Source organism: Arachis hypogaea, chromosome 13 (assembly GCF_003086295.3).
Source record: "Arachis hypogaea cultivar Tifrunner chromosome 13, arahy.Tifrunner.gnm2.J5K5, whole genome shotgun sequence".
Classification (NCBI taxonomy): Eukaryota; Viridiplantae; Streptophyta; class Magnoliopsida; order Fabales; family Fabaceae; genus Arachis; species Arachis hypogaea.
The window spans coordinates 115582001-115654089 of record NC_092048.1 but is presented as its reverse complement, the minus strand read 5'-3'; the positions used below and the strand labels follow the sequence as shown (position 1 = coordinate 115654089).

General features: G+C 36.9%; 2 non-coding genes across 2 annotated transcripts; both read left to right on the top strand.

Moving 5' to 3' along the window:
* The first annotated feature begins 28553 nt into the window (after positions 1–28553).
* On the top strand, positions 28554–28661 carry LOC112740055 (small nucleolar RNA R71). Its single transcript, XR_003170990.1, has one exon. It is a non-coding gene; the product is annotated as a small nucleolar RNA R71 (small nucleolar RNA).
* A 24780-nt stretch (positions 28662–53441) lies between these two features.
* On the top strand, positions 53442–53545 carry LOC112738466 (small nucleolar RNA R71). Its single transcript, XR_003169426.1, has one exon. It is a non-coding gene; the product is annotated as a small nucleolar RNA R71 (small nucleolar RNA).
* Positions 53546–72089: the final 18544 nt, after the last annotated feature.

Below are 72089 nucleotides of genomic sequence, written 5' to 3'. Positions count from 1 at the left end.
GTGTGTTCTCTAACTCAAAAATCATATACCAGTTATATATGTCATGCAAGTAAAAATTAAGAGTTTCCATTATTCTCAATGTAAATCTTAAGGTGGCTTTAAAGTTTTAGTGTTTCTCCTTGATGAAATGTTGTTAACTAACTAACATGTAATGCTATATACAAGGTGTGTGGATTGTTTTTATTATGTTAAAGTCTCTAGTTTACTTCCTTTTTATATTTTCAATTTAAACTAAGTTATCTTATGCTAAAAAGGGTAAACTATACTAATTAATCCACATTTTCTATAACTAATAAGTTAGAATTGCAACTAAACTAAATGGCTAAAATATGAACTAAAAGTGCAACATGCAGAAATATAGTAAAAATACATGAAAATAGCAATGTATAAATACTGAAAAAATAAAAAAATAAAAAGAAAAATACAGAAAAGTAGCAAAATAAAGTAAAAGAGTTTGTAGTGGTTCACAAAAAAAATATGCCAGAGATGGCGACCTCCCCACACTTAAAATGAAGCATCGTCCCTGATGCTCACTCAAGCAGGGTGTGAAGGGTGTCATCACTAGAAGGATGGGTAGTCGGAGTCTCTGTGGTGGTGGTTTGAGGATCTGCCTACGGCAGAGGAGGTGCTGACTGAATACGGATCTCTGGGTCTGCAGCCTGAATCTGAGGTGGGGCCTCCTGCTGTGATGCAGCTTGCTCCGTGCCTGCCTACGCAGCCTCTCTCTGTGGATGGGTCTCCACCTCATGATCATCCGCCTCCTCCTCAGATGGCTCTGATGGTGTGTCAGGCTCGGAGGGGATGTCGCCGCCAGATCGTATCATCAGCTTCAGGTGCTCATAGCGTTGCTTGCTGCGACGCTCAAATCTCTCATATCGGCGCCGGTTGCGGCGCTCCATCTGGTCTAGCTGCTAAAACAGGTGGTGTACTAGGTGATAAATTGGCTCTGAGGCAGGTGGAGGTGCAGTGGTGGTAGCAGATGTAGCTGGGGTAGCTGTAGAGGAAGAGGGGCCAGCAGACGGTGTGGCTGTCTCACCAGGAGCTGTGAGGAATGGAGGTCTGTAGCCCAAAGCCAGAAAATTTCTGCTGTGAGGGATAATCTTCTTGCATTCTGCAGCAGGTGGCCTCTCATCAGCATCCTCCCAAGGCACGTCAGCTCGACGGCCTAGCTGTGTAATCAGATATGGAAAGGGGAGAGTGCCTCGGACGTGGACCCTGGCCATATAGTACCGGATGAAGCGTGGCAGGTACAGGTCCTTACCCTCCATCACACACCATATGAGGGTGATCATAGCGGCAGGTAGCTCCGTCTCATGGGTACTCGGCATAACAAAGTTGCTCAAGATCTGATGCCATAGCCGAGCCTCATCATTTATGTAAATCCGCTTGATTCCCTTAGGCATGGTGGTGTGCTGACCCATGACCCATGGAACAGTCGGGTCAAGGGCTATCCTTGCCTTGACGGCATCCCAGTCAAACTTCATGAAGCGTATGTCCTCCTCAGCCTTTTGATAACCATCTGGCTGATCAGATTTAGGCAGAAGCTTCAGAATATCCTCAATGGCCTCTTCAGTGAGCAGTATCTGCTTCCCTCTTAGGTTCACTGCATCTAGGGAAGTTTTGAAGTAATTGCAGTAAAACTCTCTTACCCAAGAAGCATTGACCTCAGTCAGGTTTCTCTCCAGGAAGAACCAGCCTCTTTGTTTGATCTGATCAGAGGTGTATTGCTGGAGTTCTTCCGGAATTTTCAGAGTCCGCTCCAAGTACAGGTTCTTGGAGGTTGCAAATACCGGATACTTTAACTCGCAGTATTTGTTTGCAAACTTGATGGGATCAGTAGCAGGGAGTAGCTGGTCAGCCTTCTCCTGCGGGGTGAAGTGTTTCTCCCGCCAGGAGTCATCATGCATGATGTCCAGGATGGACATAGAGGATTCTCCTCTTTTTCGTTTGCCAGTTGTTGCCTTTCCTTTTCCTTTTCTTTGGGTGTCAGACATCCTGAAAAACAGAAATCGAGGATATAATAAAAACAGGAAAACAAGTAGGCAAATAACAAAATAAGCACATAGTGGCAAATGAGCAGTAGAGTAATGAAAATGAGTGAAGAAAATGTGCATTAAGGATTATAGGAGTTAAAAGTCCGAGAAGAAAAATTCACAATCCAAAATGTATTAGAAGTCATGTTAATTAGGAAAAAGTATCATCATGCCTTAGTTAGAAGGTTAAAGAGAATAGTGAAAAAAAAACCAGAAGAGATGTTTTGAAAGGTAAGTAGGTTAGGAATGAAAAAGAGGTAAGGAAGTTGAAATCAGTGAGTTAGTAAAAAGAAAGTCAGAGTAAGTGGCATGATGATCATTTTCTAAGTAACAAGTATTCACAATTAGAAGCTACAGTTAACTCATATCCAAACAAGGAAATTTGGTTGATGATGATTCAGATAGATATAGAAATAGCGAAAATTAGAATCTAAACATAAAAAATGCAGATTATGAACCAGGAAATAAAAAAGAATACGAAAGCATGCCCTGGTATTCATGAATTGTTTTAGTAGAAGCAGAGTAAAGCAGAGTTCAAAGTGCCAAAACCAAGACATGAAAGGAAACAAAACACTGTACAGAAAATTGGGCAGCATCCCTGCTAAAATTGGATGTTCCCGGAAAATAAACAGCAACAGAATAGTTCATATAAAATAAAACAAACTGCAATTAGGTAAGAACAAGAAAGAACATTCGCAATAGCAGCATGAACGGTAAGAACAGTATATGAACAATACTAACATCACACCAACAGCAGAATTGTGAAAATTATAAAGCAAGTAGCATGAACAGCGCAATTAATCAGGCCTAAATCCACTAACCACATCCTAGGCTACCTAACCACCTAGAATCCACTACAACATTCATATCTAACTAGCCTAATTATGAATATAAACAGAAAAATATGTAATTAGCTAGGAATTAAAAGAAGGGTGGCGTTCGGCGGAACCTGCTAGTCGTATGAATGAAAGTTGGGCAGAGAGATGGCTGGGGGATAGTAGTAGTGGCGGCTGACTTGGCAGTTGAGGGTGGTTGGCGCGGCAGTGGTTGTTTGGAGGCAGGGGGTTTCGGGTAGGTTAATGGGGATAGGGGTTAAGGGGGGAAGGAAGGGAAGGGGGGCGTGGGTGGTGGCGCGGCGGTGACGGCGATGCGGTGGGGGTGGTGGTCGCGGGGGGGGGGGGGGGGGGGGACAGTAGTGGTGGAGGGAAGAAGAGGAGAGAAGAAAAAGAAAGAGGGAGAAAGGAGAAGGGGGTGGCGTTACGGTGGGGTCTGGGTGGTTGACGGTGGTGCGGTGGCGTAGGGTGGCGCAGGTGGTGGAGGAGCACCAAGGGTTGCAGAGAAGAGGAAGAAGAAAGGGATTGGGGGGAGGGAGAAGATGGGGTAGGGTTCGCGTCACAGGGGGTTAATAGATTTGAATCCACGCGATCGCATGGGGCACGCAGTCGCGTGGCTAGGGTGGAATAGAGGTTGACGCGATCGCGTGAGTGATGCGATCGCATGGACTGGGTGAAAGGATGAATGACGCGGTCGCGTGAGGCATGCGACCACGTCACTGGAATTTGTGCTAAACGCACAATTCCAGCGTCGTTTCAGCGTAACTCTCTGTCTCCTTTAGGGTGTTGTGCAATCCACGCGACACGATCGCGTCGCTCACGCTGTCGCGTGGGATTGGTGTTGTGCAAGTGACGCGACCGCGTGGGTCGTTTTGTGCGAAACGCACAACAACCGCACGATTCTAGCCCAACTTTCTGGGTGTTGGATCCTTACACCGATTTCCAGATCACGCGGCCGTGTGAATGACGCGGACGCGTGGGAAGTGTTTTTCGCAACTGACGCGATCGCATGAGTGATGCGGTCACGTCGCGCGCCCTTTCTCTTTTTTTTTTATTATGCAGGTATGCAATTATGCAGTATGCAATGCGAGTGAATAATATTCAGGTTCAATTGAAAAAGAAATAAAAATAAATAACACAAAATAAAACTGAAAAAGAAACGACCATACCACAGTGGGTTGTCTCCCACCTAGCACTTTTAGTTAAAGTCCTTAAGTTGGACATTGGATGAGCTTCCTGTTATGACGGCTTATGTTTAAATTCATCCAGAAATCTCCACCAGTGCTTGGAATGCCAATAGCCTCCGGGGTCCCAAACTAGGCATGTAAAGCTTCTGAGCAGCTTCAAACAGATTCTCAGGCCCCCGGGGTGACGAATGTCAGAATAGATTCCAGGATCCCAAACTTTGCTTTTAAATCCGCCTTTGTCTTGATCTATATTTTTCCATTCGGGCGGTTTAAAAATTAGATTCTCACCAAGATGACCAAACGTTTTCCGAGATCCATTCGATTGATCATGTTGCCAATTTGTGCACTTCGAGTTGAAGCGTGGAACCTTATTGAACCTTGTGCACCAGCTCTAAGTACGAGCCATTTCCCTTTTACTCTTAAAGCCTCAGAGAGCTCTAAGCTGGCCATCTATTTCAAGCAACCCATATTCAAGTGGAAAAATAAAGCTAAAGGTTAAGGATTGTACCCACTTGAAGCTTGTATTGGGTGGTAATGGCCTTGGGATAGGTGTTTCCAGTGGTTCTGTAAGTTCTACTCCCTTGTGGTCTTCTGTAAATTTCTTCACTTCCATGCAGACTTCTTCAAATGCATCCATGTCCTGATCAAAGCCTTCTATGTCTTCCTCGTCACTTAAGTCATAAACGGGAGGTTGAGAGAAATCTACCTTCGCATCATCTTCGTATTCACTTGGGGAAGATTCTTCGATCTCAGCGAATTCACTTGTGGATGCAAGTTCATTACTAGGAGAACTTGACTTGAGAATATCATTATCAAGGAAACTTGCTTCTTGGATTATTCCGTCTAGTTTTTCATAAAAGACTTGCTTTGGGAGTTGTGCACTATCCTCCTTAGCATCAATTGTAACGTCCTTGACAGAATTTTCAACCAGCTCTTCTTCTTCTATAATGACAGCTTCCTCTACTTGTTCCAGTACGAAGCCATGCCCTGTTCTGTCCACTGGAGTTTCTAGTATCTCCTTCATACTACGCTCTTCATTAGATTGTCCACATGGGGCTGTGGGAGGTCCTTGAATGTTCGAACGTCTAGAAGATAATTGACTTACTGTTTGCTCCAGTTGATGAAGGGTTGTTTGAAGTTGATCTACTGTTTCCTTGAGGCAAACCTCTGATTCTCGGGGTGATGGATTTGGACGTGGTACATGGAGAAGTGGTGGTGTTTAGGAGTAATTGGATTGGAATTGGGGTAAACGAGGATCATATAGTGGTGAATGGTGAAAAGGAGCTTGTGAGTGTAGTGGTTCGAAGTTATGTTGAGAGGATGGCCTATAAGCACAGGGTAGGGCTTGTTGGTAACTACAAGGTTGTCCACCATGTCTATTGGCTTGGTATGCAGTGTAGAATGGTCTTTGTCCATGATATCTTGGAGGGTGTTGTTGCCTAAAGGGTTGATCAGATCCTCTTGGCTCCATCCATCTTTGATTGCTCTGACCTTGATGCATGTTCCTGTTATAACTTTCACTCCTTTCAACAATATTAGAACCAAACTCAAAGCGAGAGGGGTGAGAATTCATAGTAGCTAATGGAAATAAAAGGAGAAAATAAACACAAATAAACAAGTAAAAGAAAAATATTTACAATAACCAATAATAAGGCACACAATTGCAGTTCCCCGGCAACGGTGCCATTTTGAAGAACTAAAGATTGATGGTTTAGAAGTTATAGTAAACTCTCGTTGCAAGTATAGTTACTAAACCAAGCAATCAACCTTTCTTACAAACGTTTAGGTTGTCACAAGTAACAAACCCCTTAAAAATTGATAACCGAAGTATTTAAACCTCGGGTCGTCTTCTCAAGGAACTGCAGGGAAGTATGTTCTTATTATTGGTTATGAAGATTGTAAAGTGGGGTTTTGAAGATGAGGAACACGTAATTTAAATGGCAGGTAAAATAAATAAATAACTGTAAAATAAACTTTTGGCAAGGTATGAGAAATTAGAAGTCCTATCCTAGTTATCCTTATCAATGATGATGAAGATTGAATCTTAATTCCACTTAGTTAGCCTTTACTTAAAGCAAAGAAAGGTCAAGTGACTAATTAGTTTGATCTTCAAATCCTAGTTAATCCCTAAGGAAAGATTGGGATTATTGAAGTTCAATTCAATTAGCAAAGATAACAATTATCAATCATGTTGAGTTTGATAACTCCTGAGTTACTGATTTCTTAACCAAGACCAAAAGGGAAAAAAAGTAAATCTACTGGAATAAAAATGTCTTCAGATTGGAAGCAACAGTAACATAAATAAAAGAAAGCAATCATAAAATGAAATATCTCAAATAACATTAATTCAAAGAATAATCTGTAACATAGAAGAATTCATAAATTAAATGGAGAAAGTAATTAAAAAGGAATATTGAACCTGATAAAAAGAGATAATTCTGAAAGCAAAAGAAATCCTAATTCTAAATCCTAAAAGAGAGAGGAGAGAGCCTCTCCCTCAAAAATACATCTAAATCATGAAAAGTAACTAATTGGAGACTCTCCCTTGAATGGATGCATTCCCCCACTTTATAACATCTGATCTGTGCCTTCTGGACTTGGATTTGGGCCAAAAAGGGCTTCAGAAATCGCTAGGAGCATTTTCTGTAATTTCTGGTGCGTGGCCTCTGTCACGCGTCCACGTGGGTCATGCGGTCGCGTCATCTGGAGTTTTCCTTATCACGCGGTCGCTTCAGTCATGCGTCCGCGTCATATGCGTTTCGCTCAAGGCGCGCGATCGCGTCAATCACGCGGTCGCGTCACTGCCATTTCGCGCTGGCATGGGCCGCGTCGTCCATGCGATCGTGTCACTGCCAGTTTCTCCAAAAACTCCTTTTTGTGCTTTCCTTCCATTTTTGTATGTTTCCTTTCCATCCTTTAAGTCATTCCTGCCTTAGAAGATCTGAAACTACTCAACACACGAATCACGGCATCGAATGGAAATAAAGGGTAATTAAAATAATTACTTTCAAACCATAGGAAACATGTTTTTCACATACATCACATAATAAGGAAGGGAAAGTGAAACCATGCAATTAACGTGAATAAGTGAGTGAAGGATTGAATAAATCACTTAAATTAGGCACAAAATATATCATAAAATATGGGTTTATCAGGAATCGTGGCGTTGTTTAGGACTTCTCCGGTGCGTGTCGGTAATCAAGTTGATGAATCTATCGTGTACTTTCATCATCTTTTCTGGACATTTCCTCCATGCATTGAGGCATTTCGACATTGCAAGTCACTGGTCAGCATCGACGGTACTCATTTGTTTGGGAAGTACGGCAGTACTTTGCTTCTGTATTCTAATTACTACACCCTAAGTACTATATATTATGTTATCAAATTTAATAACTAAAAGAAAATAAACTTACCTCTTCATTGATGCTGTCGGCAACGTGAGCAACGCGGTTGAGTCAGTACAAGCTGCCTTTGTCTGCCATGGTCCCGCGCCTTAGGAAAATCAAGTGGCCAAATCCTCTACAACCCTTTTCCTCCTTCTCTCAATCCACAACTCACTCTCTCTCTATCTCTCTCTCTCTCTAAAATTGTTTGTTTTGAATTGAAATCAAGAATTCGCTACTGCGTCCGACAGATTTATAGGCATGTATAAACCGCTGGAGGGGTAACGCGATTTTCTCAATATGGCATTTGTGAAGAAACCGTTATATAGGGGTGCCACAGTTTCTTCTTATCTCAATTTCTTCAGAAACAGCTACAGGGTGTAGCGGTTTCTGCTCACACGCAACCCAACATAAACCGCTGCATCCTATAGCGGTTTACGTGCAAACCCTAATTCACTATGCCCCTATCGTGGTTTGTATAGAATTATGAAAGTTGCATTTGCGTTTTCAATGTATAAAAGTTGTATTATGGTAATATTGGTTTCCAATCAATTTATTTCGGTAACTTGCCCATTAAAAAAGGTTGCTTGATGCTTATCACTGTCTTAACTGTCTGTTGACATGATCACTTGATTAGTTAATGTTATGGGTGGTTACTCATAAGTGATTCCTTCTCCATTTTTATTCATTTATTGTGTAAGTTAATCGCAATTAAATTTATAATAATTAAAGAAATCACTTAACGAGTATGGTCACGATAAACAACATCAACCGATAATAGAGTAATGCTAGGTAGCCAAACAATAGTGTATAATGTAGAGATAGCATAAAATAAATGACATTCTCATGATAAGCGAGTGGAGTACACCTGCTTATCAATTCAACCTTCTTCTGCATGCTTGGAGTAATTAATTTCATTCTCAAAATTCATTTCAGTTTCTTCTAAATCAAATCCCTAACATCTCTCATTTACAATTATATCCATTAAAATGCAATTTCTGTCTAGTAGATTAACATCCGAAAACACTATCACATTAACCTGAATGAAAGATCAAACATTTTCCCCCAATTTCATTTAAACCATAAGCCCACAATCGAGAAGAACGAAAAGATGCAGAGAGAAGCAGGAACCCAACAGCTTTGTCATCAGAACATCGCATAGCCTTATTTCCTACTCCTATAGGTATGTTATCTAGTTTCATGTTTCGATTAATTGGCATATTAGGGCTTCATTATCAGTTGTTGCATGTGTCTGGGTTTGATGTAAACGATGAAAGTTTTAGTCTTTATTTCACATTGATGGGATTGGGAAAGGGGAAAAACTTGCAAAGATGGCGTTTTGGGGGTGGAGATGAAGGAAAGGCTTCCAAAAAGGGGTTTTTCATTTTTATAATCAGCAATTATTTTTATGGGGTGTTACAGTTTCCCTTTTTTTAATTTGTTCAACCATTGTTTGATTTGCTATTTACTTGCTACGTGTTGTGCTATATTTTAAGGGATTAATAATGTGTCAATTGTAAAGTAGCCATTGGGTTTAAGTTGCCTCCATAATTCGAAAGACTCTACTGGAAAAGCCCGCGTTTGTGTTTCAAGAGGATAAAGCTGAGGCAAAGGAGTAGAGCAAGAACGAAAGCACTTTCATTCTAGCCTGGCTTGGTTTTGGTCTTGTCATTCTTGTTGAGGGCATCTCTGTTGCTGCTTCCGGTACCTTTCTTTTTTTTTCTCTTCATCAATTCTACTATGAGAAAGAAAAAAAATAAAGAATATGAATAAAGTTTTATGAGAAAGAGATATACACAGATAACATTCCATAAAAAGTAGGCACAAGAGAAGCTACGCTTTCTTTCTCATTGTTGTTCTAAAAACTTGATAAGAGGATTATCGTCGGTTAGGAATTTCACACAAATAATCTCGTCGAAGTATAGTTCCCAACCAACAAACAATCCTCCATCATAGTTTTGTTTTGGTTGTCACAAGTCCAACCCAATAAAGTAACCGAGAGTATTAGTACCGGGTCGTTCTCCCTAGGAATTACAATCGAGTGCCTAATTATTGGTTATGAGTTTCAAGGGGTTGGGTTAATAAAGACGTAAGAAAATAAATGGCAAAAAAATAAAGGTAACAACTAAAGAGAACAAATGCTAAAAAGAGGCATTCATGGCAAGGATTGAGAATTTAGGCATTCTATCCTAGTCATTAATCATAATACAATACTTAATAAGAGCTAATCCTATTTCGTCATCTCTAACATAGGAAGAATGTATAATGTTATCTTCATATTGAGAGAAAGTCAAATAGGACTAGTTAATCCCAATCTATAAGTGATGTTAATGGACACAAGACTAACTAATCACTCTAGATCACCAATCCAAATTGAGCATTAATGACTCAAGATCAGCTAATTTCTCTTTCCAAGCCAAGAATGCTCGAAAACTACTCTAAACCTAAGTCGAGCATTTTGTCAAACACTTAGAAGGCATAAAAGGAAAGCATCATAAAATTGCAAGAATAATAAAATCTATTACTACCCAATGCAAGAAATTAACAATAATAACTAAAGAAAGCAATATTAACATGAAATATCTCAAATTACATTAAAGGAAATTGAAATTGACAAGATTGTTCACAACATAAAGATAGGCAAAAAAGAGAAATTATTAAGATGAACTAAGGAAATTAAAGCAAATCAACAAGGAAAAGTGAAGGAAACTAAATCTAAACAAGTTATTAAACCTAAATCTAAGATGAAAATAAACTAAGAACCCTAATTTCTAGAGAGAAGATGGAGTTTCTCTCTCTAGAACTAACCTAAGGCATGCTTTCTACACTAACTAATTGCTCCCCCTTGACCAATCTTGAATTCTGCATCAAATAGCCTCAGAAATGAGTTGGATTTGGATCTGGGAAGCTCAGAAATTGCCCCCATCGTATTCACTTTAATGAGGTCACGTGACCAGCGTCACGTGTGCGCGTCACTGTCAAATTTCTCACTCACGCGTACGCGTGGATGATGCGTGCACGTCGCTGGCAGATTTCCTCTTCATGCGTACGCGTGGGTGACGCATGCGCGTGGCCTTCAATTCAGCAAATTCTCATTTTCTTCATGAATTCTCCACTTTTTATGCTCTTCTCTTCACCTCTTCCATCCAATTGTTGCCTTATAAGCCCAAAATCACTCAACAATCATATCAAGGCATCGAATGGGATTGAAGTGAATTAAAATTGGTAAATTTAAAGGCCCAAAAAGCAAGTTTTTAACTCTTAAGCACAAATTAGGGAGAATTACAAAACCATGCTATTTCATTGAATAAATGTGAGATAAGTTGATAAAATTCACTAAATTCAACATAAAATAAACTACAAAATTGGGGTTTATCAAACCTCCCCACACTTAAACTAATCACGTCCTCATGCCAAACTCAAGAAAGAGACAAAGGGTATCAACATTTATTCAATACAAACTATCTATATGCACTCTATCTAAGTGCATGCAACTACTTGGTCAAAATAAATCAATTTCCAAGAATACATATATGAACATAAGGGATAAAGGTATTAACAACCAAGTCAAATCCACAATTGAATTGAGTTATTGAAAATAGTTTACAAACTTGCAAGAAAAGAGATGATCATAGGTGAAAACATGTAATTGAGCAATCGAACCCTCACTGGATGTGTATCTGCTCTTGTCACTCAAGTGTATGGGGTTGATTCACTCAATTCTTTCCTAATCATGCTTTCCAAGATTTATTTTTCATCTAACAATCAATAATTATTCAATACATGCATACAAATATTATGAGGACTTTCCACAAGGTTATAATAGGGCTAGGGTCAAGGTAGGATATATATGGTTAAGTGAGCTTGAAATTTGAATCTTTGATTAACTTAAGCTCTCACCTAACCTATATAACAACCTATAAAATTCTAATACAACACCTAACTACCCATACTTCTCACTTTTTTCACACACTCATGCATTCTCTTTTTTATCACAACCCATATGCATCGATTTTTATTACTTTACTTTGGGGCATTTTGTCCCCTTTTTATTGGTTCCTTTTTTCTTTTTTTTTTCTTTTTCTATTTTTTTATTTTTATATTTATTTTTATTTTTCTCATTTTTTAATAAGATATATACAAAAGTATCAATGTATATGGTTTAAACATAATTAATACATGAGTATGTACTCAATTCCCAAAATTTTGACAAAAATATAAAAATACACTTTTACCTCTACCCAATGTTCCTAATTTTTCCAAACTTGAATGATACACACTCTCACTAACCTAAGCTAATCAAGGATCCAAACAAGGGACATTTATTATTTTTCGCTTTAAGGCTTGTATTGTACTAGAATTAAGAACAAAAGGGGTTTAACATAGGCTCAAAATTAGCTAACAATGGTAGATAAAAGGTAAGGCCATTTGGGAAAGTGAGCTTAATGAAATGAAGGCCTCAATCATATAAATGCATTCATACACAAAAATAATGTACATAAAGAATCAAACAAATCAAAGATTACAATCATAGAAAGAGAATAATACATACAAGAATAAAAATAGTGGTTATATGATGTAACCACACAATTAGGCTCAAAACTCATATGCTTATGTGTTCTTAGCTCAAAACATGTTCCACAATATATAGTTCAAGCAAGTTTCATGAATTTTTTTTTCAAATCAATTGGGGTGCCCAATAGATAAATTCCTTGGAAAATTTCATTATTTTTGGCTAAGCTTATTATATTTATGCAAACTAAGAAAATGCAACTAAAATTCTAAAAGACCTAAAAATGAAATGCGAAAGTGTTGGGATTAGAAATTTGTCACCCAAAAATGGCCGATCTGTTGGACGACCTCCCCACACTTAAAAGTTTGCACCGTCCTCGGTGCATTCAGAGATGAGCAAGGGGGTACGGCGACTTTCTGGATTGCTACCTTCAGCTGGTAGATCAACTGGCTACTGCATGTTCTTTCTCCCGCTTCCGTTTTTGCTTATGGTGCACCATTCATGAAAAATAGAAAATAACATCGTAAGACAAGAAAATGTAAAGCAAGAAAGCGTAAATGGTTGGAATGAGGTAAGAATCACTAAAATGAAGTGAGTGAATTAATGTGACATCGATGAAAAATGGTGTGTGAGTTCTAAGTTGCATGTAGTTTAGAATATACACTAACATAGAAGCTATGTCACAATTACACAAAAGAAGTAAGCACTTCACTCATTCTAGTGTGCTTGAGATACTGTAAAGAAAACTTGTAGGTTAAGACAACCAAACAAGTAGTGAAGAAGCATGAAAGCATTCAAGTAAGAATTAAGTGATTATGAAATGGATGATGAATGAACATTGATTGATGTGCAAGGAAGCTTAATGAACAAAGTGAAATATGAAACTTACACATTAATCAATGACACACTTTAAATTTTGGCTCACATCACCTAGTGGACATAGAATGGGAAAACATGGTTGCTATGCAACGTAGTAAAAGAGAACTAGAAGTGAAAATCAACCACATAGCAAGCACGGTCCATATAACTTGAGAGTTTCACAAAGATGTCCCTAGGTGATCTTACAATCCAATTCACAATTGAAGCATTATGCCAAAATGACTAGTTTCAAATATATATAGAGCACATAAGTAAATAATTAATGGTCAACATGTCATTAAGGCGTAAGCATAACATATGGATGCATATGATCAAGAGACACAATGCATTAAGATAATGCACAACATCCATCAAGAAATTGCCTAGTCAAAGAAAAGAATTCAAATTACATGGTGGCCAAATCATGTAATTTAAAAGAATTAGAGTGCTTTGAAGGCAATCCAAAAATACTTGGTATTCAAAAGATATTAAGCATGAAGAATTCACAACCAAGCAACAAAGTATAACCTCAATTAAGAACTCCAACAATGAATATGAACAACAATGATTCTAACATAGCATCCTATCAGTAATCAACAACAATAGATAGCAAACAAGATTAATAATCCAACACTTATAATAAAAAAATAGAAAAATAAACATAAATCAAACTAACTAACCAACTAACTAACTAACTAACTAAAAGAGATGGTGATAGATAGTGATTGCTAGTGTTGGACAATGGTTGAAGGGTGGAAAGAAAAGAGGAAAAGAGAGAAGAAGGAAAGAAATGGAAAGAAGAGAAGAAAAGAAGTGAGTGAAACAGGGCAGGGTGTCACGCGTACGCATCAAGTCACGCGTATGCGTGAGTGGAAAAATTTTGGATCGACGCGTATGCATCATTGATGCGCATGCGTGATAGTGCAGAGAGAGACAAATGACGCGTACGCGTGGGTCACGTGTACGCGTGGGTCAAAAATGTGTTAGAGGCACAATTTCAGCACACTACGCACACAACTCTCCGGTTTTTGTACTGCGCTGAAAAATTTGGGGATCACGCGTACGCGTGGGCGAGGCGTATGCGTGAGGTGTTGGAAACTTGGGGGTCACGCGTACGCGTGGGTGACGTGTACGCATGGCTGGGTACTCTATTTTTTCAAAATTTTTCAATTTCTTGCACCAAACCAAGCATTCCAAACCTCCAAACAGCTACCAAAACCATCAAACCTTATTTAACATACTAGACTCCCAAACAAACTCAACAAACTAAACTAAACATGAAATTAAACTTATTTTACCCATATTTACAAAAGAGAAAAAATGAAAAGATGTTACCATGGTGGGGTGTCTCCCACCTAGCACTTTTATTCATTGTCCTTAAGTTGGACGATTGATGGGGTCCTTGCTATGGTGGCTTATGCTTGAACTCCTCCTTGAATCCCCACCAATGCTTGCATATCCAATTTCAACCGGGATCCCAAATTAGGCGCACAAGGTGTTCAAGTAAGCTTGAGCAAATGACAAAACCCCAAGAGTGTTGATTGTTGAAATCAATTCCGGGGTCCCAAACCTTGTTCTTACACCCATCTTCTTGTTGATAACCATAGTTAAATTCGGGTGACAAGGCTTGTGAATTCTCAATTGAGCATCCAAACACCTTCCTAGACCCATTCAATGTAGCACTACACCAACCATTGCTCTTAAACTTAGATGAGGCAACCATAGTGAATCTTGAATTGTGATGCCTACCACTAGCCAACTCTTTCTTGCTTTTCATTCCACAAATATTCCTAAGTTGACCATCCATTTCAAGCAACCCATATTCAAGTGGAATAAGAAAGCTAAGGGATATGAATTTTACCCACTTGAACAGTGTAAAGGATGATGGTGACTTAGGAAGGGAGACCTCTCCACACTTTGACAATGTGAAGTCCACTCCCTTGTGCTCTTCTTTGACTACCTCCACCTCTTGGAAAGCATCTTCCATGTCCACTTCTTGACAAAGTTCTTCACATTCAACCACTTCCTCACCAACCTCTTCTAGCTTTTTTCCATTCTTCACGTCACAACTTGGAGGTAATGTGGAACTTATCTCAACATCTACCTTAATTTCAATGGGAGAAGATTCCTCAAACCCAAAAGGATCATATGTTGGTGTGGAATTATCAATAAGATGCGGATTTGTTGCTTGCTTCACTTCTTCCAATTCTTCATCATTCACCATATGCTTTGGAGGTTACGCACCCTCCTCGACATTGCTTTCAAGCTCAATGGAAGAAGGCTCAATATGATCATCGAGATGATTTGTTAGTGATGACAAGAACTGATCAATAATTGAGTCCAATTCTTGATCAACCTCTCCTAATTCTTCAACCATTCCTTTCGGCTCAATTATTTCAACTTCCTCCTCTTGTTGCAATTCTTGCTTCAACTCCTCCTCTTCACCCTGAACCTCTAAATTCACTCCCTCACTATTCTCCTTAGTTGATCCTCCACATTTGTCCATGGGAGTACTTGGGTTGCATGAGCTTAGGTGGGAGGCCATGTGGTTAATGGCTTCCGCCATGGTAGCAACCATGACTTCTAGCTTCTTTAGCTCTTTTTGCTTCTCTTCTTGCCTTTGGATATAAGAGCCAATATCTCTTTGTTGTTCTTGCAAGAAGATACAGAGAGCTTCATCCCTTGAAGGAGATGGTGGAAGAGAGGGTTCATTATTTGGGAGAAAGGGTTCATAATTGGAAGGTGATTCATCTTGGTAAGGGTATGGAGATGATGTATATGGAATTGATGGTTCTTGAGAGTATTGATGTTGGAATGGTGGTGGCTCTAAGTATGGCTCATATGGTTGTTGGTATGGTGGATATGGGTTAGGATCATGTGGAGGTGAATGGTGGTATAGGGCTTGTGAGTAAGGTTGTTGAGGGAAGGGGTCATATACATGTGGTGGTTGTAGTTGACAACCACAATGAGGGTTATCACATCCATTAGGTTGGTATGCATTAGGAGTTGGATTATACCCATAAGAAACCGAAGGAGGTTGTTGCCAAGAAGAGTATCCATATGCTTGAGGCTCCTTCCATCTTTGATTCCCAAATCCTTGATGCATACCTCCATTAAAGCTTTTATTTCCTACAACATAGTTTGAACCAAACTCATAGCCAAAGGGATGAGAATTCATAGTAAGAAAAGGGAAAACAAAAATAAAAACTAAGAAGAGATAAAGAAAACAAACTCCTAAACCAAAACTAGCAAACAAACAAAAAGCAAACTATTCACAATATTCACATATGAACAATAACCAATAACAAGCACACATTGCAACTCCCCGGCAACGGCGCCAAAAACTTGATAAGAGGATTATCGTCGGTTAGGAATTTCCACAAATAATCTCGTCGAAGTATAGTTCCCAACCAACAAACAATCCTCCATCATAGTTTAGTTTTGGATGTCACAAGTTCGACCCAATAAAAGTAACCAAGAGTATAGTCCCGAGTTGCTCTCCCTAAGAATTACAATCGAGTGCCTAATTATTGGTTATGAGTTTCAAGGGGATGGGTTAATAAAGACGCAAGAAAATAAAGGTAACAACTAAAGATAACAAATGCTAAAAAGAGGCATTCATGGCAAAGATTGAGAATCTAGACTTTCTATCCTAGTCATTAATCATAATACAATACTTAACAAGAGCTAATCCGATTTCGTCATCTCCAACATAGGAAGAAGGTATAATGTTATCTTCATATTGAGAGAAAGTCAAATAGGACTAGTTAACCCCAATCCATGAGTGATGTTAATGGACACAAGACTAACTAATCACTCTAGATCACCAATCCAAATTGGGCATTAATGACTCAAGATCACCTAATTTCTCTTTTCAAGACAAGAATGCTCGAAAACTACTCTAAACCTAAGCCGAGCATTTTGTCAAATACTTGGAAGGGATAAAAGGAAAGCATCATAAAATTGTAAGAATAATAAAATCTATTACTACCCAATGCAAGAAATTAACAATAATAACTAAAGAAAGCAACATTAACATGAAATACCTCAAATTGCATTAAAAGAAATTGAAATTGACAAGAGTGTTCACAACATAAAGATAGGCATAAAAGAGAAATTAACAAGAGGAACTAAGGAAATTAAAGCAAATCAACAAGGAAAAGTGAAGGAAACTAAATCAAAACAAGTAATTAAACCTAAATCTAAAATGAAAATAAACTAAGAACCATAATTTCTAGAGAGAAGTGGGAGTTTCTCTCTCTAGAACTAACCTAAGGCATGCTTCCTACACTAACTAATTGCTCCCCCCTTGACTAATCTTGAATTCTACATCAAATAGCCTCAGAAATGAGTTGGATTTGGGTCTGGGAAGCTCAGAAATCACCCCCAGCGTATTCACTTCAATGAGGTTACGTGACCAGCGTTACACGTGCGCGTAGACGACGCGTGCACGTCGCTGTCAAATTCCTCACTCACGCGTATGTGTGGGTGACGCGTGCGCGTCACTGGTAGATCTTCTCCTCACGCGTACGCGTGGGTGATGCGTGCATGTGGCCTTCAATTCAGCAAATTCTCATTTTCTTCATGAATACTCCACTTTGCATGCTCTTCTCTTCACCTCTTCCATCCAATCCTTGCCTTATAAGCTTGAAATCACTCAACAAACATATCAAGGCATCAAATGGGATTGAAGTGAATTAAAATTGGCAAATTAAAGGCCCAAAAAAACATGTTTTTAACTCTTAAGCACAAATTAGAGAGAATTACAAAACCATGCTATTTCATTGAATAAATATGAGATAAATTGATAAAATTCCCTAAATTCAATACAAGATAAACCACAAAATTGGGGTTTATCATACCTTCAACTAATAAATCTCTTTATACATTCGTCTTGGGAATCGCTAGTTACTTGAAGAGGAGATTTCGTTTATTTTGGAATTTTAATTCAAGTGTAGAATGGGGAATAAAACAATGATTATAACCTATGAGTAATACCATCTCTGCCACACTGCATAAACTGTATTTATTTTCGCTTTTTACCGTTCACGAATCTAAACACTACACTATACACTTATACAAGATTGTAAATTTATGCCCCGAAAATCATAAAGCGAAAATCTAACAAATCCTTTTACTTCATGTCTGTCACTTAGGTTATTTATTTTTTATTAGTTGAATGATAATGGTAATTACTTATAATAGGAGTACATAAGGAGTACCTAAGGTTAGCCACAAAGTATTTTTCTCTGTTTTCAGTTTTTATTTATTTAACAAAAATAAATCCTTCTAGTTACGCATGCAATAGAGATGTTATGCCTTCTTATTTTTTAGTGTGAATTACTTTATTTTTATAAAAGGTTGAGTTGAAATTTTGCATAGATTAGTACACATTCCTACACAATTGGTGTCTGCTAAGAACTGAACATACATACATATATAACTTGTTGAATAATGGTGTATAGTTAAATAAATTAATTCACAAAATTTTGATTAGTTACTTGAGTGAAATAATTATGAGAATGATGGATACATAGTAAATAATCATAATTTTAGTATTGAAATAACCTGATTAATATGGTTGTCACAACAATTACGGTAGGAATAGAGAATGGGATATGAGGGCGGACCATAATTTCATATTCAATTTCTTGATATCCTAATTTTGTTCAAGTTTATTTGGAAGAAAAGTTGTTAGTCCAAGTGAATATCGAATTTAAAATTTTCTAGAGATTAATAGTATACTCTCAAAAAGTTGGGCATGTAAATGGTAGTGTGGGGGCTATTGTGATATTGTAATGCTAGAGTAAGAAACATTTCAATCATGGATGTTATATTAAGTAAAGATATTATGTTTAATTTAAGTGGGTTATTTAAGTATATATCGCAGTTGCTCGTGAAAAGGTGTTCAAAAACCAAGAAGTAGGAATTGCTCATACCAGGAGCAAAAAAGAGACACATAAGAGTAACACTCCCGAAAGAGGGCAGCAAAAAAATCTGGTGGACCAAAAAAGGTAAGTCAAATGGTTAGCGGTGAATTAACTAAAAACTCAGGTTGTTGTATTTTAGTAGTAAATGTTAAAACTGACATTCTCCTTCGTTGTCACTATGTGCTGATTATGATTATTTGTGTAGAAAATACTGGTATCTAGGTGCTCGCCATGTTGCGTGACTTCAGTAATGAAGGAATTAAGTTCAGAAGCGGGCAGAGAGAAAATGATGGAGATGGAGAACATGGGCTTTGGCTGGCTGCAATATGTGCCTGAATGGACTGTCAACCAAGATATGATGGTGGCATTAGCATTATCATATAGTCGGAATGAGAAGTCATTGATCGTCGGAACAAGAAAAATTCCCATAACGGTTCAATCCATTGTGCGGTTTTTGGACTACTGAACCATGGTAAGAAATCTCCCAAATAAAATAGGGAGAAAAGCAAAAAAAAAATTTTTTTCACAATAATCTTGTTGAGTATATATTTTCGGTAAAATTATCTAATAAAGATTTAGACTGCATTGACTCATTTTGTGTTTGGCAGAGAATAGTTGCAAAAATTCAGAAACACCAGCAGAGCACCGACTTTTTAACAACTTCACAGAAAAGACACAAACAGATTTGAAAAGGGATGTCATCACATGTTCAATGCAGTCTGATGATGATAGAAACAACTTCTGAAGACAGTTCATCATATTGATAGCGAAGTGTTTGTTCTTTCCCTTGCCGAATGCCACCATTTCAGGCATACATATACAGGCTGCCATTGATGTATCGAACCCAAGAAGATATATTGGACGAAGTACATTTAAGATTTTCTAATTGAGGGAGTTTTGAGGTTTCAGAATGTAGGGAAGAAGACAGTAGATGGATATATGTTCGCATTGCTGGTGAGCCGTATATCCCTAACCTCTGATTTGTTGTTTGTTAGTTTATAGTAGTATACTGGTGTGTGAAATCGTGATCATTCCTTCCTTGGTAACGGCGCTAAAAACTCAATACGCACGTTCATGTTCTTAATTTTGTTTCACAACTTCGTACAACTAACCAGCAAGTGCACTGGGTCGTCCAAGTAATAAACCTTACGTGAGTAAGGGTTGATCCCACGGAGATTGTCGGCTTGAAGCAAGCTATGGTCACCTTGTAAATCTCAGTCAGGCGGATTCAACTGATTTTATGAATTGATAAGTAAAAGATATATAAAATATAAAATAGGATAGTGGTACTTATACAATTCATTGGTGAGAATTTCAGATAAGCGTATAGAGATGCTTTCGTCCCTCTGAACCTCTGCTTTCCTGCTGTCTTCATCCAATCCTTCCTATTCCTTTTCATGGCAAGCTGTATGTTAGGCATCACCGTTGTCAATGGCCACCTGTCCTCTCAGTGAAAATGGTCCAATGCACTGTCACTGCATGGCTAATCATCTGTCGGTTCTCGATCATACTGGAATAGGATCCATTGATCCTTTTGCGTCTGTCACTACACCCAGCATTCGCGAGTTTGAAGCTCGCGTCACAGTCATTCAATCCCTGAATCCTACTCGGAATACCACAGACAAGGTTTAGACTTTCTGGATTCTCAAGAATGGCCGTCCATGAGTTCTAACTTATACCACGAAGACACTAATAACTCGGACTCGGTCCCCTGTATTAGATATCCAAGAGATATCCATTCAATCTAAGGTAGAACGGAAGTGGTTGTCAGGTACGCGTTCATAAGTTGAGAATGATGATGACTATCACGATCATCACATCCATCATATTGAAGTGCGAATGAATATCTTAGAAGCAGAATAAGTTGAATTGAATAGAAAAATAGTAGTACTTTTCATTAATCTGTGAGGAACAGCAGAGCTCCACACCTTAATCTATGGTGTGTAGAAACTCTACCGTTGAAAATACACAAGTGATAAATGTTCAGGCATGGCCGAATGGCCAGCCCTCACAAAAGTCTAAGATAGCATAAAACTAATCAAATATGATCCCCAGATGTAAATACAATAGTAAAAAGTCCTATTTATACTAAACTAGTTACTAGGGTTTACAGAATTGAGTAAATGATGCAGAAATCCATTTCCGGGGCCCACTTGGTGTGTGCTTGGGCTGAGCATTGAGCTTTACACGTGTAGAGGTCTTTCTTGGAGTTGAACGCCGGTTTGTAACCTGTTTCTGGCGTTTAACTCCACTTTGCAACCTGTTTCTGGCGTTTGACTCCAGAATGCAGCATGGAACTGGCGTTCAACGCCAGTTTACATCATCTATCCTTAATCAAAGTGTGGACATTTATATATTGCTGGAAAGCTCTGAATGTCTACTTTCCAACTCAATTGAGAGCGCGCCATTTGAAGTTCTGTAGCTCCAGAAAATCCACTTTGAGTGCAGGGAGTTCAGAATCCAATAGCATCTGCAGTTCTTCTTCAACCTCTGAATCTGATTTTTGCTCAAGTCCCTCAATTTCAGCCAGAAATGACCTGAAATCATAGAAAAACACACAAACTCATAGTAAAGTCCAGAAATGTGAATTTTAATTAAAAACTAATAAAAATATACTAAAAACTAACTAAATTATACTGAAAACTATATAAAAATAATGCCAAAAAGCGTATAAATTATCCGCTCATCACAACACCAAACTTAAATTGTTGCTTGTCCCCAAGCAACTGAAAATCAAATAGGATAAAAAGAAGAGAATATATTATAGATTCCAAAATATCAATGAAACTTGGCTCCACTCAGATGAGCGGGACTTGTAGCTTTTTGCCTCTTGAATAGTTTTGGCATCTCACTTTATCCATTGAAGTTCAGAATGATTGGCATCTATAGGAACTCAGAGTTCAGATAGTGTTATTGATTCTCCTAGTTCATTATGTTGATTCTTGAACACAGCTACTTTATGAGTCTTGGCCGTGGCCCTAAGCACTTTGTTTTCAAGTATTACCACCGGATACATAAATGCCACAGACACATAGTTGGGTGAACCTTTTCAGATTGTGACTCAGCTTTGCTAAAGTCCCCAATTAGAGGTGTCCAGGGTTCTTAAGCACACTCTCTTTTTTTTTTTTTTTGCTTTGGACCTTGACTTTAACCGCTCAGTCTCAAGTTTTCACTTGACACCTTCACGCCACAAGCACATGGTTAGGGACAGCTTGGTTTAGCCGCTTAGGCCAGGATTTTATTCCTTTAGGCCCTCCTATCCACTGATGCTCAAAGCCTTAGATCCTTTTTATTACCCTTGTTTTTTGGTTTTAAGGGCTATTGGCTTTTTTCTCTTGCCTTTTGGTTTAAAGAGCTTTTGGCTTTTTCTGCTTGCTTTTTCTTTTTCTTCCCCTTTTTTTCGCTATTTTTTTCTTTTTTTTTGCAAGCTTTTGTATTCACTGCTTTTTCTTGCTTCAAGAATCATTTTTATGATTTTTTAGATTATCAAATAACATTTCTCCTTTTTCCTTATTCTTTCAAGAGCCAACATATTTAACATTCATAAACAACAACTTCAAAAGACATATGCACTGTTCAGGCATACATTCAGAAAACAAAAAGTATTGCCACCACATCAAAATAATTAAACTTGTTTCAAGGATGAATTCAAAACCATGTACTTCTTGTTCTTTTGTTTTTAGAACAGTTTTCATTTAAGAGAGGTGATGGATTCATATTCATAACTTTAAGGCATAGACACTTAGACACTAGTGATCATGTAATAAGACACAAATATAAATAAACATAAAGCTCAGAAATTGAAATACAAGAAAATAAATAAACAAGGAGATTAAGGAATGAGTCCACCTTAGTGAGGGTGGCGTCTTCCTCTTCTTGAAGAACCAATGGTGCTTTTGAGCTCCTCTATGTCTCTTCCTTGTCTTTGTTGTTCCTCCCTCATAGCTCTTTGATCTTCTCTAATTTCATGGAGGATGATGGAATGCTCTTGGTGCTCCATCCTTAGTTATCCCATGTTGGAACTTAATTCTCCTAGGGAGGTGTTGATTTGCTCCCAATAATTATGTGGAGGAAAGTGCATCCCCTGAGGCATCTTAGGGATTTCATGGTGAGGAATTTCCTCATGCTCATGTTGAGGTCCATGATCTCTTGTTTGCTCCATCCTTTTCTTAGTGATGGGCTTATCCTCTTCAATGAGGATATCTCCCTCTATGTCAATTCCAGCTGAATTGCAGAGGTGGCATATGAGGTGAGGAAAGGCTAACCTTGCCCAAGTGGAGGACTTGTCAGCTACCTTGTAAATTTCTTGAGGTATAATCTCATGAACTTTCACCTCCTCTCCAATCATGATACTATGGATCATGATGGCCCGGTCTATAGTAACTTCAGACCGGTTACTAGTAGGAATGATTGAGCGTTGAATGAACTCTAGCCATCCCCTAGCCACTGGTTTGAGGTCAAGCCTTCTTAGTTGAACCGGCTTGCCTCTTGAGTCAATTTTCCATTGAGCTCCTTCCTCACATATGTTTATGAGAATTTGGTCCAACCTTTGATCAAAGTTGACCCTTCTTGTGTAGGGGCGTGCATTTTCTTCCATCATTGGCAAGTTGAATGCCAGCCTTACATTTTCCGGACTGAAATCTAAGTATTTTCCCCGAACCATAGTAAGCCAATGATTTGGATTTGGGTTCACACTTTGATCATGGTTCCTTGTGATCCATGCGTTTGCATAGAACTCTTGAACCATTAGGATCCCGACTTGTTGAATGGGGTTGGTGAGAACTTCCCAACCTCTTCTTTGAATCTCAAGTCGGATCTTCGGATACTCATTCTTTTTGAGTTTGAAAGGAACCTCAGGGATCACTTTCTTCTTGGCCACAACTTCATAGAAGTGGTCTTGATGGACCTTTGAGATGAATCTCTCCATCTCCCATGACTCAGAGGTAGAAGCAATTGCCATCCCTTTCCTCTTTCTTGAGGTTTCTCTGGCCTTAGGTGCCATTGATGGTTATGGAAAAACAAAAAGCTATGCTTTTACCACACCAAACTTAAAATGTTTGCTCGTCCCCGAGCAAAAGAAGAAAGAAAGAAGTAGAAGAAGAAGAAGAAAAATGGAGGAGAGAGAGAGAGATGGTTTCGGCCAAGGGGAAGAAGAGAGGGTTTTGTTGTGTGAAAATGAAGAGGGAATGAGGGGTTTATATAGGAGTAAGGAGGGGTTTAGGGTTCGGCCATTTAGGGTTGGGTTTGGAAGGGAAATTATTTTGAATTTAAAGGTAGGTGGGGTTTTTGGGGAAGAGAGGATGGATGTGATTGGTGATGGTATTTTTGTGGAAAAATGAATTTTCCAAACACCTATAACTCACCGGCAAGTGTACCGGGTCGCATCAAGTAGTAAAACTCACTTAGAGTGAGGTCGATCCCACAGGAATTGATGGATCAAGCAACTTTAGTGGGTGATTAGTTTAGTCAAGCTAACATTGAGTGAATTGTGTGAATTGTAGCCAATTGAAAGTAAAGTGCAGGAATCTTAAAGATGCAGAAAGTAAAATTGCAAGTAACTTAAAGAACAAGAAAGTAAAATAGCTGAAAATTTAATTACAAGAGAAGTAAATTGCATGAACTGTAAAGAGGATAGGGTGCAGGGAATTTAAAGGAAGTAGTAAGCAGAACTTAGAACAATCGTAGAAGAATTAACTTGTATGAAAAGTAAAATGGAAGCAATAATTCAAGCAACTGGAAATCTAAATTGCAGGAAGAATAAAAGGACTGGGTGCTGGGAGCAATGTAAACAGAGAAACAAAATTTCAGTGAATAAGAACTTAGGGCAATTGCAAGAATTGTAAATTGCAGGAAACGTAAATTGGAAGCAATGCAACAGAAAGTAAAAATTGCAGAGAAGGAAATTGTAGCAGAAAAGTAAATAAGCAAGAAGACTCAATTCAATTGTGAAATATAAAAAAGACAAGTGAAGATCTCAGGGGATCAATGAGACTAGAAAACAAGTCTAGATCTCAAATCCTTCCTTGATCCAACAAGAAAACAATATTGCAGAAGAAAAAGAAGATGAAAGCAATAAAGGAAACTCAGATTTTATGCAAAAGAGGAACAAAGAGATTTCAGATCAAGTGAAACAGAATTCCTTCAATTCTTGATCCAAAATTTAAAACAGAAATGAAAACTAAGAGAGAGCTCTCAAATTCTAATGCTCCTCAGTGGAGCCAGCCTCCTCCTTTCTCTAATGGAGCTCCCCTTTTGAAAATGAGAGTGATGCCTTTATATAGGCTTTTTACAAAATGAAATTGAAACAAATTAAATGAAAATCCTAATTCTAGCTTGTTCTTGTGCCTTTGAGTGATGATGTGGGCTTTGCTTGCTTTGGATTTGAAGAGAGATGGGTTTGGTTGGCCTCAATTCAATTTGGTGAAGAATTGAATTTAATTGGAATTTTGGTTGAATTTTGGCCCATGGTCCACCTCCCAGGGGAAAGCTCGGCTCTTGGCAAGAGCTTTGCCCAAGAGCTTTGGTTCCCTTCCTTGCCAAAGTGTGCGCACGTTCCTTCCTTGTGACAAGAGAACAAAGCTCTTTGCAAGAGCTTAAAAGCTCTTGCCCAAGAGCTTTACTTGTCCTTGAGGTCCATGGTTCAAGTCTTGGGTGAAGCATTTGCTGGCCATTTTCCTTGGCACAAGAGTAGCGCCTAGTGTCTTCCCTTGGTATCCCTCTTCGAATCCTGGTGGAAGCACTTTGATTCATTTTTGCTTGTTTTTAGCCCTTAAAGATGCCTTTCACTCGTGCCTCAATTTCATGCCAAATATGGATTACCATACGTCATTGGAAAGCTCTGAATGTCAGCTTTCCAACGCAACTGGAAGCACATCAATCGGACTTCTGTAGCTCAAGTTATGACCCTTTGAAGGAGGCATGGTCATGCTGTAAGTGCCCAAGTTTAACTTAGCGAAAATTTTTGCCTCCAAGCTCATTTTCCTTGAGGCAAGCCCGAAAAAGCTCTTTGGCAAGAGCTTCAAAGCTCTTTGCCAAGAGCTTGGCTCTTGGTTCCTTCTTCATGTGTTCTTGATAAAGCTCTTGGCAAGAGCTTTTAAGCTCTTGGCAAGAGCTTTGTGTTCTTGCTCCTTGTTTTGAGCCACGCTTTTCTTCCTTTGGGCCACACTTCTCTTCCTTGATTTGGTCATGGGCCATGCTTTTAAAAGCGTGGCCTAAGCCTCCAAAGTGTGCTCCAACTTCAAAGTGTGCCCAAAATTTCTCTTTTCTTCTTTTTAGCTTATTTTGTGCTCTTTTTGCTTCTTTTTCTTCTTATTTCCTACAAAGTTTATCAAATCAAAAGATCAAAGAAATATACCATTTAAGCACCAAAGAATGCAATATTTAAGCACTAATTATAAATTTCTTGTATGAAAAAGCATAGAAAAACATGACATGGTGACATGTCATCAATTGGTGAGGGGGTAATGGGGAAGAGTGATTGAGTTGATTGGTGAGGGGTATTTGGGGAAGAGAGTTATGGAAAGGTGTGAAGAGGAGAGAAGAAGTAGGTGGGGATCCTGTGGGATCCACAGATCCTGAGGGAATCCTGTGGGGTCCACAGATCCTGAGGTGTTTGAGGATTTCTCATCCCTGCACCTTTTAGACATGTAAAATGCTCTATATATGCAATCCTGGCGTTTAACGCCAGACTGCAGCATGTTTCTGGTGTTAAACGCCACTTCTATGCTTGTTTTGGGCATTCAACGCCAGTCTATAGCATGTTTCTGACGTTTAACACCAGCTTTCCTTTGGGTGCAATCCTGGCATTTACACGCCAGACTGCTGCTTGTTTCTGGCATTTAACGCTAGTTTCATGCTCTGTTCTGGCGTTAAACGCCAGCCAGATGCTCCTTACTGGCGTTTAAACGCTAGTAAGCCCTTCCTCCAGGGTGTGCTATTTTCAATGCTATTTTTAATTCTGTTTTCGATTTTTCAGTAGTTTTTGTGACTCCACATGATCATCAACCTAATAAAACATGAAATAACAAAGAGAAAATAAAATAAAAATGATTAAATAACATTGGGTTGCCTCCCAAGAAGCGCTTCTTTAATGTCAATAGCTTGACAGTGAGCTCCCATGGAGCCTCACAGATAATCAGAGTAAGGTTGGGACCTCCCAACACCAAACTTAGAGTTTAGTTGTGGGGGTTCAACACCAAACTTAGAGTTTGGTTGTGGCCTCCCAATACCAAACTTAGAGTTTGACTGTGGGGGCTTTGGTTGACTCTGCAGTGAGAGAAGCTTTTCATGCTTCCTCTCTATGGTTATAGAAGGAGATCCTTGAGTTTTAAACACAAGGTAGTCCTCATTCAGTTGAAGGACCAACTCTCCTCTGTCCACATCAATCACAGCTCTTGCTATGGCTAGGAAGGGTCTTCCAAGGATGATGGATTCATCATCATCCTTCCCAGTATCTCGGATTATGAAATCAGCAGGGATGTAAAGGCCTTCAACCTTTACTAACACGTCCTCTACTAGTCCATAAGCCTGTTTTCTTGAGTTGTCTGCCATCTCTAATGAGATTCTGGCAGCTTGCACCTCAAAGATTTCCAGTTTCTCCATTACAGAGAGGGGCATGAGGTTTATCCCTGACCCAAGGTCACATAGAGCCTTCTCAAAGGTCATGGTGCCTATGGTACAAGGTATCAAGAACTTTCCAGGATCCTGTTTCTTCTTAGGCAATCTCAGTTGATCCAGATCACTCAGTTCATTGGTGAGCAAGGGAGGTTCATCTTCCCAAGTCTCATTACCAAATAATTTGGTATTCAGCTTCATGATTGCACCAAGGTACTTGGCAACTTGCTCTTCAGTGACATCTTCATTCTCTTCAGAAGAAGAATATTCATCAGAGCTCATGAATGGCATAAGGAGGTTTAATGGAATCTCTTTGGTCTCCAGATGAGTCTCAGAGTCCTTTGGTTCCTCAGAGAGAAACTCTTTGTTGATCACTGGACGTCCCAGGAGGTCTTCCTCACTGGGATTCACGTCCTCTCCCTCCCTTGTAGGTTCGGCCATGATGGTTAAATCAATGGCCTTGCACTCTCTTTTTGGATTGTCTTCTGTATTGCTTGGGAGAGTACTAGGAGGGGTTTCAGTGACTCTTTTACTCAGCTGGCCCACTTGTGCCTCCAAATTTCTAATGGAGGACCTTGTTTCATTCATGAAACTTAAAGTGGCCTTAGATAGATCAAAGACTATATTTGCTAAGCTAGATGGATTCTGCTCATAATTCTCTGTCTGTTGCTGAGTGGATGATGGAAAAGGCTTGCTATTGCTAAACCTGTTTCTTCCACCATTATTAAAGCCTTGTTGAGGCTTTTGTTGATCCTTCCATAAGAGATTTGGGTAATTTTTCCATGAGGGATTATAGGTGTTTCCATAGGGTTCACCCATGTAATTCACCTCTGCTATTGCAGGGTTCTTAGGATCATAAGCTTCTTCCTCATAAGATGCCTCTTGAGTACTGTTGGATGCAGCTTGCATTCCATTCAGACTCTGAAAAATCATATTGACTTGCTGAGTCAATATTTTGTTCTGAGCCAATATGACATTCAGAGTATCAATTTCAAGAACTCCTTTCTTCTGAGGCGTCCCATTACTTATAGGATTCCTCTCAGAAGTGTACATGAACTGGTTATTAGCAACCATGTCAATGAGTTCTTGAGCTTCTGCAGGCATTTTCTTTAGGTGAATGGATCCACCTGCAGAATGGTCCAATGACATCTTTGATAGTTCAGATAGACCATCATAGAATATATCCAGGATGGTCCATTCTGAAAGCATGTCAGAAGGACACCTTTTGGTCAGTTCCTTGTATCTCTCCCAAGCTTCATAGAGGGATTCACCTTCCTTTTGTCTGAAGGTTTGAACATCCACTCTAAGCTTGCTAAGCTTTTGAGGAGGAAAGAACTTGGCTAAGAAAGCCGTGACCAGCTTATCCCAAGAATTCAGGCTGTCTTTAGGTTGAGAGTCCAACCATACTCTAGCTCTATCTCTTACAGCAAACGGGAAAAGCATAAGCCTGTAGACCTCGAGATCAACCCCATTGGTCTTAACAGTATCACAGATCTGCAAGAATTCAGTCAAGAATTGAAAAAGATCTTCAGATGGAAGTCCATGAAACTTGCAGTTCTGTTGCATCAGAGAAACTAATTAAGGTTTAAGCTCAAAATTGTTTGCTCCAATGGCAGGGATTGAGATGCTTCTTCCATGTAAATTGGAATTAGGTGCAGTGAAGTCACCAAGCATCCTCCTTGCATTGTTATTATTTTCGGCCATATCTTCTTCTTTTTCGAAAATTTCTGTCAGATTTTCTTCAGAGAGTTGTGCTTTAGCTTCCCTTAGCTTCCTCTTCAGAGTCCTTTCAGGTTCAGGATCAGCTTCAACAAGAATGTTGTTATCCTTATTCCTGCACATATGAAAAAGAAGAAGAAAGCAGAAAAGAAAATATGGAATCCTCTATGTCACAGTATAGAGATTCCTTTATGTGAGTAGAAGAAAGTGAGAATAGAAGAAGGAAAAGATGAGAATCCAAACACAGGAGTGAGGATAGAAGTGTTAATAGATGAATAAATAAATAGAAGGAGATTAGAGATGAGAGAAGAATTCGAAAATTTAACAAAATAAAATAAAAATATTTTAAATTTAAATTTAAAATTCGAAAATTAAAATTGAAATTAAATTAAATTAAAATTAAAACAATTAGTTAATTAAAACGAAATTTTGAAAAAGAGGGAAGGGATTTTTGAAAATTAAAGGTAGAGAGTTAGTTGGGCAGTTTTGAAAAAGATATGATTGAAACAAAAAGATATGATTGATTAAAAGAGATTTGAAATTTATTTTTGAAGAAGATATGATTGAAATCGAAAAAGATATGATTGAAACAAAAAGATAAGGTTGATTAAAAAAGATTTGAAAGGATTTTGAAATTGATTTTGAAAAAGATATGATTGAGATTGAAAAAGATATGATAAGAAATTGAAAAGATTTAATTTTGAAAACTAAAGTTGATTACTTGACTAACAAGAAACAAAAAGATATGATTTTAAAATTTAATGATTGAACCTTTCTTAATAGGCAATAACAACTTAATATTTTTGAATCAATCATATTAAATGTTGGTATTAATTTCGAAAATATGAAATGAAAATAAGAAAAAGATTTTTGAAAATCAATTTGAAATTTTCGAAAATTATGGAAGAAAAATGAAAAGGATTTGATTTTTGAAAAAGATTTTTGAAAAAGATAAGATTTTCAAATTGAAAATTTGAGTTGACTCATAAGAAACAATTGAATTTTAAAAATTTTTGAAAGAGTCAATCCAAATTTTCGAAATTTTTAGAGAGAAAAAGGGAAAGATATTTTTGATTTTTTGAATTTTTAATGATGTGAGAGAAAAACATAAAATTGACACAAAACATAAAAATTATGAATCAAAACAACTAATGCATGCAAGAACACTATGAATGTTAAGATGAACACCAAGAACACTTTGAAGATTAAGATGAACATCAAGACTTATTTTTGAAAATTTTTAAGAAAAGAAAAACATGCAAGACACCAAACTTAAAGATTTTTATTCTTTAGACATTAATAATTTAAGAATGCATATGAAAAACAAGAAAAGACACAAAACAAGAAAATAAGAAGATCAAACAAGAAGACTGGCCAAGAACAACTTGAAGATCATGAAGAATGCAATGCATTAAATTTTCGAAAATAATTTTTTTAGAAAATTAAAAAAATGCAATTGACACCAAACTTAAAACTTGACTCTAGACTCAAACAAGAAACACAAAATATTTTTTTGGTTTTATGATTTTATTAATTTAATTTTTTTTGGATTTTTCAAAAATTAATTTGAAATAGAAAAATAAGGATTTCAGAATTTTTAATAGGAATTCCAGGAATCTTGCAATGTTAGTCTAAAGCTTCGGTCCAGGAATTAGACATGGCTCACTAGCCAGTCAAGCTTTTAGTTAAAGCTCCGGTCCAAAACACTAGACATGGCCAATGGCCAGCCAAGCTTCAGCAGGACATTACATGCATTGAAGTGATTAGTTGAAGCCTCAGTCCAAAAGAATTTAGACATGGCTTTACAGCCAGCCAGGATTTAACAAATCATCATGAAACAATAGAATTCATTCTTAAAAATTCTGAAGAGAAATATATTTTTGAAAATATTTTTATTATTATTATATTTTTTTTCGAAATTAAGAATAATAAAAACAAAAAGCTTAAAATTAAAATAAAATTACCTAATCTGAGCAACAAGATGAACCGTCAGTTGTCCAAACTCGAACAATCCCCGGCAACGGCGCCAAAAACTTGGTGTGCGAAATCGTGATCATCCCTTCCTTGGTAACGGCGCTAAAAACTCAATACGCACGTTCATGTTCTTAATTCTGTTTCACAACTTCGTACAACTAACCAGCAAGTGCACTAGGTCGTCCAAGTAATAAACCTTACGTGAGTAAGGGTCGATCCCACGGAGATTGTCGGCTTGAAGCAAGCTATGGTCACGTTGTAAATCTCAGTCAGGCGGATTCAACTGATTTTATGAATTGATAAGTAAAAGATAAATAAAATATAAAATAGGATAGTGGTACTTATGTAATTCATTGGTGAGAATTTCAGATAAGCGTATAGAGATGCTTTCGTCCCTCTGAACCTCTGCTTTCTTGCTGTCTTCATCCAATCCTTCCTACTCCTTTCCATGGCAAGCTGTATGTTAGGCATCACCGTTGTCAATGGCCACCTGTCCTCTCAGTGAAAATGGTCCAATGCGCTATCACTACATGGCTAATCATCTGTCGGTTCTCGATCATACTGGAATAGGATCCATTGATCCTTTTGTGTCTGTCACTACGCCCAGCATTCGCGAGTTTGAAGCTCGTCACAGTCATTCAATCCCTAAATCCTACTCGAAATACCACAGACAAGGTTTAGACTTTCCGGATTCTCAAGAATGGCCGTCCATGGGTTCTAACTTATACCACGAAGACACTAATAACTCGGACTCGGTCCCCTGTTTAGATATCCAAGAGATATCCATTCAATCTATGGTAGAACGGAAGTGGTTGTCAGGCACGCGTTCATAAGTTGAGAATAATGATGACTATCACGATCATCACATCCATCATATTGAAGTGCGAATGAATATCTTAGAAGCGGAATAAGTTGAATTGAATAGAAAAATAGTAGTACTTTGCATTAATCTGTGAGGAACAGCAGAGCTCCACACCTTAATCTATGGTGTGTAGAAACTCTACCGTTGAAAATACACAAGTGATAAATGTTCAGGCATGGCCGAATGGCCAGCCCTCACAAAAGTCTAAGATAGCATAAAACTAATCAAATATGATCCCCAGATGTAAATACAATAGTAAAAAGTCCTATTTATACTAAACTAGTTACTAGGGTTTACAGAATTGAGTAAATAATATAGAAATCCACTTCCGGGGCCCACTTGGTGTGTGCTTGGGCTGAGCATTGAGCTTTACACGTGTAGAGGTCTTTCTTGGAGTTGAACGCCAGTTTGTAACCTGTTTCTGGCGTTTAACTCCACTTTGCAACCTGTTTCTGGCGTTTGACTCCAGAATGCAGCATGGAACTGGCGTTCAACGCCAGTTTACGTCATCTATCCTTAATCAAAGTATGGACTATTATATATTGCTGGAAATCCCTGGATGTCTACTTTACAACGTAATTGAGAGCGCGCCATTTGGAGTTCTGTAGCTCCAGAAAATCCACTTTGAGTGCAGGGAGGTCAGAATCCAACAGCATCTGCTGTCCTTCTTCAACCTCTGAATTTGATTTTTGCTCAAGTCCCTCAATTTCAGCCAGAAATTACCTGAAATCACAGAAAACACACAAACTCATAGTAAAGTCCAGAAATGTGAATTGTAATTAAAAACTAATAAAAATATACTAAAAACTAACTAAATTATACTGAAAACTATATAAAAACAATGCCAAAAAGCGTATAAATTATCCGCTCATCATATACCTTGTTTATATTAATTACTATAACTTTCAGATTATATATCTCCATGCTAACAAGAATGAAGATTTAGAAAGATATAATAGGAGAGAACCGTGGATCAGAGACTAGTCGCTTGCTGATCTGAAGAAGATGGATGAAGAGGAAAGCACATCTCATTCGATGAGGCATATGATAGATATATATATATATATATATAATCTTTTAATAGTGATTAAGCTCTAACAAAAATAAAACTTATACTTTATCCACTGTAGGGTTTTCTAAATTTAATTGGGAAGATGTCTGGACTATCGAAAAAGCACAACCGCGTATCAAAGAGATGATGCATTAGAAAAAAAACATAGTCTAATAGAAGGACTCGTAAAGAAGCTCCCACGGTAGATGAGACTGAGATCGACATACGGGCTGGACATGCATCAGCTGCTAAATTTGATGAACATCCAAAAAAAGGCAAGTCAATGATTTTTTAGTTATAGTATAAAATTTTATTGCTCTAACCTGCCTCTTTTTAATAGTATGCTAGTATAAATATTTTTTAGTTTTTGCATATGTGTTAAATTAATTAATTAGTATATTTGTATATATAGTTTTCCCAAGTGTGATATTGATGTTGTAACTTATAGATCCATGTTTAAAAAACTGTTGGAGCTACTTATGTTGTGCATGGCAATTGACCTTACACATTTAGATGCATCTTTTTATGTTTTAGCATTCACTTCAAAAAATAATAACTTTGAAAACTATGTGAGTATCGATGGATTAATATGTATAACATCATTTCTACTCTCCCTTATATGCATAGTTGAAAACCTTGTTATTAAGCTATTTTAGTTTTAATGTGTAACATGTATGACAGTTTGATAAGCGTTATTCCAATTAAATAAAGATCTAACTAATGCTAATACTAGTTACCTTAAATAGGAGTTTGAATAGCTAATATTTATCTTCTTAGTTCGAATGTTATGTATGCCTGACACCTGATATTATCCGTGTGGTCTTATGGATGTTAACTGATTGGAATTGCGGATGTTATTGTCCATTCTTTACTTTACTCTGCACGAAGCAGCCTTGGGTAAACTTTTGAATTAAACTCATTTATATATTTGAGCGTACTAGATTTACTTGATCAGATTATATTTGTGTTAGGTGACTTTTTTATTATCACTTATAGTTGTTCAACCTCCAATTTATTTAAACAGAAATTGCAGTTAAGAGTCACAAAATGGATGCATTGGGGGTGGGGGTATAGTGTGTATGAACAAGACATGTACGAAAACGCCCACAGGGGATGAGACAATGGCCGACAGGCCTATTGGAAATACAACAGATGATAATGTTGATGAAGGGCCTTCAGAGAAAAGGCAAGTTAATAATTTTTCAGTTATAGTATAATAATGTTCTAACCTGCCTCTTTTTAGTAGTATACTAGTATATTTTTTTTATTTGGGCATCTACGTTAACATAATTAATTATTAAATTTGTATATAAAGTTTTACCATCTATAGAGTAATTTTAATATACGTTACCTACATATAATATTGAGCTTAGTTGAGAAGGATAGCAACTATAATTAATTTTTTGTCTAATTTTAGAAGTGTGATATTAATGCTATAACTTGTAGATTTACTTTGAATAGGAGTTCGAATAGCTAATATTTGTCATTTTAATTCAAATGTTATGTATGCCTGACACCTGATGTTATTTGTGTGGCCTTATGATTGCTAATTGGTTGGAATTGCAGATGTTACTATCCATTCTTATTTTACTCTGCATGAAGAAGCTTTGGGTAAACTTTGAAATTAAAATCATTTATACATTTAAGCGTACTAGATTTATTTGATTGGATTAGATTTGTGTAAGGTGTCTTTTATTATTATCACATATAACTGCTCAAACTCCAATTTATTTAAACAAAAACTACAGTCAAGAGTCCCAAAACGGGTGCATTGGGAAAAATACTGTGTGTATGAATAAGACATGTACTGAAACACCCACAGGGGATGAGACAATGCCTGACACACCTATTGGAAATGAAACATATGATAACATTGATGAATGACCTTCAGAAAAAGACAAGTTAGTTGAATTTAACCATAATACGAAGTATTAATAATTATAGTAGGTGCATGACTTTTTATTTCTGACTCTTTCCTGCTTTTCAGGTGGAATATTTAATCAACAATAGATGTTATCTATCTAATTTTATGTTGGTTACATGACCTTCTTTACTTTAGTTCGCGCTAACACCCTTTTTGGAAATGCATGCTTCCTACTAAACTAAAGTGTTAAAGAATTGCACGAGAACTTGCAATAGGCACTCACTTAAGAGCACTTAATTGTTAATAAATGTGCAGGAATTCTTGAGAACTTGCAATGGTAGTGTATCTTGCATCAGAGAACCCAATTCAGGTTGACTTTTCAATCCCATCATTCTCGCTTGGCATCAATCAGATGCACATACCAGACTCATCACCCAGATCTCCGGTAACAAACGAACGAAATGCGACTCCAGAACCTGAAGTACCAGAAAATATAAGAAAATCAGAAGATGTGATGAACACACCAATGCCATTTGGGAGTGTTGCAAGGCCTACAAGTGATGACATGAACAGGATATACAAGTGGGTGACAGATCGTAGGGCTGCACAGAATGCCACGCTCGCATGAATTTGCAATGGAGATGATGTTCAGCTGCAGCGAGCAGACTGGTAATCATTGGGATGGCGTAAAGGAGTAAGTGAAATGGTAAGACCGAACAAAAAATCGTAATCAATTGGTGAGTATGTATTCTGCATTAAAGTGCTATTAAATGCAATGCGTTTATTCTATTTAGGTGATTGATTACGATTGTGCCATGTTTAATGCTTCGAGCAACGCAAGGTTTTGCACGGATTTTTATTGTATTCCACCGAGACTAATGGTTAGTGCAATATATCCTTACCCACTTAATATTAATTAATACCCATAATTGCCTCGGTGAAGGATACTTTTGAATATATTTGAAATCTATACTTTTGAGTTATCACTCTTAATTATTTCCTTAGGTGTTTAACTAATCCAAAATGGGTTTGCAGGCTCTAATATTGACTAATGATAATATTGAACGATGTGCGGGCACGGAGACTGGATTTGTCCCTGTTCTTAGTGGCTTCATGGGCAGCAGACATTGGTTTGATGCGGGGAAGGCAAAACTAGTTAAATATGTAAGTAATTCACGTACTTACTTATCATCTATACACAAAATCTATTTTTCATTACAAGAATGCGGAAAAAAACCTGTACGCTAACATGTTTTATTCAACGATGAAGTGGTTTGTTCCAGTGTGTCAAGATGATCACTGGTGGCTATATGTGCTCCACCGACATACTAATTACCTATGGGTGTTAGACTCCATGCACAATGGCCCACACTCGGAGCGGCGAGAGAAAATAGATAAATATGTAGTAAGTGAGAATATATTTGATGATGCATATTTTTACGGGTGTTAGTTGTTACCTTTGTTGTATGTTTTTTTTTTTTATTTTCCTCCCAAATTTTTCTATCTGGCTTGTCGTAAGGTTTTCTTCTCCAAGAGTTAGCTACAACTATAGACTAGAGTGTAGTATTCATAGATGAGGGCTACGAGTGTTGCTATAAAACAATGCTCCCAAAACAGCCAAATGGGTAAGTGGTCTAGAGATCAAAACAAAAAAGGGTTAAAAAATCAATCGAAGCAATATTTTAATATACTGACACGACTCTTTGTTGTTTGTGTTGTATAGGTGGGACTATGTCGTATATGTCATAAAATGGATGGAAGTGCAGGATCCAAAGAGCTGATGAACTGAACATGCCTATTTGGATGACGGTTATTGTAATCCAAAACATATGTCGATGCTTATTTGTGTATTTAATAATTAATATATAACTCTTTTTGGATGAATTCTACTTATAATGGATGGATTTATATTTGCTTCTTTAATGTATTTTATACCAAACACATATACATATGTTTGTTATCACAGGCCCAACTGCAACAAATTCGGAAGGAAATTGTAACTGACATACTAATTTGCAAAGAAAACGTCTCTAAAAGTGTGGTAGAGGGTGTACTCAATGTGCCATGTCGACTTGTGGAGGATAGGAGAAAGAAGAAAAAGATTGAAGATCCTTGGACGAATTCAAAGATAAGATCACTGCTTCGAAGGGCGGAACGGGCTAAGAAAGCTAAACGAAACTATAAGCCATAACTTGGAATTAGAGTTAGTGTGTGTGTGTGTTGTTTGTTAATTTGATTCCAGAATTTTATGGATGCTATCATGAAATACAGATGGATGTTATTGGATTTAAACAAAAAATGGGTGCATCTTTTTAAAAAGTTACCTATACTGAATAGCAGGGTAAATATATGTACAAATGATTAATTAGGACTAGAGTTACTGTGTGTATTTACTATTGATATGGTTGCAGGATTTTTTGAATTTATCATGAAATACTTGTGAATATTATTGGATTTGCATAGGAAAAAATTCACAAGAATTCAATATCACAGTAAAAAATTATATATGAAAAAAAATTGTTTTATTTTTGATGAGTTTGGAAAACTCCAAATTAAATTAGTGATGATCAAACACTATTAATATGATTAATTGCAAAATTATTAATTTGATTTTAATTCATATATGTTGATTAAAATAATTTTGCTATGCAGGTTTTTGCATTTGGGCCGAAAAAGAAAAGAAAACTATATAAGCCCAGATTGTATCAAAAATATATTCAGCCTTGGTATTAAATTGTTGTGATTATGGTGGCTGAAATCAGGGTTATGTTATATGAGCCAGAAATTATGACATCAGCCTAATTGGTTATTCCATCAGCTTTGATGCAAGTATATATGATGAGTGGCTGGATTATTACTATAATGTTGGGCCAGATTGGATTATTACTATGAGCCCAAATTCAATTTTGCTAGACACTAGCTTGTTTGGTCCGAAATGAAGAAAAGAAGCAAAAGCTTCTTGCTTCCAACGGATCTCTCTTATGTGATGGATTCCAAATTTAATTCAATTATCATTAATGCATTGGAATCATGAGAGAGAAATTGATTTGATGGTGATCATCAATGCTGCACGCTACCTAAAGCAAAAAGGGAAGGAAATTAATTTAGTTTAATTAATTTGTTCAATTCCATTGAATACTTTTCTTCCTTCTCTTTCTTCTCTCTCATCTCTCTTCTCTATTCGGTTATATCACAGAGGAAACCATGGAAGCTATGGCAAGCTACCGTAGAGAAGAAGAAGCAAGCAACAAGACCATTGTAATGACGGTAAGAAAAAGAAAACAAAAAGTATGTTGTGGCTGAGATTTTCACCAAAGGAGGTAAGATTTGGTGAAAAGATCACAGATTCTCCATACCAAAAATGGATGAAAAAGATTTCGGTCAAAAAAAGATGATATCAGAGGGATGGCTCGTCTCTGCTTTTGTGTTCACTCAGCACAGAAGGTAGCTAGGGTGGCTACGTGAGGAAGGAAGCAGAAGTGGAGCATGAGGAGCTGTCATACATCAAGAAGCATCAAGGGCTAGGAGTCCTTCTTGGAGAGCAAGTCAAGTTGGATGGATCAGATTGATGAAGCTTGGTGTAAAGAGAAGACTCAGAGGTAATTGTATGTTAGTTCTAAGCATTCGGTTATCTCTCCTCTTTCTCTGGCCGAACCGCTTTTGCATGAAGAAGAAGGAGTTTAGCTTGGTTCATTTGGTTTCAACCATGGAGGCTTTCCCCTATATATATAAGGGAGAACAGCCAGGATTTGAAGCAAGGAGTGAGAGTGCAAGGCACAGAGTTCTCATAGCTACCTAAGCTAACAGAAGTTCTTCTCCTTCAATGTTCTTCATTTTATAATTTTTCTGTTTAATTTTGTCTGTCTTGAGTCTCATGGAAAAAGGCAAACAGTGAGGTTTGTAAGAAAAAGCCATAGAGCGGAAAAAGGCAGAGAGTGCAAAATTAAAAGAAAAAGCCATAGATGTCCTTAGAGGTCCTTTGTACATCTGTGTTGTGTTTCATGATTCTGTGGGAATCCCCTTGCAAGTTAGGTTAGCACTTTGCAGTTGAAAGCTTGGCTGTGACCAAGTCAAGTTCAGGATTGGAGTTTAGATTCTGGACTTGTCCCGGATAGGAAGGGTAGTTCCTAGGGAGAATTGGTGCTTGTAATCAAGGATGATTATAGTGAAATTCCATCATTATTGTGATGGTGACTGGATGTAGGCTGCATTGCACTTGGCAGCTGAACCAAGATATATCTTGGTGTGATTCTCTCTCTTTCTTCTACTCCATTTCTGTTTTTGCTGCATAGGAGATAAAACCAAAAATATCTCGTGCCGGGTAACGAGATAAAAAGAAAAAGTCTCGTGGCTGGATATGAGACAAAAATCAAAAGGTCTCCAGAAGTTTTTTCAAGGACCAGCAAGTTTTAATAAGCAAAAAGGGGCTAAGATTCAACCTCCCCTTCTCTAGCCACTGAAAACCATCAATTGGTATCAGATCTTGGTCTCAAAGAGATCAAGCTTTGCAGCTTGGAGTAAAGATCCAGATGGCAGAAAACAGTGGCTCAAACCTGGTGTCTTACAACCTGACAGAAGAACAGTCAAGCAACATACCTCCTCTTTTCAATGGGAAAAACTATACCTATTGGAAGGAGAGGATGAAGATCTTTGTGCAATTAGTAGACTACAGACTCTGGAAGATTATCTTGGAGGGTCCTCAATTTCCAACTACCACAAGTGGTGAAGGAGTAGTTTCTCTTAAACCCAAAGCAAGCTGGACCGAAGAAGACAGAAAGACGGTGGAGCTCAACGCCAAGGCTGTCAACTTGCTCAACTGTGCTATCAGCTTCGAGGAGTACCGACGGGTATCACGATGCACAACGGCAAAGAAAATTTGGGACAAACTTCAAATCACTCATGAAGGAACCACCATAGTAAAGAAGACCAGGATAGACATGCTGAACAGAGAATATAAAATGTTCTCAATGAAGGAAGGAGAATCAATAGATGAAATGTTCGAAAGATTCAACATTATCATTGTTGGCTTGGATGCTATGGGAATAACGTATCCTGATTCTGTACTTGTGAGGAGAGTTCTAAGATGTCTTACAAAAGAGTGGGAAATAAAAGCATTGATAATATCTGAGAGTAGTGGTCTAGATTCCATGACATATGATGACTTGAGAGGAAATCTACTTGCATTTGAAAACACTTATTTGAAAAAAGATTCAAAAAAAGAAAGGAATTGCTTTTACATCTGTTACTAACCCCCTGGATGATGAATCCAGTGATAATTCCTCTGAAAATGAATTTGTATTGATTGCCAAAAAATTCAGGAAAATGTTGAAGTTCAAGGAGAGAAGCAAGGAAAGCAGCTCTAGGAAACAAAAGAAAGATCTCAGCAAGGTGATATGTTACAATTGAAAGAAACTGGGCATTTCAAATTAGATTGCCCTAAGTTGAAGAAAGAAGAGAAGCCGAAAAGGGGAAAGAAGAAAGGTCTGATGGCCTCTTGGGAGGACTTGGAAAACGATTCAGAAGATGATGAAGAATCCGAAATCAAGTCTCAACCATGTCTTATGGCAGACCACATTGAACAGGTAGTCATTCATAACCCTAACACTGAAGCTCTTCATCTTATGATAGACCACCTTTCTGAAAAAATTAGATGTTTCTTGCTTGATAACCAAGATCTTGAACAACAAATCACCATTCTTAAAGCAGAAAATGGTTTTCTCAAAGATAAATTATGGGAGGCTGAAACTATTGTTGATCTTGTTGAAGAAAATAAGCAGTTAAAAGCCAAACTTAAGAGCTGTGAAAGTGATCATTCTGTTGTTGCATATATAAATTGTTTTAAAGAAAATGAAGAGTTGCTTAAAGAGGTCAAAAGACTTAAAGAAGACTTAGCCAAGTTCACTCAAAGTTCTGAAAATCTAAATCAAATCTTGGCTAGTCAAAAACCTCTTTATGATAAAGCTGGCTTGGGCTTCTTTAAATCTATTGAGAAACCTTATTTTGAAAATATTGCTTCATCTTCTAATGATACAAGGTTTCAAAACCCAGCAAGCTTTAACAAAACAGCAAATCCAAGGTTTTGTAGACTATGTAACCGAAATGGCCACTTTCCCATTCAATGATTCTTTGGTGAAAGAATGATTGGTGACAAAGTTTGCAAAGTTGTTTTTGACTATAATGGTTTAGGACAGAAGAGATGGTTTAACGTAAAAGGATCCAAGAAAATTTGGGTACCTAATATCACTTGAGCTTATTTTGTAGTATGCCTATCATCCAAAAGGAAGGACAACATGTGGTACATGGACAGCGGATGCTCTAGGCATATGACTGGAAAGACAACCTTCTTCATAAAGCTTGATGAGTATGATGGAGGATTTGTCACTTTCGGTGATGATGGTAAAGGAAAGATAGTAGCCATTGGAAAAGTTGGTAAAAGCTTTTCATCTTGTATAAATGATGTTCTCCTTGTAAATGGTTTGAAACATAATTTACTTAGTGTAAGCCAATTGTGTGATCTAGGATATGAAGTTATTTTTAGAAAGTTTATGTGCTTAGTTGTATGTGAAAAATCTGGGGATATTTTGTTTGAGGCTAAAAGGTGCAATAATGTGTATGGATTGACTCTTAAGGACTTGAAAGAACAAAAAGTGACATGTTTTACTTCTCTTGAATATGAAAAATGGCTATGGCATAAGAAATTGGGTCATGCAAGCATGTACCAAATTTTTAAGCTAGTTAAGAAAAACTTAGTTAGAAGAATTCTAAATATTAAATTTGATAAGGATCTTACTTGTGATGCTTGTCAATTAGGCAAACAAGTAAAATCTTCTTTTAAGCCAAAAGATGGAATTTCAACCAAGAGGCCATTAGAGATGTTACACATTGATCTTTTTGGTCCAATAAGAACTCAAAGTTTAGGAGGTAAACACTATGGTCTAGTGGTAGTGGATGATTACTCTAGATTTGGTTGGGTACTTTTTCTTGCTCATAAAAATGATACTTTTCATGCTTTTTCAACCGTTTGAAAAAGAATTCAAAATGAAAAAGATTTAAAAGTTGCCCATTTGAGAAGTGATCACGGAAAAGAATTTGAAAATCAAGATTTTGAAAAATTCTGTGATGATTTTGGAATTGCCCATAACTTTTCATACCCTAGAACCCCTCAACAAAATGGGGTGGTTGAGAGAAGGAATAGAAGCCTTCAAGAGATGACTAGGGCCATGTTATGTGAAAATGAGATTCCAAAATTTCTATGGGCAGAAACTGTAAATACAGCTTGTTATATTTTGAATAGGACCATTAATAGAAAAGGGTTGAAGAAAACTCCTTATGAGCTATGGAAAGGAACCCCTCCAAATCTTAAGTATTTCAATGTCTTTGGATGCAAATGCTTTGTACTTAACAATAAAGAAAACCTTGGTAAATTTGATCCAAAATCCTATGAAGGAATGTTTGTTGGATACTCCACCACTAGCAAGGCCTATAGGATTTACCTCAAAGAACATAGAACTATAGAGGAATCCATACATGTAACTTTTTGTGATTTTAATTTAATTCCTAGTACTGTGATAAAAAATGATTCAGATTGTGAAGATGCTGCCAACAAGGAAACAAGTGAAGAAAATCTCAAATCTGTTCAAAATGAAGAATCTGTCCGTCCAGTTTTGTCTCGTCAAGATGGAGGAGACATTTCTGTTTTGTCTCCTGAGCCAGCAAGAGAATCTGGAACAAACCAGCGTGATGAAGCTCAACAAGGTTCAACTTCACTCCAAAAACCAAGAGAATGGAAGTCCATGAGGGGTTATCCTCACGACTTTATCATTGGTGATCCCTCACAAGGTGTGACAACAAGATCCTCAACCAAAAGGCAATCCGAATCAAGCAATTTTGCTCTCTTGTCACAAATGGAACCCAACAATGTAAAGCAAGCTCTTGAAGATCTATCATGGGTTAAAGCCATGCAAGAAGAACTTGCTCAATTCGACAAGAATGAGGTTTGGACATTAGTACCTCATCCGGATGGTAAGAAGGTAACGGGTACTAAGTGGGTTTTCAAAAATAAACTAGGTGAGGATGAAAAAGTTGTTCATAACAAGGCTAGATTAGTGGCCCAAGGTTACGATCAAGAAGAGGGTATAGATTTTGATGAGTCTTTTGCTCCAGTAGCTAGAATGGAAGCAATTAGGTTGCTTCTTGCCTATGCTGCCCATAAGGGTTTTAAAATGTTTCAAATGGATGTCAAATGTGCTTTCCTTAATGGCTTTATTGATAGAGAAGTGTTTGTGTCACAATTCCCCGGTTTTGAAGATAAAGAATTTCCAAACCATGTGTTCAAACTTTCTAAGGCTCTTTATGGCCTTAGACAAGCTCCAAGAGCTTGGTATGAAAGGCTTAGTGCCTTCTTGTTGGAAAATCAATTTCAAAGGGGTACCACCGACACTACTTTATTTATTAAAGCATCTAATGATGACATTCTCCTAGTTCAAGTTTATGTGGATGACATTGTGTTTGGATCGGCCAATGTGTCCTTGTGTGAAGAGTTTGGAAAACTTATGACTAGTGAGTTTGAAATGAGTTTAATGGGAGAGCTAACATTCTTTCTTGGTCTCCAAATTAAACAAACTCCTAGTGGCACCTTTATTCACCAAGGAAAGTATGCTAAAGAATTAATCAAAAAATTTGGCCTAGAAAATTCCAAACCAATGGGAACACCAATGCATCCAAACACTAAACTTGAAAAGGATGATGATGACAAAGATGTGGATGAAACAAGGTATAGAGGAATGATAGGATCTCTCATGTACCTTACCTCCTCTAGACCGGATATAGTTCAAAGTGTGGGTGTATGTTCAAGATTTCAATCTCACCCAAAAGAATTCCATCTTTCGGCCGTTAAACGCATCATTAGATACATTAAGGGAACTAGTGATTATGACTTATGGTATCCAAAATCTGACGATTTTTGTGCAGTAGGATTTTGTGATGCAGATTATGTGGGAGATAGAATGGATAGAAGAAGTACATTCGGCATGTGTTGCTTCTTTGGAAGCTCCCTCAACATATGGTCAAGCAAAAAACAAGCCACCGTAGCTCTATCCACAGCCGAAGCTGAATATATTTCTGCATCTGCATGTTGTTCACAATTAATTTGGTTGAAAACTCAATTGGAAGATTACAAATTAAAAATTAATAGTATGCCCTTGTTCTGTGACAATATGAGTGCTATAAACATTTCTAAAAATCCTGTTCTGCACTCAAGAACAAAGTACATTGAAATTAAATATCATTTTATTAGAGAACATGTGCAAAAGGGAAATATTGATATTCAATTTGTAAACTCTGAAGATCAACTTGCAGACATTTTTACTAAACCCTTGTGTGAAGAGAGATTCTGCTCTTTGAGAAAAAGTTTGGGAATGATAGAATTAAGTTCTATTGATAATTTGTGAAATTTTTTATTCTGTTTGGTTTTATCTCGTAGGAAGGCAGGAGACATTTTTCAGGACATGAGGAACGGGCCATGACTCAGGGGGAGACTGAACTAATGTTAATTAGGTCCCACCAAATCACTTTGACCTTACTCTGACCCGTTTTGAGTTTCTCTTTGTGTTAACCACATTTTTAAAGTTGTCTTATCAAATCTTGTTGGAAGAAGTAATTTGTCAAATCAAATCTTTTCTTTTCCCTCATCCCTTGATTCTAGGAACCAACCTTCAGTTTTAATTTCAAAAAGGAAACTTCCCCCTGGTTAATAACCGCGCCTTAATGGGTATTAACTACTCCACTTCTCTCTCCAATTAGCATTTAATGCTTCCCTAACCTCCCACATCTCTCTACTCACTTCGGTTCTCCCTTCACCTTCCCCTCTCCACTTCTCCATTTTTAATATTATGAAAAAAAAACTGCTCCAAGAAAAAGTGAACGCATTCTTCTCTCCAAAAAATCCTCAACCCCTCAAACCCACACTCATATACACATTCATTCTACTTCTTCACCTTTTCTCTCACCATCATCCAAGCAAACAGACACCATAAGGAGAAAGGTGATTGCAACGAAAACTTCATCAAGAAAGAAGAAGGAACCCGTAGTTGAAGAGGAAGAAGAATCTCACACCTCTCCACCTCCCTCACCACCAAAGAAGGTAACCCCTGGACGAAGTTTATAGAAGTCCAAAAGCTTTGTGTTACAGGACACGAGGGAACTAGCCAATCTGGAATCATTGGAATTCAAAAATAAATTCAACAAGCCTCATTCACACTTTGATCCTGCTAGGTTCAATTCGTGTGCCTCCTATAAGTTCCACAAGGAAGTATTGGAGAAACGTCACTTATGTGTCACACACCTTGTGAATTTGGACTCACTGGCAGCCAAAGGAATCAACTTCTCTCCTCTGTTTAAGAATCTAAAATGGACTCCTTTGCTCCATATTCAGAAACCCGTTTATCCTGGATTGGTACGCGAATTTTATGCTAATATGAGGCTAATCAATGGTACCATTCATTCCTACGTAAAGAGGGTATACATGACTCTGAACTCGGAGACAATCAGCGCTGCCCTAGGCTACACAGATGAGGGACAAAGAACATACATGACTGAAAAATGGGACTCTCAGGTTGGAGTCACATACAAGATTTCCCTACAACACATCTGTGAGAACTTGTCTGGCTTGGATGGCTCCATCCCCATTCACAAGACCCTCGGTCCCACAAACTCTTTGCTGCACAGAATCATTACCCATATTTTGACTCCACAAAGTGGTTCACATAACAGAATAACTGTTTCTGACTCTCTTGTACTTTTTGCTATTGTTACTTCCTCTCCAATTTCTTTTGCATACCTTATGATAAGGCATATGTGAGAATCTGTCAAAAGTATCAAAAAGGCAAATTTACCCTACGGTATGTTTTTTGCCGGTATTTTTGAATATTTTAAAGTTGATCTAACAAATGAAGCTGTAGAGAATAAGGTCTCAATCATTAAGGGAGGAGGAGCTTCAAGTACAATGAAAGGCACAAAAGGAAAAAAATCAATGCCCTCTGATAGTGACCTAGAGAGCCGACCGGCCGAACCATCTAAAGTGACATAATCAATAAGGGAAGTACTCACTGAGTTTTCGAATATGTCTAAACTAATGGTGGATTCATACAAGGCAGCACGTAAATAAGCTTTTGAAAATGAAAGGGCGTGGATGAAATGCCAAGAGAGGGTGGGCTTAATGCTGCAGAATTTTAAAGAAGAATTGGGGGGGTGCCAATAATGATGATGCAGATGGCTCTGAGTACAATTTATTAAATGATTGATTTCTCTATTTATTGTTGATTTCTGGCTTTGTTTTGCTTATTTTGATACTATTGTAGGCTGTTATGGAGACTTTAGACTTGTGATACTTTAGGTCTGTGATACTTTCCTTTTTCTTGCTGCTGGTAATATTTTGGATATTTTGCATACTTTGTCATTTCTTTACAGGTCCCCTTTGATGACAAAAGGAGGAGGAAAAGATAAAAAAAATTGAAAAAAAACAGGGGCGGAAACCTCTTATGATTCATGATCACCCTTGTTTTAATGGACTGACATATTTGCTCTAATAATGTTTGATATATTTGTTCTGATAATGCCTGCTGATATATGTGTTCCAATAATTTGTTCATTGATATATATGCTATTTTTGGAACTTAGTCATGCTATAAAAATTCCTTTTGGATAGAATGAATAATTGTTTGCCATATTCTAAGTTGTTTGATCAAAAAGGTTTTCATTGTTGTAAACCGGAAATTCTTTTGATTTTTTGATGAATTTGTTTTCAAACTAATTGGCAGCAAATGGTTTATGGAATTATCAAATATGTCTTGATTATGATGTACTATGTACTTAAGATTTTTATGTGTGTTGAGCAGAAAATCCTCTTTGTGATAACAAATTAGTTTTTTTGTTTATTGGTATGCGAAATTGTTACTCTGAGGTTGTAAAATTTATTGTTCGTTCTCTCCCTGGCAATGGCGCCAATAACTGGTGCACAATACCATGGTCCAAACATAACTTCACAACTTCGCACAACTAACCAGCAAGTGCACTGGGTCGTCCAAGTAATAAAACCTTACGTGAGTAAGGGTCGATCCCACGAAGATTGATGGTATAAAGCAAGCTATGGTCATCTTGTTAATCTCAGTCAGGTGGATATCAAATGGTTATGGAGTTTTTGAATAATAATAATAAATAAACAGAAAATAAAGATAGAAATACTTATGTAATTCATTGGTGAGAATTTCAGATAAGCGTATAGAGATACTTTCGTTCCTCTGAATCTCTGCTTTCCCACTGTCTTCATTCAATCAATCCTACTCCTTTCCATGGCTAGCTTTAAGTAAGGGCATCACCGTTGTCAATGGCTACATCTCATCCTCTATGTGAAAATGGTCCGATGCGCTCTCACTGCATGGCTAATCATCTGGAGGCATCACCGTTGTCAATGGCTACATCCCATCCTCTCTGTGAAAATGGTCCGATGCGCTGTCACTGCATGGCTAATCATCTGGAGGTTCTCGATCATACTGGAATAGGATTTAGTATCCTTTTGCGTCTGTCACTACGCCCAGCACTCGCGAGTTTGAAGTTCGTCACAGTCATTCAATCCCAAAATCCTACTCGGAATACCACAGACAAGGTTTAGACTTTCCAGATTCTCATGAATGCCGCCATCAATCTAGCTTATACCACGAAGATTCTGATTAAGAGATCCAAGAGATATTCATTCAATCTAAGGTAGAACGGAAGTGGTTGTCAGGCACGCGTTCATAGGGGAATGATGATGACTGTCACGATCATCACATTCATAGTGAAGTGCGAATGAATATCTTTGAAGCGGAATAAGTTGAATTGAATAGAAAAACAGTAGTACTTTGCATTAATTCATGAGGAACAGCAGAGCTCCACACCTTAATCTATGGAGTGCAGAAACTCTACCGTTGAAAATACATAAGTGATGAAGGTTCAGGCATGGCCGAATGGCCAGCCCCCATACGTGATCAATATGATCCAAAGGTGAACTAAAAAATCATAAGATGTCTAATACAATAGTAAAAAGTCCTATTTATACTAAACTAGTTACTAGGGTTTACAGAAGTAAGTAATTGATGCATAAATCCACTTCCGGGGCCCACTTGGTGTGTGCTTGGGCTGAGCTTGAAGTTTACACGTGCAGAGGCTTCTTCTGGAGTTGAACGCCAAGCTGTAACGTGTTTTTGGCGTTCAACTCTGGTTCGTGACGTGTTTCTGGCGTTTAACTCCAGACTGCAGCGTAGAATTGGCGTTCAATGCCCTTTTGCATCATCTAAACTCGGCCAAAGTATGGACTATTATATATTGATGGAAAGCCCTGGATGTCTACTTTCCAACGCAATTAGAAGCGCGCCATTTGGAGTTCTGTAGCTCCAGAAAATCCACTTTGAGTGCAGGAAGGTCAGAATCCAACAGCATCAGCAGTCCTTCTTCAACCTCTGAATCTGATTTTTGCTCAAGTCCCTCAATTTCAGCCAGAAAATACCTGAAATCATAGAAAAACACAAAAACTCATAGTAAAGTCCAGAAATGTGAATTTAACATAAAAACTAATAAAAACATCCCTAAAAGTAACTAGATCCTACTAAAAACATACTAAAAACAATGCCAAAAAGCGTATAAATTATCCGCTCATCACAACACCAAACTTAAATTGTTGCTTGTCCCCAAGCAACTGAAAATCAAATAGGATAAAAAAAAGAGAGTATACTATAAATTCCAAACTATCAATGAAACATAGCTCCAATCAGATGAGCGGGACTTGTAGCTTTTTGCCTCTTGAATAGTTTTGGCATCTCACTTTATCCATTGAGGTTCAGAATGATTGGCATCTATAGGAACTTAGAGTTCAGATAGTGTTATTGATTCTCCTAGTTCAGTATGTTGATTCTTGAACATAGCTACTTTATGAGTCTTGTCCGTGGCCCTAAGCACTTTGTTTTCCAGTATTACCACCGGATACATAAATGCCACAGACACATAATTGGGTGAACCTTTTCAGATTGTGACTCAGCTTTGCTAAAGTCCCCAATTAGAGGTGTCTAGAGTTCTTAAGCACACTCTTCTTTTGCTTTGGACCTTGACTTTAACCGCTCAGTCTCAAGTTTTCACTTAACACCTTCACGCCACAAGCACATGGTTAGGGACAGCTTGGTTTAGCCGCTTAGTCCAGGATTTTATTCCTTTAGGCCCTCCTATCCACTGATGCTCAAAGCCTTGGGATCCTTTTTATTACCCTTGCCTTTTGGTTTTAAGGGTTACTGGCTTTTTGCTCTTGTCTTTTGGTTTTAAGAGCTTTTGGCTTTTTCTGCTTGCTTTTTCTTTTTCTATTTTTTTTCGCCCTTTTTTTTCTGCAAGCTTTTTGTATTCACTGCTTTTTCTTGCTTCAAGAATCAATTTTATGATTTTTCAGATTATCAAATAACATTTCTCCTTGTCATCATTCTTTCAATAGCCAACATATTTAACATTCATAAACAACAACTTCAAAAGACATATGCACTGTTCAAGCATTCATTCAGAAAACAAAAAGTATTGTCACCACATCAATATAATTAAACTAAGTTCAAGGATAAATTCGAAACTCTTGTACTTCTTGTTCTTTTGAATTAAAACATTTTTCATTTAAGAGAGGTGATGGATTCATAACTTTAATACAAAGTTACTAAATACTAATGATCATGTAATAAGACACAAACATGGATAAGCACTTAACATAAAAAAAACGAAAAACAGAGAATGTAGGAACAAGGAATGAGTCCACCTTAGTGATGGTGGCGTTTTCTCCTTGAGGAACCAATGATGTCCTTGAGCTCTTCTATGTCTCTTCCTTGTCTTTGTTGCTCCTCCCTCATTGCTTTTTGATCTTCTCTAATTTCATGAAGGATGATGGAGTGCTCTTGATGTTCCACCCTTAATTGTCCCATGTTGGAACTTAATTCTCCTAGGGAGGTGTTGATTTGCTCCCAAAAATTATGTGGAAGAAAGTGCATCCCTTGAGGTATCTCAGGGATTTCTTGATGGTGAGCTTCCTCATGCGTTTCTTGAGCTCCATGAATGGGCTCTCTTGTTTGCTCCATCTTTTTCTTAGTGATGGGCTTCTCTTCCTCAATGGGAATGTCTCCTTCTATGAAAGCTCCAGCCGAGTAACATAGATGGCAAATAAGGTGAGGAAAAGCTAGCCTTGCCAAGGGAGAGGACTTTTCGGCTATTTTGTAGAGTTCAATGGAGATGACTTCATGAACTTCTACTTCCTCTCCAATCATGATGCTATGGATCATGATGGCCCGATCCACAGTAACTTCAGATCGGTTGCTAGTGGGGATGATGGAGCGTTGGATGAACTCCAACCATCCTCTAGCCACAGGCTTAAGGTCCAGTCTTCTAAGTTGAACCGGTTTGCCTTTTGAGTCAATCTTCTATTGAGCTCCTTCCACATATATGTCCATGAGGACTTGGTCCAACCTCTGATCAAAGTTGACCCTTCCTAGTGTAGGGGCGTGCATCTCCTTGCATCATAGGCAAGTTAAACGCCAATCTCACATTTTTCGGACTAAAATCTAAGTATTTCCCCCGAACCATGGTGAGATAATTCTTTGGGTTTGGGTTCTTACTTTGATCATGGTTCCTAGTGATCCATGCATTGGCATAGGACTCTTGAACCATTAGGATGCGGACTTGTTGGATGGGGTTTGTTAGAACTTCCCAACCTCTTCTTTGGATTTCATGTCGGATCTCCGGATACTCATTTCTCTTGAGCTTGAAAGGGACCTCGGGGATTACCTTCTTCTTAGCCACAACATCATAGAAGTGGTCTTGATGAGCTTTGGAGATGAATTTTTCCATCTTCTATGACTCGGAGGTGGAAGCTTTTGTCTTCCCTTTCCCTTTTCTAGAGGATTCTCCGGTCTTGGGTGCCATCAATGGTAATGAAAAAACAAAAATCTTATGCTTTTACCACACCAAACTTAGAATATTGCTCGCCCTCGAGCAAGAAAAAAAAGAATAGATGAAGAAGAAGAAGAAAATATGGAGGAGAGGAGGGAGAGGTGTATTCGGCCAAGAAGGGGAAAAGAGAGTTGTGTTGTGTGAAAATGAGGAAGAATGGAGGGCTTTATATAGGGAGGGGAGGGGGGTTTAGTTTCGGCCATATAGGGTGGGTTTGGGTGGGAAATTGATTTTGAATTTTGAAGGTAGGTGGAGTTTATGAGGTAGATTTATGGGGAAGAGTGGATGGATGTGAGTGGTGAAGTGGTGATAGGGAAGAGAGATTGAGGTGATTGGTGAAGAGTTTTGGGGAAGAGAGTTTATTGGGAAGAGAGGATGAACATTGAGAAGAGGGAAGAGAGTGAGTGGTGGTAGGTGGGGATCCTGTGGGGTCCACAGATGCTGAGTTGATCCTGTGGGGTCCACAGATCCTGAGGTGTCAAGGATTTGCATCCCTGCACCAATTAGGCATGTAAAATGCCTTTGCATGCAATTCTGGCATTTAAACGCCGAATTGATGCTTGTTCTGGGCGTTTAGCGCCCAGATGCAGCATATTTCTAGTGTTGAACGCCAGCCAGATGCTTGTTTCTGGCGTTCAGTACCAGCTCTTCCTCAGTGTGCATTTCTGGCGTCTGAACACCAGGATGCTGCTTGTTTCTGGTGTTCAACGCCAGATCCATGCTCTGTTCTGGCGTTGAACGCCAGCCAGATGCTCCTTACTGGCGTTTAAACGCCAGTAAGATCCTCCTCCAGGGTGTGATTTTTCTTCTGCTGTTTTTGATTCCATTTTCAATTTTTATATTTATTTTGTGACTCCACATGATCATGAACCTAATAAAACATGAAATAACAATAAAAATAAATTAAAATTAGATAAATAAAAATTGGGTTACCTCCCAACAAGCACTTCTTTAATGTCAATAGCTTGACAGTGGGCTCTCATGGAGCCTCACAGATGTTCAGAGCATTGTTGAGACTTCCCAACACCAAACTTAGAGTTTGACTGTGGGGGCTCTGGTTGACTCTGTTTTGAGAGAAGCTTACTGTGCCTCTTTTCCATGTTTATAGAAGGATGTCCTTGAGTTTTAAACTCAAGGGAGTCCTCATTCAATTGAAGGACTAGTTCACCTCTGTTAACATCAATCACAGCTCTTGCTGTGGCTAGGAAGGGTCTTCCAAGGATGATGGATTCATCCTCATCCTTCCCAGTATCTAGGATTATGAAATCAGCAGGGATGTAAAGGCCTTCAACCTTTACTAATATGTCCTCTACTTGTCCATAAGCCTGTTTTCTGGAATTGTCTGCCATCTCTAATGAGATTTTAGCAGCTTGTACCTCAAAGATTCCCAGTTTCTCCATTATAGAGAGTGGCATGAGGTTTATTCCTGACCCAAGATCACATAGAGCCTTTTCAAAGGTCATGGTGTCTATGGTGCAAGGTATTAGGAACTTTCCAAGATCCTGTTTCTTCTAAGGCAATCTCAGTTGATCCAATGCATTTAGTTCATTGGTGAACAGGGGAGGTTCATCTCCCCAAGTCTTATTACCAAATAAATTGGCATTCAGCTTCATGATTGCACCAAGGAACTTGGCAACTTGCTCTTCAGTAACATCCTCATTCTCTTCAGAAGAAGAATACTCATCAGAGCTCATGAATGGCATAAGGAGGTTCAATGGAATCTCTATGGTCTCTAGATGAGTCTCAGATTCCTTTGGTTCCTCAGAGGGAAACTCCTTATTGATCACTGGACGTCCCAGGAGGTCTTCCTCCTTGGGATTCACGTCCTTCTCCTCTCTTGTGGGTTCGGCCATGATGGTCAATTCAATGGCCTTGCACTCTCCTTTTGGATTTTTTTCTGTATTGCTTGGGAGAGCATTAGGAGGGGTGTCAGTGATCTTCTTACTCAGCTGGCCCACTTGTGCCTCCAAATTTCTAATGAAGGACCTTATTTCATTCATGAAACTCAGAGTGGCCTCAGATAGATCAGAGACTAAGTTTGCTAAATTAGAGGTATTTTGTTCAGAGTTCTCTGTCTGTTGCTGAGTGGATGATGGAAAAGGCTTGCTATTACTAAACCTGTTTCTTCCACCGTTATTAAAGCCTTGTTGAGGCTTTTGTTGATCCTTCCATGAGAGATTTGGGTGATTTTTCCATGAGGGGTTATAGGTGTTTCCATAGGGTTCACCCATGTAATTTACCTCTGCTATTGCAGGGTTCTCAGGATCATAAGCCTCTTCTTTAGCAGATGTCTCTTGAATACTGTTGGATGCAGCTTGCATTCCATTTAGACTCTGAGAAATCATATTGACTTGCTGAGTCAATATTTTATTCTGAGCCAATATGGCATTCAGAGTATCAATTTCAAGAACTCCCTTCTTCTGAGGCGTCCCATTACTCACAGGATTCCTCTCAGAAGTGTACATGAACTGGTTATTAGCAACCATGTCAATAAGTTCTTGAGCTTTTGTAGGTGTTTTCTTTAGGTGAATGGATCCACCTGCAGAAGTATCCAATGACATCTTAGCTAATTCAGACAGACCATCATAGAATATATCCAAGATGGTCCATTCTGAAAGCATGTCAGAATGAAACTTTTTGGTCAGTTCCTTGTATCTCTCCCAAGCTTCATAGAGGGATTCACCTTCTTTCTGTCTAAAGGTTTGAACATCCACTCTAAGCTTACTCAGCTTTTGAGGAGGAAAGATCTTGGCTAAGAAAGCCTTGACCAGCTTATCCCAAGAGTTCAGGCTATCTTTAGGTTGAGAATCCAACCATATTCTAGCTCTGTCTCTCACAGCAAAAGGGAAAAGCATTAGCCTGTAGACTTCAGGATCTACTTCATTAGTCTTAACAGTATCACAGATCTGCAAAAATTCAGTTAAAAACTGAAAAGGATCTTCAGATGGAAGTCCATGGAACTTGCAGTTCTGCTGCATCAGAGAAACTAATTGAGGTTTAAGCTCAAAATTGTTTGCTCCAATGGTAGGGATGGAGATGCTTCTTCCATGTAAATTGGAATTTGGTGCAGTAAAGTCACCAAGCATCCTCCTTGCATTATTATTATTTTCAGCTGCCATATCCTCTTCTTGTTCGAAAATTCCTGTAAGGTTGTCTCTGGATTGTTGTATTTTAGCTTCTCTTAGTTTCCTTTTCAGAGTCCTTTTAGGTTCAGGGTCTGCTTCAACAAGAATGTTCTTGTCCTTGCTCCTGCTCATATGAAAAAGAGGAAACAGAAAAATAATAATAGGGATCCTTTTTACCCAGGTATAGAGGTTCCCCTGTGTGAGTAGAAGAAGAAAAGAATATAATGTAAAGAAGGGAAGAAGAGAAAATTCGAACACAGATGGAAGAGGGGTTCGAATTTGGGTGAGATGAAGTGTTAGTAGATGAATAAATAAATAGAAGGAGGTGAGAGAGAGAAGAGAATTTTCGAAAATAATTTTTGAAAAGGAGTTAGTGATTTTTGAAAATTAAAATTAAAATTAAAAGTTGAAACAATTAATTAATTAAAAATAATTTTTTTGAAAAAGAGGGAGGTATTTTCGAAAATTAGAGAGAGATAGTTAGTTAGGTAGTTTTGAAAGAGATAAGAAACAAACAAAAAGTTAGTTAGTTAGTTGAAACAAATTTTAAAAATCAAATTTTTGAAAAATATATGATTTCGAAAAAGATAAGATGAAAAGATATATTTTTTTAAAAAAAAGATATGATTGAAATTAGTTTTGAAAAAGATTTGATTTTTAAAATCACAATTAATGACTTGATTCACAAGAAATCACAAGATATAATTCTAGAACTTAAAGTTTGAATCTTTCTTAACAAGTAAGTAACAAACTCGAAATTTTTGAATCAAAACATTAATTGTTGAAGATATTTTCGAAAATATGATGTAAAATTAAGAAAAAGATTTTTTTTAAAAAAAATATTTTTAAAATTTTTGGAAATAAATAAGAAAAATGAAAAAGATTTGATTTTTGAAAAAGATAAGATTTTTAAATTGAAAATTTGATTTGACTCATAAGAAACAACTAAATTTTAAAAAGTTTTGAAAAGTCAATCCAAATTTTCGAAATTTATGAGAGAGAAAAAGAAAGATATTTTTTTATTTTTGAATTTTTAATGATGAGAGAGAAAAACATGAAAAATGATGCAATGCATGAAAATTTTTTATCTAAACAATGAATGCATGCAAGAATGCTATGAATGTCAAGATGAACACCAAGAACACTTTGAAGACCATGATGAACACCAAGAACATATTTTTGAAAAATTTTTTATGCAAAGAAAACATGCAAGACACCAAACTTAGAAATCTTTAATGCTTGGACTCTAACAAACGAAAAATGCATATGAAAAACAAGAAAAGACACAAAACAAGAAAATATGAAGATCAAACAAGGAGACTGGCCAAGAACAACTTGAAGATCATGAAGAACACTATGAATGCATGAATTTTCGAAAAAATGCAAAGAATTTTTAGAAAAAATGCAATTGACACCAAACTTGAAATTGACTCAAGACTCAAACAAGAAACACAAAATATTTTTTATTTTTATGATTTTATGATTTTTTTGGATTTTTCAAAAATTAATTTGAAAAAGAAAAATAAGGATTCCAAAATCTTTAAGAAGAATTCCAGGAATCTTTCAATATTAGTCCAAAGCTCCAATCAAAGTGTTGGACATGGCTTAATAGCCAGTCAAGCTTTAGTATGTAACTCAGATATACTGCTCATTAGTTATCAAATTAACTTGCCTCTATGCTGATGGTTGGAAGCCACTATCCAAAAGAATTAGACCTGGCTTTACAGCCAGCCAGGCTTCAACATGCTTCATGAAACACTAGAATTCATTCTTAAAAATTTAGAATAATTTTCGAAAACAGATGAGAAATTTTTGAAAGATTTTTGAAAATTTTTTTTTTTGAAAATAAAACAAAAAGAAAATTACCTAATCTGAGCAACAAGATGAACCGTCAGTTGTCCAAACTCAAAACAATCCCCGGCAACGGCGCCAAAAACTTGGTATGCGAAATTGTTACTCTGAGGTTGTAAAATTTGTTGTTCGTTCTCTCCCTGGCAATGGCGTCAATAACTGGTGCACAATACCATGGTCCAAACATAACTTCACAACTTCGTACAACTAACCAGCAAGTGCACTGGGTCGTCCAAGTAATAAAACCTTACGTGAGTAAGGGTCGATCCCACGGAGATTGTTGGTATAAAGCAAGCTATGGTCATCTTGTTAATCTCAGTCAGGCGGATATCAAATGGTTATGGAGTTTTCGAATAATAATAATAAATAAACAGAAAATAAAGATAGAAATACTTATGTAATTCATTGGTGAGAATTTCAGATAAGCGTATAGAGATGCTTTTGTTCCTCTGAATCTCTGCTTTCCCGCTGTCTTCATCCAATCAATCCTACTCCTTTCTAGGGATGTTCAAAACTGAGCCAAACCGAACAAAACCGATCAATCGAACCGAAAACCGAAAAAACCGAAAAATGATATTTTGCTGTTTTTTCTGCGGTTCGGTTCGGTTTTTGGTTTTAATAGTGAAAGCTCGAACCGAACCGAACCGAACCGGTAACTTAAAAAACCCTAAATATAAAACCCCCAACCCCCAAGTAGCCGCCACTCCCAATCTCCCACACTCAGCAATCCTAGTCTCCACTCCCCAACTCTCTCCACTCTCCAGTCTCCCCTCGAGCCTTCGACCATTCCACGGCGCCGAAAACTCCTCCTCCCACCGTCCACAGAGCCGTTGTCTTCTCAGCCACTGACGTTGCCAAATAGCACCCTCTCGGACTCTCGATGGCCCTTCCACGTCAGTCTTCACGCTTCCCTCTTCTTGCTTCTCGGCGCGGTCTTTCCTCTTCCGACCTTCCTCATCGCGCTTCCCTCACCTTGGTAGGGCTCTGTCTCTTCCTCACTTCCTTGTCGTCCTCCACGCCCAGCAGCCGCATCTCCTCCAAGCACCAGGAGCTGCGTCGTCCTCCACGAACATCATCCTTCGTTTCTTCCAGCCCCTAATTTTCTACCAGGTAAGCTCCACCTAGTTTTCTTTTTTTTTCCCTTTTAGCATGCTTTTCTAATATCGAACCCTAGGGTTTATCTTTATCAAACATAGAATTTGACGATTCATGCTGCGTTGAAGAAATCATGTAATTTGGCTTTTAATATTTTTTCTGTTAAAATAATTGTTCGATTGGGTTGTTTATTATATATCATGCTAATTATGAGTGGGATTATGCCATGTTTGATCATTGTATTTTGTGTAGATTGTAATTGTATAACAAAGAAAATTTTATGGCTTCGATGGTTATGCACTCATGCCTGTGATTTTGGTAATTTGACCTGAAGCATTAGTTCAAATAATTTAGTTGAAATTTTAATTTAATTTCAAACTGTATATTTGTTTGTTTTGCAGATCTCAATTAACTTAGAACATTTTGATTGTTTGCCTCTTTCACCTGTGCTTAGTGGTTCCACCTTGGTGAGTTTAAAAAATTCGGTGCCAATTATATTGTTGTTTTAATTTCAATGTTATTTCTGGTTTGTTTTATGCTGTTGAATTACTGAAACTGCCTCTGTTGTGTTTTGTTTTGCTGTTCTGTTGAGTGTTGAATTACCGAATTACTTGTGAAGTGATTTAGTATGATTTAGTATGATTTGGAGCTTCTGGATCTTTGTAGGGTTAGATTGAAATCAATATGGTATATATGCAAGAGATCAACCAATTAATGGGCTATATGCAAGAGATCAACCAATTAGTCTTAATTAATACATAATCCCCCTCGGATCATTTTTTTTAGGTGTATATGTTAGCTGAAGAAGTGTATGTGAAAGAGAAAAAAAAAAAGAGGTTCTAAATATATAAAAAACAAGTGTTAGATGATATATAAGGTTGTAGAGTAGTGTATGACGATTGAAAAGAAATTAGTTGAGTTGATCATGAAATTATAATATTAATCTGTGGGCTCTAATTAATTCTAGTACAATGCGTGCGATCCCCCTCTTATGAAACAAGGCAACTCCTCTAGCTAGCAACATACATAAATAATAAGAACAGTAGCAGTAGCAAGCGCAATTTCCCACCTTTGTTTCTCCCATCCACCCAGCAGTAGCAGTAGCTAAATTTGAATAATGAGAACATGATCTTGAATTCTTGATTTTGTATGGTATGAATTACTTTTGTTGGTATTGTTGCTGGTTGTTTAATGAATTTGTAAATTGCTTGATTTTGTAAACAGGAAGATAGTAGCCTTCTTCTTGTTCATAGGACTTTTTGGGTTGATTTGAACTCTATTGGACTTTGGGAATTTTTCAATCAGATTGTCCCATGTTTTATTTTATTTCATGTTTAGGGTATTTTCTTACTTGAACTCTATTGTTATCTTTATTATTAGAATATATAACTAGATTAGAATATTTTTTTACTAGTCTTATATTATTATTATTATTGTTGTTCTTATTATGTAACTGCTTTTTGATTTCAGGTTGGTTTGGGTTAAGAAGTTTAGCTTTTGTTGGAGAAGACACTATAATTTGGCTATCTTTTAATGAAAATTTATTTTTATTTTTAGTTGTGTTGACTATTGAACTTTTAACCTTCTTTAATTGTCGTATTTAAATTCCTTTTGTCCTTAAATTTCATTAGACCAAGACTTTGTTAGCTATTGTGTATTTGTGCTTTTCGATTTCAATGTTATGACTTTGTGAAATAGGATGGTAGTATTTTTTTTGAATTGATTAAAAAAACCGAACAAACCAAACCAAACCAAACCGATTTTAATTGGTTTGGTTTGGTTCGGATGGCTTTGATAAAAAAACCGAACCAAACCGAACCGCAGTTTAATTGGACGATCGGATCGGATGACTTTTCTCTTAAAAACCGAACCAAACCGCACCGCGAACACCCCTATTCCTTTCCATGGCTAGCTTTATGTAAGAGCATCACCGTTGTCATGCTACATCTCATCCTCTCTGTGAAATGTCCATGCGCTACTATGCTATAGGCATCATCGTTGTCAATGGCTACATCCCATCCTCTCTGTGAAAATGGTCCGATGCGCTGTCACTGCATGGCTAATCATCTGGAGGTTCTCGATCATACTGGAATAGGATTTACTATCCTTTTGCGTCTGTCACTACGCCCAGCACTCGCGAGTTTGAAGTTCGTCACAGTCATTCAATCCCAGAATCCTACTCGGAATACCACAGACAAGTTTTAGACTTTCTGGATTCTCAAGAATGCCGCCATCAATCTAGCTTATACCACGAAGATTTTGATTAAGAGATCCAAGAGATATTCATTCAATCTAAGGTAGAACGGAAGTGGTTGTCAGGCACGCGTTCATGGGGGAATGATAATGACTGTCACGATCATCACATTCATAGTGAAGTGCGAATGAATATCTTAGAAGCGGAATAAGTTGAATTGAATAGAAAAATAGTAGTACTTTGCATTAATTCATGAGGAACAGCAGAGCTCCACACCTTAATCTATGGAGTGCAGAAACTCTACCGTTGAAAATAAATAAGTGATGAAGGTTCAAGCATGGCCGAATGGCCAGCCCCCATACGTGATCAATATAATCCAAAGATGAACTAAAAAATCATAAGATGTCTAATACAATAGTAAAAAGTCTTATTTATACTAAACTAGTTACTAGGGTTTACAAAAGTAAGTAATTGATGCATAAATCCACTTCCGGGGCCCACTTGGTGTGTGCTTGGGCTGAGCTTGAAGTTTACACGTGCAGAGGCTTCTTCTGGAGTTGAACGCCAAGTTGTAACGTGTTTTTGGCGTTCAACTCTGGTTCATGACGTGTTTCTGGCGTTTAACTCCAGACTGCAGCGTAGAACTGGCGTTCAACGCCCTTTTGTGTCGTCTAAACTCGGCCAAAGTATGGACTATTATATATTGCTGGAAAGCCCTAGATGTCTACTTTCCAACGCAATTTAAATCGGGCCATTTTTAGTTCTGTAGCTCCATAAAATCCACTTTGAGTGCAGGGAGGTCAGAATCCAACAGCATCAGCAGTCCTTCTTCAACCTCTGAATCTGATTTTTGCTCAAGTCCCTCAATTTCAGCCAGAAAATACCTGAAATCACAGAAAAATACACAAACTCATAGTAAAGTCCAGAAATGTGAATTTAACATAAATACTAATAAAAATATCCCTAAAAGTAACTAGATCCTACTAAAAACATACTAAAAATAATGCCAAAAAGCGTATAAATTATCCGCTCATCATTTATCATCTCATTTCTGCTCATAAATCAAGAGTATTCAACATTCCAAAATTTAATATGTTGAATAACATAGTTGCCTTAGGCTTGATTTCAAAAGTTACAGGTAAAGCTTCCCTTTGTAAAATAGCATATATTAAGGGGGAGCCATGTAACAATTAGAAAGGAAGGAATCCAAGTATTCAAAGGGAGTACTCTAATTTGTGATTTCTCTCCATTTCAATTTTTTAATAATGTTTGTCATCAAGGGGGAGATTGATGAGTTTGGAAAACTCCAAATTAAATTAGTGATGATCAAACATTATTAATATGATTAATTGCAAAATTATTAATTTGATTTCAATTCATATATGTTGATTAAAATAATTTTTCTATGCAGGTTTTTACATTTGGTCCGAAAAAGAAAAGAAAAATATATAAGCCCAAATTGTATCAAAAATATATTCAGCCTTGGTATTAAATTATTGTGATTATGGTGGCTGAAATCATGGTTATGTTATATGGGCCAGAAATTGTGACATCAGCCCACTTGGTTATTCCATCAGCCTTGATGCAAGTATATATGATGAGTGGCTGAATTATTACTATAATGTTGGGCCAGATTGGATTATTACTATGAGCCCAAATTCAATTTTGCTAGACACTAGCTTGTTTGGTCCGAAATGAAGAAAAGAAGCAAAAGCTTCTTGCTTCCAACGGATCTCTCTTATGTGATGGATTCCAAATTTAATTCAATTATCATTAATGCATTGGAATCATGAGAGAGAAATTGATTTGATGGTGATCATCAATGCTGCACGCTACCTAAAGCAAAAAGGGAAGGAAATTAATTTAGTTAATTAATTTGTTCAATTCCATTGAATGCTTTTTTTCCTTCTCTTTCTTCTCTCTCATCTCTCTTCTCTATTCGGTCATATCACAGAGGAAACCATGGAAGCTATGGCAAGCTACCATAGAGAAGAAGAGGCAAGCAACAAGACCATTGTAATGACGGCAAGAAAAAGAAAACAAAAAGTATGTTGTGGCTGAGATTTTCACCAAAGGAGGTAAGATTTGGTGAAAAGATCACAGATTCTCCATACCAAAAATAGATGAAGAAGATTTCGGTCAAAAAAAGATGATCTCAGAGGGATGGCTCGTCTCTGCTTTTGTGTTCACTCAGCACAGAAGGTAGCTAGGGTGGCTACGTGAGAAAGGAAGCAGAAGTGGAGCAGGAGGAGCTTTCATACATCAAGAAGCATCAAGGGCTAGGAGTCCTTCTTGGAGAGCAAGTCAAGTTGGATGGCTCAAATTGATGAAGCTTGGTTTAAAGAGAAGACTCAGAGGTAATTGCATGTTGGTTCTAAGCATTCGGTTATCTCTCCTCTCTCTCTGGTTGAACCGCTTTTGCATGAAGCAGAAGGAGTTTAGCTTGGTTCATTTGGTTTCAACCATGGAGGCTTCCCCCTATATATATATAAGGGAGAACAGCCATGGTTTGAAGCAAGGAGTGAGAGTGCAAGGCACAGAGTTCTCATAGCTACCTAAGCTAACAGAAGTTCTTCTCCTTCAATATTCTTCATTTTGTAATTTTTTTGTTTAATTTTGTCTGTCTTGAGTCTCATGGAATATGGCAAACAGTGAGGTTTGTAAGAAAAAGTCATAGAGCGAAAAAAGGCAGAGAGTACAAAATTAAAAGAGAAAGCCATAGATGTCCTTAGAGGTCCTTTGTACATCTGTGTTGGGTTTCATGATTCTGTGAGAATCCCTTGCAAGTTGGGTTAGCACTTTGCAGTTGAAAGCTTGGTTGTGACCAAGTCAAGTTCAGGATTGGGGTTTAGATTCTGGACTTGTCCCGGATAGGAAGGGTAGTTTCTAGGGAGAATTGGTGCTTGTAATCAAGGATGATTATAGTGAAATTCCATCTTTGTTATGATAGAGACTGGATGTAGGCTGCATTGCACTTAGCAACTGAACCAGGATATATCTTGGTGTGATTCTCTCTCTTTCTTCTACTCCATTTCTGTTTCTGCTGCATAGGAGATAAAACCAAAAATATCTCGTGCCGGGTGATGAGATAAAAAAAAGTCTCGTGACTGGGTACAAGACAAAAATTTAAAAGTCTCCAGAAGTTGTTTCAAGGACCAGCAAGTTTTAATAAGAAAAAAGGGGCTAAGATTCAACCCCCTTTCTGTTAGCCACTGAAAATCATCTGTTTTCTTTTAGTTTTTTTTTATGTGTTTGGCTTGTTTTTGCTCAGATCAAGAACATGTTGATTAAAGTTTGAATTTTCTTTTGTATATCTAATGATAATTTTTTTTTTAATTGAAGTTTAAAATTATCTATACTTAACAGCCAGCTAAAAATATCTATGCCCAAACAATAAATTGTCGATCGTGGATGCTATTCTGAAAAACTAGAGAATGTTATTGGATATAAACAAAATACATGTCTGGATATGCGTTTTTGATGGCTAATCTTTTAAATAATGAATAAAGACTTTATTATGTGCGAGATACTTTTAAAATTCAAGTTTAAACTTCATGTAATGCACCAAATTATCATAATGGTCAAATTATCCGCTGAACATTTATTATTTTAAATATTAGTAAGAAATAATAAAGGTAAAAAAGATTAACAAAATAAAAAAGGTTGTATATTAGTGGCCCAAATCTATTATTATATTTTGTTTAATAATGGTATATGAAGTTGTAACAAGGTAAAATAAAGTTGAGTATATAAAAAAATATAAAACCAACCCAATAAAAAAAAACACAAGGTACACACACAAATTGTTCGGCGTTATGGAATGAATTCAATAGTGATGTGAAGGAATTAGAGTGCATAGCCAAATTGTCTGTCATTTCTGAACAAGCCCACTGTGTATTTTTGTAGGAAGATGTCACATTAGTAGGAGATGGTTGTGCATTACCATTAGGTTCCTGAACACACAAATCATATTGAAAAAAAGCATCCTAACTTATCATCCAGTCAACATACTAAAAACAAACAAATGACATGAAAAAAGGGTAGATCTCATCATGTGCAGCTTGATACTCGGATTCATTGTGTTCTTTGAGTTTGTGCCGAGCACTGTCCATGGCATCACGCAATATAGCAGCAACCTCTGGAATAGCCACGAAATCCTGAGCAATATTGTAAAAATTAGAATACAATTCCCTAAAAATGGTCATGCTGTCGTCAGAATGGTCCATGTCAAGGCTACTCTTGTTGTATGTATGTCTCTGACTAACATTCTTACTCCATCGTGATAGAATGTATTATAAGGACACTGCTGTTATACGAAAATGTAAAAGAACAACAAGAATGTGGCAGCATAGAATACCATCCGATTGGAACATAAAGCAATCATATTGAACTTCTGATGAATGCAAGCAATAGACGACTTGGTATCTGCTATACACTAATATGTCAAACACCATCCTTTGTTGGTCAACTTCACAAACTGTACTTGTGCCATGATGGTTGATTGAGGAGATGATGCAATCTACCTTTTTTATAAATTGATCCTGAACGTCTCGAAACATGCAATTTGTATATTCTCTCTGTAACTGCTTCTCTATTGATGAGATGGAAACACAAGGGATAATCCCCTTTAAATCAGCATTGTCACATTCAAGCTCCTTTTTCTTATTGTCTATAAGACAGTTTTGGTATTAGCGAACAAATTGCAATAAAGAGCTCTTACTGTTTAAATATTTATCAAAAACTGCATGCATGCTCTCACTACACTGTATGCTTCTCATGCCAGCCCAGAATTCGTCCTTGAAAAATACTAGCACCCACATGTGTCGTTCAGCAAACATATTTGCCAATGAATAAAGAAAACAAAAAATACAAAAAAATAGCGTAAGTTAACCCATAAGTGCAACCTCCATATTGACTATAAAATAACATCTATAAAAAAGCCAAACACACGCAGCAATAAACTGGGAGATTATTCTACCTTTTAGCCACCTAGAATTGTGGAGGTCATACTCTTCAATAAAATCGTGCCAATCTCTCTCAAATAAGTCCTTAGATTTGGATTCAAAGATAATCCTCTTCATGCATGTGTTGAACTAATCGAAACACGGTAACCTACCAGCTTGTGTGATATCTTCTTTAGAATATGCCATATGCACCATCTATGGCGTATGTTTGGTAAGGTGGTCTCTAACACAGAACGCATTTGTAGATATTGATCTGTTATAACATATACGGGGGCCTTTTCCATGCATTTCACCCAAGTTCAAAAACGCTATTGGAATGTACGAGTCTCCTCATTCCGCAATAATGCGCACCCAAGAAGCGTAGACATCCCATGGTGGTTGCACTTATGAAAGACCCGAACGACATGTTGTACCTAAACAATGGAAATATAAAAACATGTAACGTATGTGTAAAATCCAAATGCCTTAGCTGAAAAAAAATCTAATTAAGTCGAACAAAAAAATAATGTAAAATCCTATTAGTCTTGTAAGTAGTGTCAAATGTCACAACATCACTGAAATATTCCCATGCAGCTCTACACCGAGCATCGGCCCAAAACACATTTCTAAGTTTATGATTTTCGTCCATATCTATGTCAAAGAAAAAGTTCGGATTGAGCTCCTTCATCCGTGAGAAGTGTTTAAGTAACTCTTCTGAATCTGTCTCATCCCTGGAAATGCATAAGTAACGAATAATATAATTTCTAACATCTTTCTCTGTAAAGGTGAGGTTGGCAGGGCCACCAACGGCATTGGCTAGTGCTTGGTATGTCTTACTCGGTCTAATGCCAGCTTGATCGTTTTGCTGTATCAAGTCTGTCACATGCATACTTAGCTGATAGTTTGCTGAGAACATTCCAAATGGCTTCGAATTAAGCAGGTGTGAGTGGGATATCTCTACTAGAAAAATTCTCTACTGCCCTGTCATCTTATTTAATGCTAAATAGCAATGGACTTTGCACTTTGTTGAGGCCACTGTTTTCCTTCTCTTGGGTGCCTTTATACGGAATGTGCGGTGTCCATCTCTGTTACAATGTAAAGCCTGATTGACAACCACTTTTTGACCATTTTTAGTCTCTCAACTGGTGGTTCTTATTTTGACGACAAAACCAGTCCTTACCGCATATTGGTAATAATATGCATGCGCATTTTCTAATGTGCCGAAGTACATTTCCTCCTTGGACTCTAGTTCCTCGTCACTAATAGCTTGGTTTATGACCTGAAAAAAAAAAGAAAAAAAAACAAATGAAACTCAACCTAATAGTTAACCATACAAAAGTGGCTAATTTCACTGTCGAGTATAACAAATAAAACACACTACTATAATTTTAGGTGCTAATTTTGTGCCATTATGGATGTAAACGTGGATGTTAACTTCGTGTAATTATGGATATTATTCATATGAACTAATTAATTACATAAAGCATGAACTTTACGAATGTTATGCATATAACTAAAGTGCTAAAATTGGCAGTTCACGAAATAGTACAGTATAAGTTTAAATGCACATAAAAAATACACAAAAATAAACCGGGTTGTTATCATACCTCATCAGAGCTAGTGTAATTTTTCATATTCTCAGAAATTGATTGATTGACAACAACCTCGTCGGGTGGGTCCGTCTGTTGTTCAAATTCTTCAGCACCTTCTGCCATAGGTACTGTATTAAGGTCGAATTCAAATGCCATATTTTTTGCAATGATAAAGACGACTTCTTGTAAAATTTTTTGGCTTATACACTATTGTGCTTCCAATGGTATTAGAGTTGTGATTTTTGAATGCACATAATTAAATTAACGGAAGGTATATATTAGGGTAGTTTTCATGTTTCATATCTCCATTGAATGATGATAAATGCCTTAATGGAAACAAAGAATTAATTACAATTAACTCATTTAATACATATTATTATTATTATTATTATTATTATTATTATTATTATTATTATTATTATTATTATTATTGTATTCTTAAATGTTAAAATCAAATTATAAAAGGGAATATTAAGTATTGATTACAAGAATGCCTAACAGACGGAAATGTATCCTCTTAATTTTTTTTAACAATTGAGGGAGTAAAGTGTGATCTCTCACCATTAATTTTATAAGTGGGACCAAGAATAAATATGAGAGAGAGCAATGAAAGGTTAAAGATCACACTTTACACTGTCAATTTTTTTAACAATTGAGAGGATCCATTCTCCTAACAATAAATGATATGATATTATAATTAGTATCAGAGTAAATCCCCGTAGTGGTCCCCGAGATTGACGCTGTGCACCAAAATCGTCCCTGAGATTCCAATTGCACCAATTATGTCTCTGAGATTGAAAAAATTACACCACAGTAGTCCCTGACTCGTTTTCCGTTAACGACGCGTTGACGTGGCTTGATAATGTGGACCTTTGGTGACACGTGTCACCTCATGATTTGGTCACGTGTAACGGTATGATGACGTGTCGGTCAACGACACGTGGCATGCTGACATGGATGGGTATGCCACGTGTCACAATGCTATTTTGCCACGTGTCAGATTATGCCACATGTCGCAATGCTATTAGTCCATGTGTCATCCACAATGTCATCGTTACATGTGCACCAAATTGGTTCCTTACTTTGCATCAAATGACTCATTTTAGTCCCTGAAATTAAATAACGTGCACCAAATTAGTCCCTTCATCAGTTTTTTCTCATTTTTTAATAAATTTAAAATTCTCAATATTTTTTTATACACTAATTTTAATTATATTTTTTATTATACATATTTTATAATAAATTTTTTAATTAATAATGTTAACTTGTATCATTAGAGTACATGTTAACTAAAACCAAAACTTTATTATTGCCTCTTGTGTTTATTTGTATCTGTTTTAATACTGTTCAAGTCATGGTTACAATAAGTACTTATATTGATTAATAGTGTAATATATGAAAAAGCCACCTAACTAAGTTATAGATAAAATAAATTATTGTAATCGACAGTATAAATCTATCTTATTAATTTAGTGAGAAGTTAATTATATGGAACATCGGACATTCTTAAAATGGATGGGAATAATGAATTTATATTAGTTAATAAGTGCCTTATCAAGTATTCCTAAAATATTTATTAAAGTGTTTAATATTAAAAAAATTGTATTAGGGAATATTATTATACTATTAACTTACACTCTTTATTAAATCAATATCAATATGTCACATAATTCTTTTAATAAAATATTATAAAAAAATTGTATAATTAAAACTAATATTTTAAAAATATTTTATAAAATACTTGTATTTAAATAACTTGTGAAAAGATAAAATTAAAATTAGTGTATTCAAATATATAATGAGAATTTTAAATTTATAAAAAAAATAAGAAAAAACTGATGAAGGAACTAATTTGGTGCACGCACTACAACATTTTCAGGCTGAGGCAACATTTAAAAAGTGTTGCCTAAAAGCTGACAAAAGGTTGCTTTTGATCTATGGCAACACTTTTAGACCTAAGGCAACGTTTTTGGGCGGCGTTGCATATGCAGCCGTTGCCTTAGATCAAGGCAACACTTTTTTGTTTCAAAAGCAACGCTTTTGAAAGCAACACTTGGTAAGTGTTGCCTTTAGTTGAAAAACAACAACACTTCAAAAGTGTGTTTGAGACAACACTTTTGCAATGTTGTCTTTTCTCATATTTTGACCACTACTAAAAAATGTTACCTATTTGTAATAAAATACAACCTTTTTATATGTTGCTTATAAGTTTGAATTTGTAATACTTTAAAGTGTTGCCTTATAGTTTTGAATATACAACCTTTTAAAGTATTGCCTTTTCTTTTGGATATACAACCTATACAAGTGTTGCTTTTTCTTTTGGATATGCAACCATACAAGTGTTGTCTAATATACAAAATATGCAACTAATAGAAGGGTTGCCTTTTTGGTAAAAATAAAAATTACTTTTGTAATAAAAATACAAAAAAATAAAATATACAATAAATTTTTCTGTTCATACATGTGTAATTATTTTAATTAATAAATAAATTTATGCACAATAAAAAAATTATAAAAGAGACAAAATAACTAATAATAAAATTCTAATTAAAATATATATTAAAAGTTCAATTAGTATTTTAAATACATGATCTGTAAAAACAGTGATAGATACAGAATTATATATAGAATTAATTGATTGCAATGAAGCATCAAGATACATAGAGTAAATTACAGGAAAATTGGTAGTAGTGGATGTCCCCCAATACTTTAATGCAGCCAAATCATAAGCCCTAGCTGCTTTATCTTCTTTATCATATCCACTTACATATATATATGCATACAAATTAAATAAACTAGAGTCTCCCTAAACACATAATAACAAGAAGGAATCAAAGAGAGACTCTTACCCAAATACACTGAAGGAAGAGAGAAGTTGCATTGCATTCATGAAAATCACAAGAGAAAAGTCATAAAAACCTTGATTGAATGTAAAAATAAAATAAAATAAAATAAAATAAAATAGTAGACACACACCTTGGCGACCTTTTCTTGATTGTCCTTCCCTTCTACAGCTATTATTCCAAAGATGAGCTTTATATCTTCCGGTCCATCTATGTCTATCTATTTATTTCTTTCATCAATTAATATATTGGAATATACAAGGCAGGAATTTCCAAATTAAACACAATAATGAAATTGAAACCTTGTTACGCCACGGTATATTGAAGTTCTCTGGCCAAAGGTATCTAGAGTTCTTCCATTAGAAGGTGGGGCTTCAATAATGCTGTTATTGTCACAGCTGGTTGTTGATGAATCCTTATTACTACCACTTCCCATGGACAATGTGAGTGCTTGCAGATTATTATTTGTTTGAAACTGCTGCACACAATATAAAGTGGAGCACTAGGATGCATCAGTGGCCAAAATAACAATAAAAGAAAGCACTTAATATTAAGAACAATGAAGATTCTTAATTAACTACTTTTTTTATCATTTGCACAAAAAAATTTCATCAAATAACTAGAAAATCAATTACCTGTGTCCCAAATAGTAAGCTTTTTTATATGGTATATAGCAGCATTTCTGTATATGGCATATAGCAGCATCTGAAGTACCCCAAGTGCAAAATCCAACACATTTGGTAGCTGACAATTAATTACTCAATTAATAAGTCAAGTCGCTTTCAAATTCTTTAACTTTATATTCAAACTGATAAAGTTGGTGTACTTATGGCAATACATATATCACTGAGAAATAAACCATATGCAAACCACATAACCGCACTTAATGTGAGGAAAAATGACAAATTGAATGGCATAAATTGAACACTCTTTGTTCTTATAACATGTGCCTGCATCACGTACAATAATAACTAATCACAAAGCTAATAACAAGTATGATATTAAGAAATTAATGAAATTAAATGATAATTAATCACTGACCACAATGCTTAGAGGTGCTGCAAAAACAGAGCAATCATGAATTAACAAAACACAAAGAAACTACTATTCTTAATTAATAAGCCCTTTAATTTCTTGTCCGCCCTCATCACCACCCTCATTTATATACCACCTGGGTTTCAGTTTTCTTTTCCCTTCTCCACATACTCCTGAATCCTCCATTTTTTCTCTTCTACAAATTCATTGAATCAAAATCAGGTTCTTCTTTCTTTCTAGTTGAACAATAACCACGTACTTGAACCATTAATTTAGTCCTTACTCATATTCTTTCTTTCTTTCTTGACCAAAATCCATTGGCCTATAAGGCTATAAATCATAGTACAAATGCTACACATTTTCTAGGAAAGAGCCATTTCTTTTCCCTCTAAACAGTTTCCATTGGTGGGGTATGTATGCTACCTATTAATTAATGACGTGTTTTAATGTTCAAGATCTGAGAGAAAAAGAACACATTACCCTGCATTCTCTTTACTAACATCTGAATCTGAATATGGATCTTGTAATGAGAAGACACATGATTTATATGTCATTGTCAGAATCAGAATCTATTTATAATAACTGCGAAGCCATAACCAAGTTACCTTCATGTTTGTTGTTGCCAAAACAGATTTCAAGTTGTGGTTGGCTTTTCCCAAGTCTATATTTCTGCAATGACCAGAAAAACAAAGAAAATATGTTGGTAAAAGAAAAGAAGTCCATGATATTTGGAATGAGTGAAAGCAAGAATAAAGGGAAATGCCTATAAATAAATGGCTCTTGAGATGAATTTGCAAATATTATAGCTATGAAAGCAAACCTACAAAATTTTCAAAAAGAGAGAAGCAGAAAAAAGAAGTGAACGTAATTGGAAACATGGCGAAAAACTTAGCGCTAACTCCATTGAACTGAAATATAGCCCAACAAAAAGAGAGTTTCAATTCCAAACTCAATAAAGAAATAAAGACCATACCTCTGCCAAGATGGTAGGGTGAGCATTGTGTATGCGAGTTTGATCTTATTGGCAACTCCCGAAAGGGATTTAAAATTTGTAGCTGCCTTCCTTACGGCCAAGGATTCGACAGGGTGCTGCCAAGCCCATTCAAACTGCAATCCCCCAATCAAAATGTGTTAAAATCTGGCTATAATCCCCATTTTTTTTATTTCTTCATGTATCAATATAATATACCCTATTCATATAAAATTACTCATATGTCATATATTTAAATGTCCTAATATTTGTAACAGAATCTAATTTAGGACATTTGCATTATTTCATAACGAGCTATTTATTTTATTTTATTTGGACAAAAATCAGCTGAAGAAAGCTTCATTTTCAGCAAAATTTCAAAACTAGAAAAGATGAGCTTTATATCTTCCAGTCCATCTATGTCTATTTATTTATTTCTTTCATCAATTAATATATAGCAACATACCTTGAAATTGCTTTTCCATCCTAAGAAATTGCTTGTTAAACACTCTAAAATTGAAAGATGTGTCACTGACCCACCATAGCTGCAAAAAAGCACAAGATAGTTTTGGTTTATGCAACCGAAAGTCCTAAAGCATCAAAAATGGATCTAAATGGAATTCTTTCATATATAGCAACGTACCTTGAATGTTTCCCAACCTGAAGCAGAAGCTGAAGTACAGTTGGCAACAAGATCAGCTCCTCCTCCATTTTCTGCGGCGAGATATTTCTGGAACTTAGTGGCATTAGCTGCACTTGAGTTCCATCCTGAAATCATAAGGAGTTCTATTAAATTTGCAAATGAAGTGGACCTTAATAAAGAAAGAATCATAACAAGAGACCTTTGTTGGCATTTCCATCAAAGAGAGAAGGTTTCATCCATCCCTCAGCAAGCAACCAATTTCCTAGATTCACAGCTTTGTATGGCAAATTTTGTGCAACAAGAACAGAATGAGGAGGGTGTGAGAGGCATAAAGCCAACAAGAAGGCAAACAAGTATCTAAATGCCATTCTAAATTGTTTCGTGGATAAGATTGTAAAGAATCACAGAATTTATATAGCCATGGTTTGTAAATCAATATCATACAATAAAGCACATTAAGTTTGTATTAAAAGAGGAAGGACAAATTGTAATGACTTGACCCAAGTGTTAACCAAATTCAGATATTCATATTATTAATTACTAATTAGACACCAGTATCATAGGCACTAATAGAGCCACTACCATAGTCAAATGTGGATATAATCACATCTAAATGCATAATGAGTGAGAAAGAATATCAGGAAGAATCAACCCATAGAAATATCTTACGAGGTTATGACGCAACAATTTGCTATATACACACAATTTGCACATAGTGTTCACCAAAGATCCATAAATATTTTTTTTATCAATCTCCTTCAAGATAAAAACAAAAGCCAAACACCAAGCACAGGGGATAGAGACAAACTCAGGGCATAAATTAATAGTATGAACACTTTAGTTATCTTATATGAGACAAAAGACACTAAAACAGGGACTGGCGACAAACTCAGGACATAAATTAACAAATTGAGGAACGACAGCCTACCTGGAGGACTACAGCAACAAGCACAGAGGCAAAGATGGCGACAAACAC